We start from the raw sequence: 60948 nt of genomic DNA, 5'->3' as shown, positions 1-60948 counted from the left end.
GGGCTTTTTCAGTCCGGCGTGTGAAACACCCAGATTTAAGTAATTAGCACATGAGTCATTCAGTCCATGAGGTTTGCATTCAACTCAGTGGAGTGTCAGCTGTTTTTAGTTTTTATGTTTTAATGTTTAATCACTAATGACACCTAATCTACAGAACATACGTGTTTACATGGATATGGTAGATAATACACATTTGTAATTTTCATTATTATATGTCCGGATGAGACTCTTAAATCACATGTTTTTTGTACATGGTCACATTGTTACATTGTGCGATTTTTGTATAAATTGCTATTAATCACAACCCTTGTTTTTTTAACTGTGTTCTCTGTATTTATACTCGTGTGATACTATCACTGCTTGCTTGAAAATGCTTCCATTGAGGAAGTGAAACGTTGCATTTGTTGGGTGAATAAACTTCACTTTTTTTCGTGAGTGCTGCTTCCATGCTCTTGTCTTTTTGTTATATATATATATATATATATATATATATATATATATATATATATATATATATATTTATATATATATATATATATATATATATATATATATATATATATATATATATATATATATATATATATATAATGTTTACACATTAACTCTTTACATCCATTTGCCTATACATACATTCCGCACATCTGATTAATTACAAAGGCGCACACCATGGACAAGTAGTATTATTTTATTCTTATTATCAACATATTTCTGCTAACAAAACGAATTGATTATTACCCTACTCACATATTGTGTGTTCCCCACCGAGAGGTCTCTGTTTCTTCCAAGCAGTATCCTCTATGACCGATCCGCTTTGCTTTCCTTGTCTTTTTGTACCTCTATGGCCACCGTAGCCCCCCCGGTTTCCTTAGCAACGCTGATGCCGGCAGGCCGCTCTCGTTTCCACATCTCTATGTGCCGCTGTACCTTTCTTCTCCACATCCTTGCCGTGTTACAGACTTCAATAGACACGTAAATACTTTAATTTATTTCTATCTTCACAAGGTTTCTGTAACACTTTTGCCGGCCGATCTTCTATTTTTTGCATATGTGTTGATTTTGTTTTGTTTTTATTTCTGCCAAACCTGTTACGTTTTACCTATGATTTGTATTGCATCTACCTGTGGAACACCTATTATTATATCAATTAACAAGCCTTTGTTATTGATATTGCCGCACATCGTTAGTTCTGATTGCTGTTCAATTCCTGATGATGTCATCCACATCTGTTTGCTTTTTGAAATTGATTGCCTTTTTTGGCGGATTTTGCTCTGAACTCCTCCCCCAAATCCACATGTGCATATAAGTTGTTTGTTTTGTTATTATCTTTTGGCCTGCTAAAGACGCAGGTTCTGCTTTGAAACGCGTTGCCGTTCTTGCAAATAAATAAACTCACTATTATCACCCTGCTTATCCTTGCCTTTTGAGTAGTGCTTTCCATATATATACTTTTTTTTAAAAAAATTCTAAAAACAATCATTAAATCTTTATCTCATTCTCAAAGTCCAAATGATACATGGTAAACAACATGGTAACATACTAGAAAGGCTGACAAAAAAATCTTCAAAGTGTAATATTTCTTTAAATAGGGCAGCTATTTTCATTTCAAAAACTTTGAGGGGGTGGCCATATTGGAGACTTTGGTGCAATGGGGTGTGTGTGCTTTATGGCAGCTCAAATTAATAGGAATCCTTTGACAGAGAAATGTCACAGATTATTAGTCTTAGGTTGGATTCAAACATTTAGTTTTGATCTGTTTTTTTTTGTGCCAATTCTACTGTGGTGCCTTAATCTTTTTCTCAGCAACTTCGCAAAATACTTTCCCGGTTAGAGAGAAAACTTAATTTTTTCGTAAATTACAAATACATTATTTCAGTATTCTAATTTATTTTTATTTATTTTTATTTGATTATTCGCCAGCTGATGTTGGAAACAGAATGTCTATTTTTATGCACATTTTATTTCCTGACTCCTTTGCTTGGTAATTTGAAGCACTTACATTACTGCTGACCAGCAGCACACACTACATAGACTGAAACGTCTGCTCTTTCCTGGCATCTTAAGGTTTTTAAGTCGAGTCACATCTAGTTATGTCCACAGTATTACATTACAGGCACCGAACGGAAAGAAGATGGATGGAGGCAGACACAATGCATCATCACTGTGATGTGTCATTATAATAACTTTGCAGAAAATGTGAAGTTGGACCTCTCATACATCTATTCTAGAATAATATAGTGTTTGACATACATTAGATTCATGGTAATAAGATGCTCTCAATTCCTCCACCCTCAACTGTGCTTCCAATTTAAAATGATTGTGCACAAAATTAAAGCCATAGGTTATCTCATTCAAAGTTCCAATATTTTAGGTTTTGCAGTGTAGTCAGATTAAATTTCATTTTTTTCTGGTCTGCATTTATCGGTGTGCAATTATACTGGATGTGAAATTCCTGTCTAGTATAAATGAATAAAGACTGTGTTATTGTTGAGGAGTTGTTCTAGTCTTGATTATTATAACTCATTACTAATCGGCTTTTCCCTCACTAAAATTTCCCCTCTCCAATCTATTCTGAATTTAGCATCCAGGATCATCTTTCTGACCAACTGCCACACCAATGCCTCTCCTCGTGCCAGTTACAGCACTGGTTGCCCATTCACTATAGTCAAAATGTAAACTATTACTCTCACCCATGAAGCTTTCCACAGGCCTGCACCTCCTTACATTTCCTCCCTGATCTTTGTCTACCACCCTACCCGTATTCTTCAATCTGCCAAAGATCTAAGATTAACATTCTCCATAATCTGAACTCCTGTCTCTAATACTTTTATCACGCTGCACCAATTCTCTGGAATGCAATACCCCAGATAATGAGATTAATTCCATACATTCACATTTGTAAGCTTACCCTGAAAACACTTCTTACCAGTATTAGTCCTCAGAAACTCATCCCGTCTTTCAACAGTATCCCGACAATCCTTGTATCCTAATGCTCTTTAAATTTGTGCATTCTCAGATAAAGGTGCATACATGTGTGCATAAAATTAGGATGAACGATTGTACAAAACTAGCACTTTTACCTTTTGTGTCATCCCTATTGCCTCATACATTGTTAATATAGTAATATTAATTTGTTAGATTTTTTTTTCATGTGCTCTTTTGAACTGTAAATTGCTGCAGAATATGTTAAACTATATAAATAAAGAATATTATTATAATATAAAAATTATTCTTGTGCCAATAAAATTAAGCTTACTACACTTGGCACCTGAACTTTCATACTATATTTATTCTTGTAGCAGCACTATTACACGTAGCATTGGTGATGTAAGTATTAGTGTATGTTCACACGGCAGTGTCCGTAATGGCTGAAATTACAGGGATGTTTTCAGGAGAAAACGCCCGAATTACGTCCGTAATTAGTGTGTGTGAACATACCCTTATACTAGACACAGGGTCAGCCTCTGACTAGGCACCAAGCAAAATCCACAGCTGGACTCGGCTGAGACATTACACTGTTAAACCGTTTTTCAAATAAAGCATGGTACTATTATAAATGTCACTTTTATACAAGGAAAAGTTAACCAGTGGCACATGTCAACTTTACCACTGCTTGTTGTTTCCTGCTAAGTTTTTCTTAGTATGTGGATTTACAACACTCTCTAAGATTTAAAAGTGGTGAGTGGTGAGTAACTGTGGTACCTCTATATAAAGGCCTGGTCAATAATATACTTAGGCCTGAAACTTATTTTCCTTGATGATAAAGTATTGATTCCTGTCTCCTGGAGCTTCAAGTGTCTTCACATATTCTGCCTCGCTTTTTTGGATTCTGGAGGTGCAAGGAACTTTATTGAGAATTTGTTTGCCAAGAAACTCCAGATTTCTCTGCAGCCCCTGCAAGAACCTCTTCACATCATCTACATCAAAGAATCACCCATCTTGCAGGGACATGTCAGTCACCGGACTGTTCCCATCAGTCCCCAGGTGGTAGTTCTTCATAGAGGAGAGATTTCCTTCTTGGTCCTCCATTGTTCTAGTATTCCGATACTTCTGAGATCACCCTGGCTCAGATGACAGTCCCCATCCATTGATGACTGGTCCTCTGGTCAGATTGCTTTTTGGGGTCCCTCCTGCTTCAAACACTGCCTCCAAGATCTGACTTACCAACTTACGCTGATCATCCACCTGAATATCAGGACTTTGTTGATTTCTTTATTAAGAAATAGGCAGCAACTTGGCTTGTGCACCGTCTCTATGATTGTGGTATTCCATGTGTGGAACTGAACTTGGATTTGGACTCTGGACTCTCTTGTCTTGCTTTTCAGTTTTGACCGCTTTGCTAGCCATGTGTTTGCTGCTCTGGGTGATTGGTTATGGATTGTATCTGTTTGGTGGCCAATCACAGTGGTTTTTGCCCTATATTTACCCACAGCTTTGTACTTTATGTGCACGATTATTTTGGCTTGCCATTAGTCCAGCTTCTTCATGCATACCTCCTATTAATCTCCTGTGTACCAAACTCTGCATACGGCTGATCTCATGGTACCTTTTGTCCTATACCTAGCTTTGATCCTTGGCTATCTTCCTGACTATGCTTCCATCTCGCCCTCTGCCCTGTTTCATCCTGACTGTTCTCCCAATGATAACTTTTCACTCTATTCCTGAATAAGCCACTACTGCATCAGTGCTACTGTTTCCAATCCATTACAATTATGGAGACCACGACCTTGGGGTGAGTACCAGGGGATCCCTTAGACTCTGCACCCAAGTTTAGTCAGCACCAAATGGAGTGTGGCTTAGAGAATCCACATCATCCGTACACAACGTAAAAGTCATTTGTCAACTTCTCAAATAACGTAAAAAATACCTCACAAAAATTGCCTCCTGAATGCTTCAGTACTTTATGACAAGTAGTGATATCCCCACTGCAATCTTTGGGTACCACCAACAGCGCCTCCCTAGAAAAAGTCTTTGTTCTTTCTCTACAGAATTGCACATAAGAACCTACCCCTGCGTAATCCGGTGCTGGTTAAGATTTGGATTGCAGTGATCTGTAACACATTATTCAATCAAGAGGAGTGGGATCAAGCACAAAAATAGGGTTGTGCCTTTTGAAGCACAACTTGCAAAGGTGAGCGGATAAGCACACTCCTTTATGTGGTTATTCACTTGTATTGTCAATTTATACTACTGGTTTATATGCTTATATTCTCTGTATTAAATTACATTATGAATTATCAAGCAGGGTGCCGAATTACTAAGATATGTATTCTCCATTTTGTAATGAACTTTCCTCTATATAATTCAAAGAAATGTCTTATCCTCATGTGTCCATAATATGGTTTTCATACCCCATTGTAGCGGGTTGGCTGAACGCCCAGACATAAAGTGCAACTATTTCTCATTATCGCAACAAACTCCCCCATGAGAACAAACCACTAACAACACCCCATTATATGCTTGTCTCCAGGTGTTACCTGATGTCAGCATTTTAATGAAGAATTAGAATTATGTACTTGAAATATTCTTATCGTCTGCTATTGGCGGAATAAGAGTTATTGTCACATTGCCTCTGATTGGTTAACCTCAAGCCTACACCCCATTTTAATGATATTATTATAATTGAGTTTGGCAGTAAACCCCCAGAGGAGTATTTTGAGCATACCAGCAGCGTCTGTGTGTTATTTCTCCTTTCTCGATATGTATCAGTATGAAATCTCCTGATTAGGATGCTGGATAAAGTTCCTGGCATGAGTGTCTGTTGGAACACTCGTCTAAAATTCAGTCTAATATATTTTGAGTCATTGACTTCCACGACAGTACTTTTATAATTAAATGGGTTCTGCATGACTTTACCATTAATGGCATATACTTAAGATAGGCCATCAATGTTTGATCAGTGGGGTCCGAGCTCCTGAACCCTCACAGATATGGGCAGCTGTGCCTAGTACTGCCGCTTCCCCTTCATGATTCTGATTTGCAGAGGACCCAGAAGTTGGTCTCCCACCGATCAAACATTGATGAACTTTTATAAGTATAAGCCATCAATAAAAAAGTCTCAGAGAACTCTTTTAAAGGACAAATGTTCCTATGAAAAATATTTTAGTCTATGGTCACAAGTGGGAAATAAAAGCCAATAACCAGGTTCTGGAACTGGATGCCATGTGCAGAAGTTACTAATTAACAATGTATTATAAAATGTAATCCCCACATTTGTCAGTTGCATTTGCCTAGTTACAGAGTGCATGAAAATACATACAAAATGATAATTAAAAGATACGTTTTTGATCTCAAATTCAGAAGTGAAAAAGCGGAAACAAACGCGTTTGAGGAGCTGATTAGATGCAGTTTGCCACCTAATCTACTGGGATCAGACATTCAAAATGTTTCTCATGTCTAAACAGAATATTAAGCTTAACTAGTCAACACATCCTTAAAGACCTGCGAGATTTCCTTTATTACTTAACAAGAAAACCCAACACCTAGTTCTGAATTTGTAATGAAAGCAAACTCAATTACGGCACGCAATATGCATTTATCAGGGGATTAAGCAATTGTGTTTATTTTATCTTATATTCAGATTTTGTTATTTATAAAATGTGTTACAGTGTTCAAATATATTTTGCTCAAAGGAAGTCATCTTGTGCACATTCACTTTAAGACTATGTTCCCACAGGGCGGATACGCTGCGTAAAAGTATGCAGCCTATCTATCCTGGACCTGCAGCGACATTCGCCCAAACAAGCGCACCAAATTGCGGTGCAGATTTTCAGTTAATTTGTCATAGATATGCGTCTGTTTTCCGTGTAGCCCAGCTTCCTGGGATGATGCTGCAGTCCATGTGACCGATGCAGCCTGTGATTGGCTACAGCAGTAACATGAGATAAAACGTCATCCCAGGAGACCGGCCGGGACAGAGAACAAAGAAACACTATGACAACGCCCGAGTGGTAAGTATTAACTTTTTTTATTAATTTTAAATAAAAAAGTTATAACCTTTTTTCCTATTTGTTTTCTTTTTGCGGTGGAATCGCAGCGATTCCGCAGTATAAATTGACATGCTGCGGAATAAAAAAAAACACACTGCAGATCGATTTATGAATGGTTTATTTTGTTTAATAATGTGTCGCCAAATAAAAATTGTTTTTTAAGTAAGTTACTTGTTTTTATTATATTTTTTAAGCTTTTTTGCTGTATTTTTTTTCCCCCACAAGGTGGAAAGTATTAAAAATTAATAATTTGACATGTTTTCCTATGTTGAATACCAGATGGAGCACTTCCCAGAATTACAGCAAGGTGAATCAGGCAAATCAGCCTGACCTACAGCTGCTGTAAATGAGGGAGGGAGACCCACTCCCCTCCCTATTTTTGGTTACAAGCCAGGAAAAGGGGTCTTCAAATTGCTAAGAAGTGTCCAGCTCCCATTTTGGAAGTGTTTTTGGCAGAAGCTACAGGACACAGCAAAAGGCTAAGAATGATGAAAGTCAAGAGGGAAGCCCCTGTGGTGCGTGATGCGCGAAAAACGGCCAAGTATAGGACATGTCGTGAGTTTTACGCAGCGGACATATGCTGTGTGACAATCATGGACTGTCTGAACGGCCCCATTCAGTTACATAGGTCCGTGCGACGCGCGTGAAAATCATGGACGTTAAATACGCTCGTGTAAATAAGGCTTCAAACTGTAGCTAAACGTTGGACAAACTTCTGACATGTCATAGTGACATGTCAGAAGTTTGGATTGGTGGGGGTCCGAGCACTGAGGCCCCCACCAATCGCTAGAACGAAGCAGCTGACGTGCTCGTTTGAGCGCTCAGCTGCTACTTGTCTGTTCGGCTTTTTCTGGAAATAAATATATCGGTTAACGGACTCAATAGAAAGTCTATGAGCCCGTACTCCTTTACATCGGCTTTCCGGAAAGTGCCGAACAGACACAAAGCAGCTGAACGCTCACAGGAGTGCTTCATCTGCTTCGTTTTAGCGATTGGTGGGGTTCTCCGTGCTCGGACCCCCACCAATCCAAACTTCTGACATGTCACTATGACATGTCAGGTTTGTCCAATGTTTAGCTACACTTTAAGAGACACATACACAGATGAAATAAAAGATGGCAGACCCCCGTGAATTAAAAAAGTGTTAATAAAAAAAACATTTTATGTGAAAAAATAAATAAAGTACATATAAAATTTTATTCAATAAAAACAAAGAAATTAATTTAAAAAAAATGTACCACACCTTTCCTTTAAATCTTATCTACTCTGCTGCTATTGCAATACGCTACAGATTTTGCACTGTGTGTGAACTCACCCAAAGCAGTGGCGTAGCTATAGGAGTCGCAACGGTCGCAGTTGCGTCCGGGCTCCTAAGCCTGGGGGGCCCGCAGGGCCCCCCATTGCAGTCGTGCTTCTAACTGTTTTTGCGTCCTCAGGACGCAAATACAGTTCAGTTCATTGCTGGACATTCACTGTGCCGCGACCGACTCAGCGTAGGCAGGCGCGATGTAGTAACATCATCGCGCCTGTCTGCGCCGAGTCACTCACAGCACAGTACAGTGGAGGAAAAGGATCTCCTCCACCCGTCGTGGGAACGGGGATAGGTAAGTAATTATGTTATTATTTTTTTATTAGGTACGTACATATGGGGGCATCATACTGGGTATGGGAGGGGGTCTCATATGGTAGCTGCTGAGGGAGCATTATACTATATGGGGCATTATACTGTATAGGACAGCTAAGGAGTGCATTATACTGTATGGGGGCATTGTACTGTATGGGACAGCTTTAGGGGGCATTATACTGTATAGGGGGCATCATACGGTATGGAGCAGCTATGGGGCATAATACTGTATGGGGGGCATTATACTGTATGGGGCAGCTATGGGGGGCATTATACTGTGTGGGGCATTATACTGTATGTGGCAACTATCAAGGGAATTATACTGTATGGGGCATTATACTGTATGGGGCAGCTATGGGGGCATTATACTGTATGGGGGGGCATTATACTGTATGCGGCAGCTATGGGGGTATTGTACTCTATGGGGGCATTATACTCTATGTGGCAGCTATGGAGAGCATTATACTGTATGGGGCATTATACTGTATGGGGCAGCTATAGGGGGCATTATACTGTATGGGACAGCTATGGGGGCATTATACTGTATGGGGGGCATTACACTGTATGGGACAGTTATTGGGGGCTTTATACTGTATGGGGGCATTATAATGTATGTGGCAGCTATGGGGGAATTATACTGTATGTGGCAACTATGGAGGGCATTGTACTGTATGGGGCATTATACTGTATGGGACAGCTATGGGTGGGCATTATACTGTATGGGAGCATTATACTCTATGGGACAGCTATTGGGGGGCTTTATACTGCATTGGGGGCATTATATTGTATGTGGCAGCTATGGAGGACATTATACTGTATGGGGGTCATTATACTGTATGGGGCAGCTGTGGGTGCATTATATTGTATGGGGCATTATATTGTATGGGGTACGTTATACTCTATGGGACGCTTTATGCTGTATGGGGCAGTTATGGGTGCCAATATACTGTGGAGGCATCTATGGGGGGCATTATGCTGTGGGGGCAACTATGGGGGCATTATACTGTGTGGGGCAGCTAAGAGGGCTTTATACTGTGTGGGGGCAGCTATGGGGCATTATACTGTGGCGGTATTCATAGGGTCTGTCGGGCAAGGCAGCTGGGCATAGGCGTGCGCAGGGTGCTGGTGTGGGGTAGGGGGGCCCAAGCTGAATTCTTGCACCAGGGCCCATGAGCCTTTAGCTACGCCCCTGACCCTAAGTGTTAGGTTGCTGATATAGACTGGAAAACCATTAGCTTATAATTGTAACTTAAAGGGGTTCTGGGAGTATATAGCTATATTTTAAATAACACTTCACTAGAATTGCTTTAGTGTCAGATCCGAGGTGAATCAGACACATTTTCTTTCTGCTGGCGGCAGGATACATCCATATGAATTCATGAATGTATCCCTTTTCCTATATTAACATTTTATAGCTAAGAAAGTCCACTACTTGTGGCCCAAGACTACTATATTGTCATATAGCAATACAGCTTAAAGGGCTCTTATTTAGATTTTCTGCACCGTCACTTGAGAAGCTCGCCAAGAAAAAATTCAAACAAGATGAAAAGCATCACTCACGATGGATGCAAATGTTTTAGGGAGGCAGAAAATATAGGTAATGCATTTTCTCTGTAGGTTAAAGTTGGAATTTTCATCTTGCGTTGTTGTTAATATTGAATATAAAGAAATACAAAGGGAAAACAATAGCAAACTGCCTCATTTGTACTGAATGATGAGCTCTACATTCCACATCATTTTAACAAGGTGATGTTACATTCTTGTATATTAATCCCTTAATTAGAAATAATAAAAAGTGGAAAGCAAAACAATATATCGTTTTTGTTTAAGCCAAACTAAAGGACTTACCCAATTCTAAAAAAACTTTGTTCATTAGACACAGTGCAGGGCCGGGAAAATCTCATTGAGGCGTTTATTTATATTGTGTGATGTTTCAGACTTCTAGGTATTTATGTTTTAGGAAGATAATCCCAAGGGGAAACACGTGAATTTGCATTTTTAAACAACTTCTCATCTTAATTTTTGGCAGGATGTCAAAAATAAATTTGTCATAATTTATACAGCTTGTTAATGAATACCATCAAAAATTAATGCTCATTAGAATGCTCATTAATATGCATGCTGGTCTTGGTTTTGACTTAATTAAATGGAGAACCACTTCACAATTACATTATGAGACTGTAGTAAAGGGAATGTTCTGAAAACACCTAGTGATCTGAGGTTTCATTGTTGTTTCCCCAGGATACTGATAACCTATATTTTACTGCAGACACCTGCTGCTTCTTGTGCTGTTGTTTTATTGGAGCTTGTACAATCATTTTATTTTTCTACATTTTATATTTTGCTTTTTTTGTGTGAATTACAAAAACAAATTTTCCCTAAGCTGAGTTGTAATTGTCCTTTTTCACAAACTATTGAAGGATAAATAAATAAATCAAAGAGGAAGCGGATATTAAAATTGAATCATAAATACACTATGAAAACAACTAGTCATTAGAAAATGGACCAAACTTTTGAATTTCTATTTATTAGAAAAGGGAAGTAATCTGGAAAATCATATATTTTTGAATATTATGCCATTGATCTTGAAAACTAGAGCTAAGGTGCTCATGTAGGGTAAACTCCCCCTTTCGAGGAGCGATAGAATATCTCTTGTGGAAATGTTTTTTCTGCCCCAATTTTTTTATGTCTTATCATCTTGACCGATATGGATCAATACAGGGTCTTTAGGCTGGATCAAGCAGAAGTACTTATGGATTAAAGTAAGTGAGGGAGGTTTAGGCTATGTTCACACGGAGTATTTTGGGGGAGGAATATCTGCCTCAAAATTCCGTTTGGAACTTTGAGGCAGATATTCCTCTCCCTTCACGCCGATTTTCGCGGCAATTATCGCGCCGTTTTTCGCCCGCGGCCATTGAGCACCGCGGGCATAAAACAGCGAGAAATACGCTTTCTCCTGCCTCCCATTGAAGTCAATGGGAGGTCGGAGGCGGAAGCGCCCGAAGATAGGGCATGTCGCTTCTTTTTCCGCGAGGCAGTTTTACTGCTCGCGGGAAAAAGACGCCTACGCCTCCCATTCAAATCAATGGGAGGCGTTCTCGGGCCGTTTCTGACGAGTTTTGCGACGCGGTTTCCGCGTCAAAAAACTCGGCAAAATACCCCGTGTGAACATAGCCTTTGCCCTCCCATGGATGCAGGTTTATTTTGTGGCCGCGCAACTCCAATTTGTGGTGGGCTGTCAGATTTCTGCTGCCCTTAAGATTTTACTTGATAATGCAGTTGGAAACATGCATAATATTTTTGAACTTTTGGAATGTGGTCAAATGAACCAAGGGTGGTTTACGTCCCTTCACATTTGTAGTTTACTCTGTAAAAGTTGGGCAGATTTTAAGAGGCTGTGTGGGATTAGGGGTGCAGTTTCTTTCACCCCGATTTAGAATAACTATAAACAATATATGACACTTCCTGAGTTTAGTTTTTGGGAAAGAATTGATATTACACTGATAGGTCACATTTTTAAAGAGGGACAATTAATTTCTATTGAGGATTTACAATCCATGTATGGGGTAAATAAGAAATATGGATATACGTATGATCAATTATGGAACACTAGCACTAAAACTCTGGACAAAAATTTGTTCAGGGTCCAAAAGCATTTTGCTTTAGAATGTATCCTTGAGAGGAATGCATCTAGGACTTCTTTCTCAAGTATTTATAAAATAATTATAAGTTTACACTCACTAAACACTGTTTTCCCAAGTCAAAGTGTTTGGAATAGGGAATTAGACCCAATAAGTCAGGAGAAATGGGTGAATAAGTTTAAGAATGGGAAGGAGGCTTTAGTTTGTGCAAATCATCTTATGGTTCAATTCAATATTATGCATCGTTTGTATTATACGCCCTCCTCAATTTATAAAAATGGGTTTCACTGTGGAGGCAAAATGCCATAGATACCAATATACAGTGGCAGAATTTTGGCATATGGTATAGGAATGCCCTGCTATTGATTCATATTGGTCTTTGATATTTAAAGAAGCGGCATCCAAGTTAGATCAAGAAATCTTGAAATCTGCTCAGTAGGCACTTTTGAACTGTACCTGTAGCGCCAACGGACGTGGGCCTCACCCACTCCAGCAGCCGTCAGCTTGTTGCATCCTCGTCACTGGCGTCTTCTCCCCCGGCCTGTGCCCGTAGGGTGCGCTCGCGCTCGTCCCAGTTCTTAAAGGTCCAGCACGCGCTAAAGAAATATTGCCCCCAGCCTATCCCCGCATACCCTGGACTATTTAAGGAAATCTGCCCACTTCCCCAAAGCATGACAATGTTGTTACTAGCCCAGTGTTAGTCTGCGAAGGTTCCGTATCCTGTATCCTGAGTCCAGTGTCTGTGACCAGTCTTGTATCCATGTCCAGTCCTCTATCCTGAGTCCAATGTCAGTGACCAGTCCTACCTCTTGAGTCCAGTGTCCGTGACTAGTCCTGCTTCCAGTATCTAGCACAAGCCTGCATCCAGCTATCTGGCACCAGCCTACTTCCAGTAATCTGGCCCCAACCTGCATCCAGTAATGCGGCACCAGCTTGCTTCCATTACCTGCAATCTGACTGTGCCCAACTGCTGTCAAGGTACCAACTCCATTTCCGAGAATTCTCAGCATATCATTAATCCTTCTTGTATTATTTCAGTTAAACCTCAGATCAAAGACATTCTTCCTGGGAAAATTTTTGTTCGTCCTACAGACAGAGGAAGAATTCTTGCCATGGGGCACAACTCAAAGTTGATAGCTCACTTGGGCATTCGTAAAACTCTGGACTTTATCTCTTGTCATTATTGGTGGCCAACGCTTCCCAAAGATGTCATGGACTACGTCTCTTCATGTACCAAGTGGGCCCAAAATAAAGTTACTCATTCCAAACCTGTAGGCTTACTCCAACCTTTGCCAGTTCTGAACAGCCCCTGGCAGTACATTGTCATGGATTTTATTACTGATCTTCCTTCCTCTGATGGTTGCACCACTATTTGGGTTATTGTTGACCATTTCTCCAAAACTGCAAATTTTGTTCCTCTGTCCGGCCTCCCATCAGCTCCTCGCCTGGCAAGTCTATTTGTTCAGCATGTCTTTCGGCTGCATGGATTGCCTCTGCATATTGTGTCTGATCGGGGCGTCCAACTCATATCCAAATTCTGGAGGTCCGTGTGTAAACTTCTAGACATGAAATTTGACCATCCGCAATCCAACAGCCAAGTTGAACGAATTAACCAAGTGCTTGAAATTTATCTTCGTCATTTTAAATTTGTGCAACATGACAACTGGGTACATCTCCTTCCATGTGCTGGATTCTCATATAATAATTAAACTAGTGAATCTACTGCTACTTCTCCATTTTTTATTGTCTACTGCCAACACCCCAGTGGTGGATTAAGAAGACCATGGGCCCTGGGCTGTTACCCAAACTTGGGCCCCCCTTCTCCACCGCCACCCTGCCGCGCCGTAACTATTGCTAACACTACCTTTTTGCACAAGCATTAACAAATGGGTGTTACGATTCCCCGTTCACAGGGCTGTGTCCCTACAAACTGACAGTATCACACTGTGCAGGGACACATCCTCTTGACAAGGGGATTGGTAACACCAATTTTTCTATCAGTCCTGGACTGCAGAAAGACGTTATGTGGAATACAAGGATTTCCTATAATAAACATATCAAGAGAGAGGACAGATTCTCTACAAATCCAGTGACTCACAGGTGACGACGTCTCAGATGCTAGTAGTTTCTTTTCCTCTTTTCTTCTCCATCCAGTCCAGAGCTCATGACCAGTGGCATAACTACCGCTATAGCAGCCATATCGGCTGCTACGGGGCCCGCAGCATGAGGGGGCCCATGCCACCCGCCGGCACGGCCCCCCCTCCCATGGCCGGAGGCTCCGCTAGCAGCTGCTATGGCTGCTACAGCGCGACGCCACTGAAGGGGTTGTTCCTACAAAAGACATACATCCCCTATCCACATGATAGGGGATACATGTGTGATCGCTGGGACGCCCAGCGATAAGGAGAACGGGGGACCGAAAGTCCCCCCGAAGTTCTCCATGACAAACTTCGGACTTCCGGGGTCTGTCTGCAGCTAATAGAAATTACTTGCACACTGGTCACGCTTGTGCGCATGCGTGACCAGCACTCCTTTCATTTTTATTGAACTGCACAGACGCTGGAAGTCCGAGGTTTGTCATGGAGAACATTGGGGGACTTTCGGTCCCCCGTTCTCCTTATCGCTGCCAGCGATCACACATGTATCCCCTATCATGTGGATAGGGGATACATCTCTTTTGTAGGACAAACTATAGGCCGTTTTCTTTTTTTGGGAGGGGGGGCTATATGGCGCTATCTACAGGGGAGTTCTGTATGGCGTTATCTACAGGGGGATTTCTGTATGGTGTTATCTGCAGGGGGGGTCTGTATGGTGTTATCTACATGGGGGTCTGTATGGCGTTATCTACAGGGGGGACTCTGTATGGCGTTATCTACAGGGGGTCTGTATGGCGTTATCTACAGGGGTGTCTGTATGGCGTTATCTACAGGGGGTCTGTATGGCGTTATCTACAGGGGGGGTCTGTATTGCGTTATCTACAGGGGGGTCTGTATGGCGTTATCTACAGGGGGGTCTGTATGGCGTTATCTACAGGGGGGGCTGTATGGCGTTATCTACAGGGGGGGCTGTATGGCGTTATTTACAGGGGGAATTTGTGGCTGTGAGACGTTATCTACAGGGGGGCTGTATGGGGTTATCTACAGGGGGGCTGTATGGCGTTATCTACAGGGGGGTCTGTATGGCGTTATCTACAGGGGGGTCTGTATGGCGTTATCTACAGGGGGTCTGTATGGTGTTATCTACAGGGGGGGCTGTATGGCGTTATCTGCAGGGGGTATTTGGGGCTGTAAGACGTTATCTACAGGGGGGCTGTAGGGCGTTATCTACAGGGGTCTGTGTATGGAGCTATCTACAGGGGGCTGTGTATGGTGCTATCTACAGGGGGCTGTGTATGGCGCTATCTACAGGGGGCTGTGTATGGTGCTATCTGCAGGGGGCTGTGTATGGCATTAACTATAGGGGGCGCTGTGTGGTGGAATCTATAGGGAGGCACTATCTACAAGGGGGGGTTGTGTGATACCCAGCAGAGGGGGAGCCCCAGTCAAGAGTTTGTTGTAGCTGAGAACACACGGAGACATGTCCTTTTTTCACTTATTTTGCTAGGTTCTAGTAATAACCTGTAATTTTACCATTTGACTGAATGTTGTACAGTGTTATTGATGTAGGTTTCTAAGATACACTTGAAGGCTTTTTAGAGTTTTCAAACGGCATTGCTGCATTACCTTTTGGCTGAACTAAAATGAACCAACGTAGACCAGAAACATTTCATTAATGAGACCAGCTAAGAAGTGATGGAGAAATGAATGCCTTGGAAAGACATTTGTCACTCTTATTCTCTGAGTTTATTTAAAGAAAAGTTGCTCAGCTTCCATTAAGCTATGCTATTGAGTTACCAAATGATCACACAGTTTAGTCTTTTCCTATGTAGTAGAATTCTCTTTTTTTTTTTTACAGGACTAGATAAAAATGCGTGAGCATGAAATCCCAAACTGTGTGTACAAATTCATGTACATTTCTGAACATTTCTATAAATCTACATCAACATTACTGTGTAAGAAACAATAACGTCATTAAGACAATGTTTTTGTATTACAGATTAACCTAGGTTCCCACTAACATCACTCATCACTATGACACTATTTTGGAAGTAAATGCAAAAAAGATTAAACAAGTTATGCAAACATGCATCATCCTTTAAAGGGACACCCCGGCTAAAACAAAACTTTCCCATGTGTACCATTATGGTATTCCATGTGTCAGTCTGTTACCTGTTATTATTCTTGCTGCTCCTATCTCTATATATCAGACTGGGAATGTTGCTTAGCAGCAGTGTGAATCAGGCTCAGTGACACACTTTCTCTACTTGAGTCTATGGAGATCTATGAGTCACCCATCACAGGCTTCAGCAGTTCTTGTACCACGCTAGTTTTGCACAGGGGGGGGGGGGGAACAGAAACGTCTATCATCAGTTACCACTGGAACTTAGACAGCTTCATGTCACACAGGTATAATGTAGAATAATATAGTTAAGCCTCCCAGTCTGTATACTTATGGTTTCTCAGATAATCACAGTGTCCCCCAGCATGCAGAGATGGTATGTTCTTTAGTTGGTCATGTGATGCTGTGCTGAAGCATCATGGAATTCATAGTAAAGCAGAGACGATCTAAGAATCAGATCAAAGAGTATGTACAGTATACAAAAAAGAAGTGTAGCATGTGGTATACAGTCAGGTGGGGAATGCAAACATGGAAAGTTGTGTGTCCACTGGAGGTCTTCTTTAAATCCGTATTTTCAACGTAATGTAAAAAAAAAATTTAACCCTCCTTTTCCGACCAAAGAATGTTTTATTTTGCTTTTGATTTTTTTGTATTAAAGTCAATGAGAATTAATGAGAATATAATGTATTTCATTTTAGCTTCATTAATTATAATTATATCAGTTTTTTATTTTTTAAATGTTGTAGTCATTTATTTATTTTTGTTTTAAAAAAACAAGAACTTTCCTATGGGCGGCTATAATACAGATACACACTTCATTCCTTTATTGTCTGCATAGACAGTACAGCAGTGTATTTATACTTTATGGCAGCTGAAATGAATGGGAGTCAGTTGATAGAAAAATCTAATAGGTTATTACAGTCTTCAGGGAATTAAGTGAAAATACAGATGTGTCCTTCCTTACCTTTCTTCATATCTCAACATATCCTGAGATGTGTAACATGAGATGACCAGCTTTAAAAAAAACAACAACATGATTTACTAATAGTATGTTATTAGATGTCTATGGTATATGTGTCTGTGTGTCCACCAAGTGGTTGTTATGTGACAGGCAGCCTGTTAAGGGTTTTTTCTGGCTTTTCACAATATTGTATTGAATTTGTTTTATAAGTAATTGGGGTCCTTAACCCAATTCAGGCCAGGGTAAGTGTGAACACATCTTTACATACAGAGACTTATCTGGGTGTATAGTGTTGCTGACCTGCATTACCTAGGCCTTTAGCAACACAATGCAGCTGTCATTAACTTGCCAAACCTCTAATGATAATGAGATGACTCTGCTCATTCTTTCCCCATCTATACAGCAAAGCTGACAAGTAAGCTACAGGAATCAGGATGTGCCAGTCTATTGTGACTGCTCTAGTGACCAGTGTAAAAACTGGATTTGTTTTCTTATATATAGTAAAAAAATAAAAAAAAATACTGACAAAATGTATTTTTATAAACAGGTTTATAATAAAAATCTGATTTAAATAATATATAATTTTCTGATAATACATTCCCTTTAAGAAAAGCTTGAAAGACTGGTACGTTTTAACCAGTTACTCAGTCTGTGAATTTTCTATTCCAATAAATAAAAAAATAACACAGTGATGGAATGGATGGATACAGGTGCTAAACCAAGTATTTTGGTATTAGCTGAAATGAAAGGGATCCATTGATAGGTCCATTTTTTTTATAGGTACACTTTGTGGACAAAAGTAAAGCATAATGGTGGATCATATAACTTCCTATTTGTTTCAGATTTACTGTATCACTCACTCTGAAGGACATTAAGATATTTGCCTTATCTTCCGAAATCAGGAAACCCCTATGTTCCACCAGTCAGTTCTCATGAAGCTGGCTAATAAAGTGTGAGCAATGGAAAAGATCCCATTTATCAGAGAAATGGGAGAGATTTTAATCTATTGTGTGTTGCTTCTAAATTTTCAAAGCACCTTATATATTTCTTATAAATAGCCTGAATCTTACTTGGCTGTAGTGTATGTGTTTTTGAAGTAAAAAAAAAAGAAAACTATAAAAAGCAGCCTAAATGTAATACATAACTAAACAAAATATCTTTAAGAACAGTTTAAAATGATCATCTCTTTTTTAGGAGATACAGGTTCTTCCTTATATAAAGTTATTAATCTTATTAACGGTTTTCTGAAGCTCTCTGGACTTTGGATAAATTGGGATAAATCTGTATTATTCCATGAACTATTCTATGTCCTTCACAACGCACTGGTATGGCTCTCTTTTAACTTGTTTTATCGAATCAATGCCCATTTTCAGGACCTGATTTTACAATGGGCATAAGATGATGGGCATTTAAACTTTCAAAACCCATGGCTATACTACTTAGCTGCACAAGGCCAACATTTCATAAGGTGGGGAGAATGTCAATTGACAGACTTGTCCTCAGTTATGTTGTGATATTATCTAAATTGCACTGATCTGATGTCAGGCATGGAAGCAGGCTTATTCAATCAGGGAAAACATAGGCTGCCTATACCGGAGCTTATGCATAAAGTTTGGAATAAGATTAAACAACTAAGAAAAATTAAAGGATATACGATTCTTACGCCCATATGGCATAACCATACTTTGTCAGAATTTTTACGACTTGAGTGTTTTGATTACTGGAAGTCATTAGGGATATGTCAGATAAGCCAATTATTGGTAAACAATGCTTTAAAACATTTCAACAGTTGCAAGAAGAGTATAATTTACCCCAAAGTTGCATTTATTAATATTTGAAGGTGAGGCATACCTATGATACTCAGAGCCAGAGGCGTAGCTAGGTTCTCCTTCACTCGGGGCAAAGATTCATATTGGTACCCCCCCAACTTCTTGTATATAACGCCACACAGCCCCCTGTAGATAGCTCTACACTCAGCCCCCCCTTGTAGTTAACACCACACAGCCCCTGTAGATAGCGCCACACACAGCTGCCTGTAGCTAGTGCCACACACATCCCCCCTCTTGTATATAATGCCACACAGCCCCCTGTAGATAGCTCTACACACAGACCCCCTTGTAGTTAACGCCACACAGCCCCCTGTTGTAGATAGTGCCACACAGCCCCCCTGTTGTAGATAGCGCCACACAGCCCCCCTGTTGTATATAGCACCAACCAGCCCCCCTTGTAAATAGCACCACAAACAGCCCCCTTGTAGATAGTGCCACACAACCCCCCCTTGTAGATAATGACACGTGGCCCCGCTTATATATAGCACCACACAGCCCCTCCTTGTATAGCGCCACACTGACCCCCTTGTAAATAGCACCACACCGACGCCCATGTAAATAGCGCCACACTGACCCTCATACAACTACGTCGTACAAAAAATAAAAGAGTTATGAGTGTCGGAATGCAAAGAGGGAAATATTGTTCTGTCCTCAAGGCCAAAATTTGCTGTGTCCTTAAGAGGTTAAAGTTTATACTGTGCTTTTGTATGAAAAAGCAATGTACGTCAAAAGAGGGCATTGCACTACATTCTATCAAATTTGGACACCCTGGCTGAGCAGTCCACGATTACCTTAAGTACAGTGTTAAGGGACATTTTCGACTTATCACTTTGGGATCACGGTCTTGAGTTGCTCTTACAATATTTGGAAGTGGGATTGCATCCATATATTAGTGTAACTTTTCCAGCAATATGGGTAATATTCAAGTTTTGATACAGTATATGTTTTTAATTGTGACAGTAAACTATGTTTTGGACTATTTTTTTAATTAATTGTTTAATTACAATGCTTATACTTGTAAACCAAAGTGGGGAGGGTGAGGCACATAGGAGGGATTTAAAAAGTTTTCATTTATTTTCAATGACGTTATTCTAAAAATATTTTAATAAAAATTGCCTGATTTAAAAAAAAGTTATCATCTCTGTAAATATCAAAGACAATATATAAGAAATAACTATGTACTTCTCTATTTTCAGTATACAAGTTGATTAAAAATTCCATGGAGTTGTTTCCGAGGTCCCCAAACATCAGCCCACCCAATTTTTACTTGTCGGGGCATTTGCAGGCCATGGTGTACTGGAAAAAGATGAATCTCCTGAAAGAATGCGCTTGAAATACAGTTACATGCATAACACCAGATGTGTTAATGTGGGTTCTCCATTAGTGAGAGTGATGCATCCATATCCAAGAAGAGAATGTTCTTTGTTTGTCAAAAGTGTGACAATTTTCCCAATATTTATAAAACATGTTCTATATGTTTCTATAGCAGCAAAGCATTTATAATTCAGTTAATAATGTCAGAATAAGAATGGTTTAGAATAAGCTACATACTAATTTCCGACTGTAAGTGCTATATGTTTACAAGATAAAGAAGTCAGGCCATCATTTTGTTTACATAGTAAGGTCTTAACCCCTTAACGACTGCCAGTACGCTTCTTCACGGTGGCGGTTAAGTTTACTTATGCCAGAATGCCGCATTTTCATGGCGCTCTGAAATAAGCATGGTAACAGTGATCATAATATAGTTACATTTTACCTATACTGTAAAAAACAAACGCAGGCTGGGAGGGCAAAAACATTTAATTTTAAGAAAGCCAATTTCCCCAGGATGAGGGCTGCAATTCAGGATATAGACTGGGAAGAACTAATGTCAAATAATGGAACAAATGATAAATGGGAGATTTTCAAATCTACTTTGAGTTATTATAGTGCAAAATTTATTCCTACAGGTAATAAGTATAAACGACTCAAATTAAACCCCACATGGCTTACACCTTCTGTGAAAGGGGCAATACATGACAAAAAAAGGGCATTTAAAAAATACAAATCTGAGGGTACAGCTGTAGCCTTTGTAAAATATAAAGAGCTTAATAAAATCTGTAAAAATGTAATAAAATTAGCAAAAATACAAAATGAAAGGCAGGTGGCCAAGGATAGTAAAACAAATCCTAAAAAATTCTTCAAGCATATAAATGCAAAAAAGCCAAGGTCTGAACATGTAGGACCCCTAGATAATGGTAATGGGGAGTTGATCACAGGGGATCAAGAGAAGGCAGAGTTACTAAATGGGTTCTTTAGCTCTGTATATACAACAGAAGAAAGAGCAGCTGATGTAGCCGGTGCCAGTGCTGTTAATATATCAGTTGATATACTGAATTGGATGAATGTAGAGATGGTCCAAGCTAAATTAAATAAAATAAATGTGCACAAGGCTCCGGGACCAGATGGGTTACACCCTAGAATTCTTAAAGAGCTTAGTTCAGTTATTTCTGTCCCCCTTTTCATAATATTCAGAGAATCTCTAGTGACTGGTATAGTGCCAATGGACTGGCGCAGCGCAAATGTGGTGCCTATTTCCAAAAAGGGCTCTAGGTCTTCCCCGGGTAATTATAGACCAGTAAGCTTAACATCCATCGTGGGGAAAATGTTTGAGGGGCTATTGAGGGACTATATACAGGATTATGTGACAATAAATAGCATTATAAGTGACAGCCAGCACGGTTTTACTAAGGACAGAAGTTGTCAAACTAACCTAATCTGTTTTTATGAAGAGGTGAGCAGAAGTCTAGACAGAGGGGCCGCTGTGGATTTAGTGTTTTTGGACTTTGCAAAGGCATTTGACACTGTCCCCCATAGACGCCTAATGGGTAAATTAAGGACTATAGGTTTAGAAAATATAGTTTGTAATTGGATTGAGAATTGGCTCAAGGACCGTATCCAGAGGGTTGTGGTCAATGATTCCTTCTCTGAATGGTCCCCGGTTATAAGTGGTGTACCCCAGGGTTCAGTGCTGGGACCACTATTATTCAACTTATTTATTAATGATATAGAGGAAGGGATTAATAGCACTATTTCTATTTTTGCAGATGACACCAAGCTATGTAATATAGTTCAGACTATGGAAGATGTTCATGAATTACAGGCAGATTTAAACAAACTAAGTGTTTGGGCGTCCACTTGGCAAATGAAGTTTAATGTAGATAAATGTAAAGTTATGCATCTTGGTACCAACAACCTGCATGCATCATATGTCCTAGGGGGCGCTACACTGGCGGATTCACTTGTTGAGAAGGATCTGGGTGTACTTGTAAATCATAAACTCAATAACAGCATGCAGTGTCAATCAGCTGCTTCAAAGGCCAGCAGGATATTGTCGTGTATTAAAAGAGGCATGGACTCGCGGGACAGGGATGTAATAATGCCACTTTACAAAGCATTAGTGAGGCCTCATCTAGAATATGCAGTTCAGTTCTGGGCTCCAGTTCATAGAAAGGATGCCCTGGAGTTGGAAAAAATACAAAGAAGAGCAACGAAGCTAATAAGGGGCATGGAGAATTTAAGTTATGAGGAAAGATTGAAAGAATTAAACCTATTTAGCCTTGAAAAAAGACGACTAAGGGGGGACATGATTAACTTATATAAATATATTAATGGCACATACAAAAAATATGGTGAAATCCTGTTCCTTGTAAAACCCCCTCAAAAAACAAGGGGGCACTCCCTCCGTCTGGAGAAAAAAAGGTTCAAGCTGCAGAGGCGACAAGGCTTCTTTACAGTGAGAACTGTGAATCTATGGAATAGCCTACCGCAGGAGCTGGTCACAGCAGGGACAGTAGATGGCTTTAAAAAAGGGTTAGATAATTTCCTAGAACAAAAAAATATTAGCTCCTATGTGTAGAAATTTTTCCTTCCCTTTTCCCTTCCCTTGGTTGAACTTGATGGACATGTGTCTTTTTTCAGCCGTACTAACTATGTAACTATGTAACTATGTAACTATGTAACTAAGGCCCCCAGGTCTGCCTGTAGTGGATGCCTGCTAAGCCATGCCTGAGGCATGACCTAACAGGTGCCTGTCAATTTTATACGGTCAGGCAATAATACGCTGCAATACAGAAGTATTGCAGTGTATTATAAAAGCGATCAGAATGGACTTCCGGTTCCGGCACTGGTGATGCAGGACGCGAGTGACTGAGCTCCCGCTCCCGTCCAGCCTGCTTGCTCGCAATAGTCGAAATATTAGGAAAGGGGAAAAGAGGAAAAGGAGCGTGGAGGGTTAAATGTCGCCTTCAATTGTATTGATACCGACTGCAATAGGGACAGAAAGATTATATTATGTAATGTCCCCTTTTAATATTGCCACATTGTAAAATTATCAGTGTTACAATGTATAATTGCGACTTATGTCAGTTTTATCAAAGTAGAAATTCTATTGGTTACTTTCACCACTTTGATAAAAATAGAAGAGGTAGTGCTGCAAGGTTGAATAGTATATGTGAAATTCCTTGTAAATGCACTCCGCAAGAGGTTGTATTCAAATTCTGTGAGCAACTGCGTATTGCCTAATTGCGTTTTTTGTTATTTTTTTATATTATTATATTGTTTTTCAATTGTTTAATTCTTTCCAATTCGTTATTAGGTCATATTATAGTGCAATATAGACTGCAGAATATGCCATTGGGCAATACGTTCGTTGGTGCGTTTTATGTACAACGCTGTTAATTTATCACTGTTAAATATGTACTTAAGTCAGCAGTGTGAACATTATCCTAATGAACTGCCGGCTCTTAATCCACCACGTGTTGTATTTGGGCCGCAGTGCACACAGATAAACAGGCTCTGTTTGAATTGTAAGTGTAACTTAATAAATTCAATCGTATAATCTGCTGGTTAATTTGGCCAGCAAATATTCAAGATGCACGCTGTCAAAGCCACGGCAACTCCGTAGCCTGTGACGGTATTACCACCACGTTCGTCCGTTCCCCTTCGTTTATAAGTGCGGAACGAACTGACAGCTCAACACCTTGTAGTGCTGTTGCCACTACCTCCGTTCGTTCTGAATTGGCAGTGAACGAACTAAATTGCGGTAAGATTAGATTTTAAATTTCTAGATTATCTCTCACTAATCTTGCCCTCTATAGTCGATAATCTTTCCCTATTGCCAGGGTCGGTATAGTCCCGACGCGCGTTTCACTGACCGAGGTCAGCTTCTTCCGGGGAAAGATTATCGACTATAGAGGGCAAGATTAGTGAGAGATAATCTAGAAATTTAAAATCTAATCTTACCGCAATTTAGTTCGTTCACGGAGTTGCCGTGGCTTTGACAGCGTGCATCTTGAATATTTGCTGGCCAAATTAACCAGCAGATTATACGATTGAATTTATTAAGTTACACTTACAATTCAAACAGAGCCTGTTTATCTGTGTGCACTGCGGCCCAAATACAACACGTGGTGGATTAAGAGCCGGCAGTTCATTAGGATAATGTTCACACTGCTGACTTAAGTACATATTTAACAGTGATAAATTAACAGCGTTGTACATAAAACGCACCAACGAACGTATTGCCCAATGGCATATTCTGCAGTCTATATTGCACTATAATATGACCTAATAACGAATTGGAAAGAATTAAACAATTGAAAAACAATATAATAATATAAAAAAATAACAAAAAACGCAATTAGGCAATACGCAGTTGCTCACAGAATTTGAATACAACCTCTTGCGGAGTGCATTTACAAGGAATTTCACATATACTATTCAACCTTGCAGCACTACCTCTTCTATTTTTATCAAAGTGGTGAAAGTAACCAATAGAATTTCTACTTTGATAAAACTGACATAAGTCGCAATTATACATTGTAACACTGATAATTTTACAATGTGGCAATATTAAAAGGGGACATTACATAATATAATCTTTCTGTCCCTATTGCAGTCGGTATCAATACAATTGAAGGCGACATTTAACCCTCCACGCTCCTTTTCCTCTTTTCCCCTTTCCTAATATTTCTACAATCCAATAGGTGGTGTACACCTGAGCGTGGAGAGATTACTTATTTCATTTAATTTAAGAATACAAGTGGAGTTCTCCTCTACGAATCTCTGCTCGCAATAGTCGCTCCGGCGACGACAATCAGCGGTGATGCCACCAGCCCTGCACACAGAAACATACCCGGTGGTGCCTGTATGGACAGGTACCTCCTCAGAAGTGCGCATAAGCCAGCCATGGAAGATTCAGCCGCGGCCGTGGAAAAGGGAGGTAAGATGGCGGCGCTTCCCGCCACTGCTCCCCTGCTATACACACAGGAAGATGAGCTGCAGCAGCCTCAGTCCCAGCTTTCAAGCACTGCAGACCCCATAGCCTCTTCTCATCCTGCACCTATTGATTATATAGCCCTGGCCCGTGAAGTGGCCAAGCAGATAGCGCCAGACCAGCAAAAGGCACTGGAAAAAACGGTGCAAGATTCCCTGAACCGCGTGCATGCGGACCTGGCACAAGTCACTTCCAGGACTGATGAATTAGAACAGCGTATGACGTTGCTGGAGGATGAAAATGAGCACCTGCAATCCAAACTTAAAGTGGTGCTGTCCGCTACTATGCAGTTGGGGGACAAGGTGGAGGATCTGGAAAACCGCTCCAGGAGGAGCAACCTACGACTGGTGGGTCTAAAAGAAGCGGTGATCCCTTCTGATTTACAACGATTATGTGAGAGGACATTGCCAGCAGCTTTAGGTCTTCCACGTCCCTGCCGGGTGGAGAGGGCACACAGGGTGGGGCCGTACCCCAGAAATCTCCCAGCAGCAGATAACAACAGTACGCCTCGTCCCAGACAAGTAATCTTTAAACTGTTGGATTACAATGATAAGGTGGCACTTATGAAGGCATTCCGCAGCAGATCGCGTCCTTTGGAAATAATGGGCATGAAAGTGCTACTTTTCGAGGACTATTCTACGGAGGTCGCAAAACGCAGACGTTCTTTCAGCAAGATCTGTACCGCGCTGTTCCAAGCGAAAGTACGTTTTAACCTGCAGTACCCAGACATCTTACGGGTGTTTCAAGAAAACGGGCGGACCAAGATTTTCGCCACACCGAAGGAAGCGGAGGACGCACTTACAGAGCTCTGCAGACACAGACCCCAGCACGAGGAGCGTCGCAGTCCAACACACAGTCCAAATCGCAAGTCAAGAGAAGTCAAACGGAATCGACTAGATATGGAGCGAACCTGGGCAGAAGCTTTAATGCCCACACCAGGAAAAGCCAGAGGAGGTCGATCCGGAAATGGAGGGGACTCTCCGAAGCCGCAGAGGCGACCGCGGGACCGCACCCGATCTACGTCTCCTGATTGACGGGCGAAGTTTTCCCAGCACCATTTTATCTGATGTGATGATGGTCATGTGGACGCTGTAGATCAATCGCAAGTTCCGATCGGCTGCAGATAAGTTTGCAGATAATTTTAAAGTTATGAGGGCGGAATTTGGCGGTCTTATAAGGCACCTTGTACCGGTCAGCAGCTGACCTAATGTTCTAACGTTGTAATGTTAAAATGTATGCATTTTGTTATTTTCCCGCATTTTCACTACAGGGGATTAGAGAGTGAGTTAGGGCATGATCGGAGACCCCTCCTTGTGAGCGTGCTCGACCGGGAATGATACAGTGCCTCCCCTACGCAAGGGATTAGTTATATCTGCCACAGATCGCATACCTGGGGAAGGTTCGGTAGGGGATCTTGGAAAAGGAGGCAGGGAAACCTAGCGGTGAAGCAGGATTCATTTTGACATGTTTTGTTATAGTCCAAACGGACTCTATGATGTTAAACCGATGGTATAAGAATGTATAAATTTGTGTACCGGCGGCAAAGGGTTAATGAGGTGGTAAGGGCAGGTGCAGCTTACTCATTGAAGGTGATATATATGCAGGGCTGGGGGGGAGGGGGAGGGAGGGACGTGTTTTGGCACAACAGAAAAAAGTGAAGTCTCTTATGCCAATGGGTATTAAGGGGCAGGTGACCCTTGCCGCAGGTGATTTTTCGTTTTTTTTAGGTAATGGCCTGATGGCCTTGATATGGAGTTTAGTTTTGGTTTTTAAGCCGGGTTTTGGCTTTGTTCGTAATGTTCACGCATGGCTGTTGGGAAAAGATGGATCTGACTCCCCGAACCTATCACGACTTTTAGACATTTTATCTCATCTTATGCACTGCCCAATAACATGAAAATAATCTCATGGAACGTTAAAGGGCTTAGGTCCCCACAGAAACGGACCAAACTTTTGCGACACATGAAACGATTACACCCAGATGTAGCCCTATTACAGGAAACTCACCTTACCGAGGCAGAATTTAAGTATTTGCAAAAATTCTGGGTGGGCCAGGTTTTTGGCTCGCCGGCAAGGGAGGGTAAGGCGGGAGTTATAATTTTGGTACATAAAAATTGTATGTTTATGCTGGTGTCCCAGGAGCGTGATGATGAGGGCCGTTGGATCCATCTAGTGGTGGAGCATGCAGGGGAAAGTATCAGTATTCATAATGTGTATGGCCCAAATGCGGTTAACACAGGTTTTTTTGGTCATTTGGAAGCCCAACTCCAGCAGGATCGTACTAGGCTTTTAATTCTAGGGGGAGACCTTAACACTGTAAGGTCCTCCAGGGAAGATAGGAGCGCAGGGACTAGTTCGCAGAGAAATAGGGATAAGATCTTGCCAGACTTTTTAAGACACACTGCCCTAACAGATGCTTGGAGGAGTCTACACCCTGATGCGCGGGAATACACACACACATTTTTCTCATGTCCATCAGTCATGGTCGCGTATTGATTACTTGCTAGTTAATGACGCCTTATCTCGACGGTTACGTGAAGCGGCGATTGAGGATCTCGTTATTTCAGACCATGCCCCGGTTACCATTACTTTGGCCGACACAGTAGCTAGGGGAACGGATTTTATTTGGAGGTTCCCCTCCTTTCTGGCAAAGGATGAGGGCTTTCTACAGAAGCTAAAGGGGTGGTGGACGGAATTTGATGGGGATAATGCATCACATCGTTCGGATCCGTCACTGTATTGGCGTACAGCCAAAGTGGTAATACAAGGAAAAATTATGCAATTTATGTCTAATCTTAAACGCAAGACTACCGAAGGGTACAAGGCAGCGAGTGACCGATTACGGTGTGCATACACAGCATTTCTACACTCTCCATCAACGTCTTTGGGGGAGAAATGGAGGGAAGCTAAGCGGCAATTTGATCAGTGGTTAGACAAAAGAGAAAGTATTTATCGGTCCCAATTTGATGCAGAGCTAATGCGTTTCGGCAATAAAGCGGGCAAATTATTAGCGCAACTAGCGAAGGGGAGGTTTGCACCGTCACACATTTCAACACTTAACGATTCCAATGGAAATCCTACTTCAGACCCAAAAAAAATTAACACTATATTAAGTAAATACTATCAAGCCCTTTACTCAGACATGCCCATAGACCCCCAAAAAGGTAGGGAATTTTTGGAGAAGGTAAAGCTGCCAGGGCTCACTCAGGAGCAGAACGACCACTTGAGCGCAGAGATTACCTTAGAGGAAATTCAGAGCACCATTAAGACCTTATCCAAGGGAAAGGCCCCGGGTCCAGATGGATTTACAGGAGAGTTTTTTAAATCTCTGAGAGAAGAAATTAGCCCTACCTTGGTGGCATACTATAATATTCTACTAAGGACCGGTGCTCTCCCAGCAGAGGCCAAAATAGCGCATATAAAGGTATTACCCAAGAAGGGGAAGGATCCTCTTGACCCGGGGTCGTACCGTCCTATATCACTGATAGGCCAAGACCAGAAATTACTCACAAAAGTTTTGGCCAATCGACTGGCTACGTATCTACCCACATTGGTGGGAAAATCCCAAGTAGGATTTGTAAAGGGCAGGGCAGCAGTGACTAATTTACGCAAAGTGTTGACGGTGCTAGAAACAGTCAGGCACGATCCCCAGCCAGGTACCCGGCCGGCACTCTTAGCGCTAGACGCAGAGAAAGCCTTTGATAACATACAGTGGGAATGGCTGGGGATGGTGCTGGACAAAATGAATGTCCAGGGAGCCTTCCGGGTCTTCTTGAAGGGTGTTTACAATAATCCACAGGCCCGCGTTCACTCCTCAGGATTTCTGTCGGATCCCTTTCAATTGCATAAAGGAACCTGGCAGGGATGCCCCCTGTCGCCATTGTTATTCAATCTAGCACTGGAACCTATGGCTAGATTCCTGGAGGAATCCGATATGTTCAGAGGTATTCAGGTAGGGTCTCTGGCAGTTAAGTTAGCCTTGTTTGCTGATGACGTTATACTCTTTATGTCAAATCCTCAAGAGCATTTAATGCCGGTTTTTCACTTTTTACAGGAATTTGGGCAATGCTCGGGATATAAAGTCAACCTAGCTAAAAGCGAACTGCTGGAGTTGGGCAAACCATTGCCTAAGAACTTTTGGCAATCCTTGGGATGTGGGATATCCCCGGTTGAACACTGCATTACTTATCTGGGCATCAAGATAGGGAAGGTGCCAGACACCCTGTATGGCCTAAATTATCCCCCGTTATTTAAAAAAATACAAGCGGAACTCACCCGATGGTGCCAATTGCCGTTATCCCTCCTGGGGAGGTGCCACCTGATTAAGATGGTTAGTTTCCCCAGATTGCTATACCCCTTTCAAACGCTTCCTCTCCTATTGAGACATGTGGATGTCTCTAAACTGACTTCCACATTCACAAAATTTATATGGGCGGGAAAAAGGCCTCGCATTGCACTCACCAAGCTCATGATGGGCAAACAAGAAGGGGGTTTGAACTTCCCGAACATCAGGGGCTACAACGTGGCATGTCTTTTTCGTCATGTAGTAGATTGGCTTCACGAAACTAGCCATTATTCCAACATAGATCTGGAGGGGGAGTATGCCTCACCCTGGAACCTGAAGGCTTTGCTACATTGTAGAGTTGCTTCTCTTCCGTGCCGTCTCAAAACCTCCATTTTATTGAGAGACACAGTTCTAGCTTGGAAAGCGGTACGTAAGCATTTTGATCTACCTCACCTGGTATCGAAATATATGCCGTTGAGCGGACATCCGGAATTTCTACCAGGAGTAGGCAAGGTAGATAGATTTGCCTCTTGGGGGACGGTAGGCATCAATAACGCAGGGGATCTTATGCATATAGAGGAAAGGAGATGGTTAACTGGGGCGGAAATCACCACTAAACTCAGACCCCTAGAAGGTAGGGTTAATTTTTTACAAATTCTTCAGGCACGAGCATTTTGCACCTCTAGGCTCAGGGACTTGAATAAGGAAGCCACCTCGCACACTCTAGATGAGGTCATAGGTCCAACGACTGGGCGTGCGACTATTTCAGGGTTGTATAGAGCACTGGGAGATGGTTTTGTTCATCCACAATCAAGGGTTAGTTTCAAAGTCTGGGAACGGTGGACTCATGATCCAGGTATAGGTGAGATCATATTGGGGGGTTGGGAGACGGTACGGAAGAGTGTTATAAACGAGAGCTGGAGGGAAACCTATTTTAAATTGATGCATTCGGCTATATATGGCTTTAATATTTTGCCTTCACAATCTTTCCCCGACCGCATTACGTGTTGTCCCAAATCCAACACCCCCCTGACGAATTTATGGCATGGAGTATGGGGGTGTGTTCATACAAAGCGATTTTGGGGGATGGTACACAAATATATTGCGGATCATTGGAAAACGAATCTCCCAATGACGCCTCAAGCGCTACTGTTCCATCAGGCGCGGCCACCGGAGGAAGAGGGTGCTCGAGGGGTGAGATCACCTCCCCTGCTGGTGCACACGATTTTATTGGTGGCCTTGAGATGCCTCCTGAGTAAATGGCTGGAAACAGACACGCCGGGGTTAGACCTGATCGTGTCTCGTCTGAAACAGTTATTTGTTCTAGAGAGGGTGGAGGTGGAAAGACGGAAGGAAACGGGAACCAAGAAGCTATTCGCTAAATGGAAAATATTCATAGAATTGCAGTGCACAGCAGCCGAGGTAGTGGAAATTGTTACGCCTTTCAGGCACACAGAGTGGTATTACACGCAGCTCTTGGCAGGCACTTTAGGGGGTTTGCAACTTTGATTTAGTCAGGGGATAAATGAATCGTAGCTACTCATTGATGACCTAAGTCGTTTCGGGGATGGGGGAAGTCATGTTTTCGGTCTATATGAAGATCGACACTTATGCCATGTTTGTATGTTATGTTATGTTGTATTTAATTCAAGGTTAATTTAATGACAGTTGAGTGCTGCGCACTCATGATGCAACCTCTGCGTGAAATGTTTGTAAGAAAATGTGAAAACTGTTAATAAAAAATGATGTTTTAAAAAAAAAAAAGCGATCAGAATATCGGATAGTGAAGTAAAAAAAATTACTAATTAAAATACTTTTTTATATATATATATATATATATATATATATATATACAAATATTTAAAACATTACACATATTTGGTATCGCCGCGTCCATAACGACCCCACCTATAAAGCGATTGTGTTTTTTAACCCGCACGGTGAACGTCGTAATATATAAAATAATAAACATTGCCAGAATTGCTGTTTTCTGTTCATCCTGCCTTCAAAATAATGTGATAAAAAGTGATCAAAAAGACACATGGACTCCAAAATGGTACCAATAAAAAGTAGAAGTCATCCCGCAAAAAACAAGCCCTCAAATAGCTGCATCAGTGTAAAAATAAAACAATTATGGCTCTTAAAACATGGCGACGCAAAAACAAGTAATTTTGAAAAAAAAAGTATTTTTACTGTGTAAAATTTGTTAAACATACAAAATCTATATCAATTTGGTATTGCCACAATCGTAATGACCCACTAAATAAAGGTATTAAAGTGTAGCTAAACGTTCAACAAACTTCTGACATGTCATAGTGAAATGTCAGAAGTTTGGATTGGTGGGGTTCCAAGCACGGAGACCCCCACCAATCGCTAGAACGAAGCAGCTGAAGCGTTCGTGTGAGTGCTCAGCTGCTTCGTGTCTGTTCGGCTTTTTCTGGAAATAAATGTATCAGTGTATATGGACTCAATAGAAAGTCTATGAGCCCGTACTCCGATACATTGGCTTTCCGGAAAAAGCCGAACAGAAGCGAAGCAGCTGAGCGCTCACACGAATGCTTCAGCTGCTTCATTCTAGCGATTGGTGGGGGTTTCCGTGCTCGGACCCCCACCAATACAAACTTCTGACATATCACTATGACCAGTGGCGGATTATCATATAGGCGTTTCGGGCGGCCGCCCGGGGCCCGAGGCTCCCAGGGGGCCCATGGCAGCCCGAACCGCACATCATCTCCTAAATCTATTCAGCGCGCTAGCGCTGCTAACTGCCGAAGATGAGGAGGAGCAGGGAATTGGCCGGGAAAGGGGTAGGACACGCCTCCCTGACAAGTGCGGGCCGCCGCCATTGAGTAACAGAACAGCGACGGACGGCTGTTCTGTTACTCCAAAGCAGCAAGAGAAGAGCCGGGCAGGCGGTCACCGGCGCTGAGGTCAGTACAGGCTTATCCTCCTGCCCTACTGGTTTCCGACCGCTGGCTGTATTTTTACCGCCAGCGGTCAGGGACGGGTCCTTAAAACCCGAGCCATAGACTTTCTACGGCTCGGGTTTTAACTTGCTGCCCGTGCGATCGGGCAGCTGAATGTCGGGTCTCCGGCTGTCGGTGACTGCCGGGGACCATGAGGAGAAGATAGGAGCAGCTTTCGCTGCTTCTGTCTTCTCTGATCTCTTTTACACAGCGCTCAATGAACGCTGTGTAAAGGAATAGAGACAGCAGCAGCGGCGCTGTCTCTATTCCTCCCGGTGATCATGTGACTGGTCACATGATCGCCGGGTGCCGTTAGTGGCAGACTGTTGCTGGGTCTTACTAGACCCAGCACAGCCCTATTAGTGACAATCGTCACTGTGAGAGGGCTGATTTCCCCTGTAACTGGGGCTGCTGTGCAGCTCCAGTTACAGTGGAAAAACATGGTGTAAAACAAAGAAAAAAAATATATAAAGTTCCCCAAAGGTCTTTTTTGACCTTTGAGGAACAGACCATAGTAATAAAAAATAGTAAAGTGCAAAAAAAAATTAAATAATAAATACACATAAAATACACCCACCCCCAAAAAAACGTTCCCCCCGCCAATGATTGTTGTAACGCTAGCGCTGACCCAATTACCCTAATATAGACATGTAATATATTAAAATTTACGGTAGACAATGACGATTACAAATAAAAGGTCTATTTTAGGGTAAAACTAAGTTATTACCAAAAAAAAATAGCTGAAACGTAAAAAAGCTTATTTTTTTACTATTATTTTCAAACTTTATGAATAAAAATTCTAAAATAGCAAAAAAGGTGTGTATAAAAACGCTAAAAAAACGAAACCTGCATTGTCTACGGAAAAAACGTCGCAAAAATCACGTCGGTTTTATTTTTTTTTAATAAAAATGTGTGTTTGGGGCAACTTTGTAATTACGTTTTATTAAAAAATATTTTCACTTTTTGAGATATAGCTGCTTTGTATCCTGTATCCGTCAGGTCAGCAGGACTGACGGGATCAGTGAAATGGGCCCTGCGCTAAATTATAATCTTAAATGTTATAGATTTGAGGTGGATCCTGCGTGTCACTGATCCTGTCAGTCCTGCTGACCTGACGGATACAGGATACAAAGCAGCTGTATCTCAAAAAGTAAAAATATTTTTTAATAAAATAAATCAATCACACTGATACACACACATACTATATATATATATATATATATATATATATATATATATATATATATATAATTATAATATAAAGTTTTTAAATGTGTACATAACCTTGTGGCACTATATACAAGGGGGAGCGCTGTGATGTACTATATACAAGGGGGAGCGCTGTGAGGCACTATATACAAGGGGGAGCGCTGTGTGGCACTATATACAAGGGGGGCTGTGTAGTGCTATCCACAGTGGTATGTGTGTGGCGCTCTTTATAGGGGGGGCTTTTTGGTGCTATTTACAAGAGGGGGAGGGCTGTGTGGCGCTCTCTACAGGGGGGCTGTATGGCACTATCTATATGGGGCTGTGTGTAACGCTCTCTACGAGGGGGATGTGTGATATATAGAGGGGGCTGTGTATGGCGATATCTATGGGGGTGTGTAATATCTACAGGGGCTGTGTGTGGCACTATGTACAGGGGGCTGTGTGTATGTGGTGTTTTACAGTGTGTGGTATTATATTCAGGCGCGCAGTGTTTGGTGCTATTATATTTAGGGGTACGGTATGTGGCACCATGATAACTTTATTTTATAGGTGTGGAAATGTTGGAAAAGTGAGGAGACGTCTGAGTGGCAAATTCTGCAGAAATGAGTCATGGCCGGGAGAAGTCGTCATGAGCGCTGGACCGGATGGAGAAGAAAAGAGGAAAAAAACTACTAGAATCTGAGACGTCATCACCTGTGAGTCACTAGATTTATAGAGAATCTGTCACCTTTCCTGACATGTTTATTATAGGAAATCCTTGTATTTCACAAAAAGTCTTTCTGCAGTCCAGGACTGATAGACAATTCCCCTTGTCAGGAGGTTGTGTCCCTGCACAGTGTGATACTGTCAGTATGTAGGGACACCGCGCTGTGACAAGGGAAATCGTAACACTGTTAATGCTTGCCCAAAAAGGTAGTGTTAAAAATAGTTACGGCGCGGCAGGGCGGCGGTGAGGAAGGGGGGCCCAAGTTTGGGTAACAGCCCAGGGCCCATGGTCTACTTAATCCGCCACTGACTAGACATGTCAGAAGTTTGTCAAATGTTTAGCTACACTTTAAGTTATTTATACCACACAGTAAAAAGCGTAAATCTAAGATGCAAAAAAGTGTGGCTATATTCGGCAGCCCCATACACAGAGAATGGAGCAGCAGTGCTTGGATCGAATGGAGCGGCAGTTTTTCTTTAGTCTACAACCCTCTGTTGTATTAACTAAACTACAGTGATGTTGTGTCCATAGTGGGGTAACATTATGTGACCACATCATCCAATGGCTGCAGTGAAATATTACGTTACTATGGAAGAAATTTTACTCTGGCTTAGTCAGCACACAGGATGGGGGGAAACGAATTCCAAGGGTAACTATATTACAAATGTCATGGTCATTTCCTGGGACATGAGCGACCAACTGTATCAATATAAACCTATTGGTACATGCAGGAGAGAAACAGGTCTAGTCAATATAAATATATGAGTATATGCTATATTGTTACCTATGTCTAAGGCTAGACCTCAATAGAGCCAAGTGAACCTTGGTGTATTGCCCTAAACAACTGATATAGAACCTATAGGATGTAGGGCACAATTAACACAATGTATTTTGAAGAAAATATATAAATTTTATTGAATATCACAACATTAAAAGGTGAGTCATACAGAGCATAAATAAAAAACGTCTGTTATTACAGAGGACATACAAAAAACAATAAATAACAGTGCCAAGGGTAATATATCAATGTACTTCTAGGTTGGGTTTCCTGATCGAAAAAATGATGATTATAGCCTCTGTGTAATATGCAAAGTGCAAACTATATACAGAGGAACAAGAAACTGCATTGAAAAAAACTGCAGTCAGTTCAAATGTGACATCAAGCAGCAGCCTGATGCTAAAAACCAATGTGTGGTAGTTAAGTAGTGAGTACAATGCAGTCAATAAAGATACAAGCAGTTTAAATGAAGTAACACCTAGAGGATAAGCTATATGACATACCCATAGTAGCCCTCTGCCAGGAGAGAACGTCAGTCCCGACGCGCGTTTCGGCGAAATGCCTTCGTCCGGGGGTCTAGATTTGGCTAGGTCTTAACCAGGAGGCAGTTTTTTCTTTTTTGCAATCTTTATCTTAAAACGCCCCTTATAGGAGTATGGACTTTGTGCAGGAAATCCCCAGGTCATGTCCCTGGAGTAGTCTCCAATAGCAATTACTGACAGTTTGCAGATAGAATTTCCGACACAGAATCGATAAACGGAATCATAGTTGTACAAACCCAAGGTCAGGATGGCAGAGTTTAGGCAAAACAAGTCAGTGCAGGTAGCAATCCAAAAGCAGAAAACATTGAACATTGTTGCTCAGGCAAGGTGGGGCAATTTTAATCAGGTTTATATAATTAAAGGTGATCAGATACAGGCTGAGCAACAACCATCCAACAGCTATAGCAAAGTTTGTTGCGAGACACTAGGGAGTAGCTGGCGTCAGTGAGCTAAGAATAGGAGCGTCGGCACACAGGTATAAGTTATAATATAACTTAGGATCTCTAGGGGTCCTACTTGACCTAGCCCACCTTAAAAACCTTTTAAGTATGTTATTCTGTTCTTGTGGTGAGGCCAAAGAAATGTGCTTTTTTAATTTAATGAGAACAGTGAGCCGAAGCAAAAATTGGATGGCACAGATTTAGGGTTTATTAGAAATATATAAATAATGGCCCACATTTACTAATGTTTTCTAATAGTTAGACAATGTAAACTTAGACCATGCAGTCACAAATTTTATCACAGTGGTGCACGCTGTTTGATAATCATGGCGCATATTGCTTGACCTTCTAGACAATTTTCTCTTCCTTATACCACCTTTGATTTGGCTTATTTTGCGCCAGAATTTTGTGCAATTTTTTGGTACACTTTTTGACACAATCTAGACCCAGACATAGTAGTAATTCTATACCTAGTTTTCAGCAAAAGATCTGGAAAAGAGATGATGAAAGCTAGCACTTTTTCAGTTCTAATTAGGTTCAAGAGATAAATCAGACTTTCTATAATTGTTCAGTTCAGATTATTTAATTTATAAAAACAGGTTCAGATATTAAAACAATATTTATTCTTATATAATTTATTTAGAACTTTATGAAATGGAATGATAGGTAAAGATCTTTGGTATGTAAAGTATGTTTATAGATTTTTCAAATGATCTGTCTCATGCCACATTATTAACATTTATATGCATCAGCATCAGTGTCTTGTAATGTTTCCTATTCCCTTTTGGAGTATCATCGGTACCACTAGCTGAAGTTGTTCAGGGCAAACACATTCGTAAATTATTACTTTTGACAGGAAACTGATGAATAATTGAAGTCCACTAGAGAAATAGGACAGCCACAGTGCATGTAATATAAATGTAATATGTCTGTGAACTCCGGAACTTATAGCATCTCTTCCTGGCTTGCATAAAAAGAAGATCCATGTGTTTCGCAACATCTGAAATCATATGTATGTAAATTGCCCTCATAGAGGTTAATCTGTCTCAAAACTTCTTGCAAAGTTGGCAAAGATATCATTGATTCCTCTTACAGGGATTACAATGTACCCTGGAGTATAGTTTTATTCCAGGCAGTGGTATTCAATATTTAAACAGTTTATGTTATGAGATCAGAAATGTCTTAAAATGGCTAATATTTTGAGAACTGGAGAAATGGAGAGTTTCTGATAAAGTCCATATAGACACTTCCTCTAGGCAAAGTCCTGTTCAAACTCTAGAATACATTCAGACACTTCATTTGCACTAGTTGGAAGTAGAAAACGACAAACTTACTACTGTAGTTATTGTGGTTATCAAGCATTATCTGTTGTTACATACTTGTTATGGTTTTTGTTGATATAACACTTTGAACAGTTTATGTTCTTACATTTTCTTTCTCTTTGACCTCATAGTGGAGTGTTGCAGCATAATATTTAAGTTATTTTATTGCCTAAATGTCACCATCAACAACTACAGTATGGTCGATGGGGTGTCTTTCAAAAATCGAAATCTGAATAGTTTATAATTAAAGTGTAACTAAACGTTCGATCAACTTTTTATTTTCTAGCAGCATATGTAATATAAATATATTTTGTAATATACTTTATTAATGAATTTGGGCTCTTTTTTGTGTTATATGTGTTTTAAATGTCCACTCTGACACTTTTCTACCACATTTTATTTCTTGTATTTCTCCTGTTGCTAGCAGAAATCCGTACACCGTTTGAATATATCAGTGTACGGATTCTGCTGCCTATGAGTACGGGTGGGGGGTGGCCCCATCCTGACGTCAGTAGCGCACGCCCCCATCGTGACATCAGGAAGGTCTCTCTGCCTCTATATACTACACAGTTCTCTAGCAGCAGAGCACATGGAAGAGACTGTGCGCACTGGTCTCTGTGCCTGGATGATTTTCCCCCTTCCCTCCCGGCAAAGGGTCTCATGAAACTGTAATCTGAGCTGCTAATTAGCATCAGATAAGACTAGGACTGCTCCGTCCCCCGCCCCCCTCAATCACCCTGCCGTCCTGTCTTATGTTCCCTGCACTTGCCAAGGAAAGTGAAAAGAAAAACTCTGATTGCTTTCTTCTGGAGTGTGCAGAGATATTTCCATCTCTGTATATAATGTGTTGTGCTGTGCATAGCTCAGTGCACGCTCACAGTATTGTAGTTATCACCTCAGAGTTCACTGCCCGTGAAAGATACAAACAAATCGTAACATCACACACAGTAAGACATGCCCCTAGCAACTGCCAGAATCAGGAAGTGTGAGAAAATAGATGTGGACGGTTTCACAAGAAAAAGAGCTGCAGAAAAGTTACTTTGAATTGAAAAAAATTGCTAGGAGTAATGAAGTCACATAGAGGGACATAATAGCAGTTGAAATATTTTTTTTAGCTAAGTTTTAAGTGATTTTCTAACATGATAAAATCTTTAACACATTTAGGTCATTAGAAACACTTAATAACTCCTCATACATTGTGGCTGCCAAAGTACCACCATTCAGTGCATAAATATTACTCCAAAACAGTCCTCAAGTAATTCAATCTTTCAGCATTCATTTAATCCTGCCATTGAGCGCCCCATTAATATTCCATTACTGTGCTCAAGTAATAATTCCATACAGTGGTCAATATCCCCATTCAGTGATAAATTATTCTGGCTATTCACTGTCCAATAACAATATAGAGTGCGCAATTAATACCCTTCCAAACCTAATTGAAGGAGTTCTCCAGGCATTTTATAATGATGGCCTATCTATTGAAGATTGGTGGGGTTTCAACTCCCGACATCCCTGTAGATAAGCTCACTGAAGGAGCCGCGACATTCGTTGCAGCGGCCTCTTCAATGTTTAATAGGCACAGCGCCGACAAATCCGTAGCAGCTGTGCCTGGGATGCAGCTCAACAACATTCGCTTAAATGGGACAGAAACTGCAACCCTAGGCACAACCTTTATGTATGTATAGGGCTTTGTGCCTGTAAACTGGAAAAAGGCTACTGCGACAAATGCCACAGCCACATCAATTAGCTGATTGTTGGGGGTCCTGGGAGTCGGACCCCCACCGATTTGATATTGATGGTGTAACCTAAGGATAGGCCATCAATATATAATTCCCAAAGAACCCTTTTAAACCAATCATACTCAATTAATACCATCATTCATTACTCAATTACAACAGATACATAGACATCTAAACATATACACTGACCTAAATAATAATGATCACAAAAGGTAAACATATATATATATACTTATATATACTTATACTGAAGATGCATCTTGTAGTTTTCTGATCTGGCTCTTACTGTGGCCCTCCTGCTCCGGGGGCAGGGAGCTGTTCTCTACAATTTCTGCCAGCTCCTTGCTCTTCCTGTTCTGCATTGATCATGCTAGAAGAAAGGGATGTAGAGTTTTGCTATTGCTAAAAAGCCTGGGGTGCATTCAACATGATGATTATAGGCTTCAGATGAAGTTTCTTTGACATACTGCTCACATGGAGGGAATACAACTTGGGATCTCGGTTTGAGAAACAATGGTATTGATAACATAATCACTTTTGAAAAACTTCTCAAATATTTAGTCCCTGCTGGACTGTGAATTTACACAAAGTAAAAGACTACAGATGTATAAATTTTTAACTTGACACTTAATGCATTAAATACAATGTGGCAAGAAACTTGAACTTTAGTTTTTCAATGGCTTTTTTTGTGTTAAGTAATAAGTTATCACGCTGTGCTAAGTTATCAGGGTTAAGTTAAAGTTTGCTACAGATGTACATCTAGGATAGAAATAAAGTTTCTCAATGAAAAATATAGAAATAATCCAAGGACAGAACTGTATTTTGACCTTGTATTAAAATATAATTTAATGTCATTACTCATTTGAGAATGTTACTACAATCCTTTTTCAATGTATCATTAATTTGGCAATGTCTTGTTTATAATGAAACTGAAGGTCAAATACTCCCAAAGAAATTAAATACAGTTCTTTTTAGTTAGCTTGTAAAATACATTTACAGAACTAAGTATTCATTATAGACAAAATTAAGTGACTGTGACCCATCGGACCTTCTCATTACAGAATGCATAGTTTCTTATTGAGATATTAAAATCAGTGTTACCGCTACGTAATTGGTTTACTAATTTGCTGTGTGTTTTTGTGATCATTGTTAGAGGGACAAGCTGTTCTCATGGGGACTACATGATATGTGAAGACATTTCTCTATGCAAAAAAGATTGCAAAGAGCTCTGGTGCGCACCCCTTATCAATGATACACTAGATATACATTTCATTTTCTCACACCCAAGTGTTTACTGAGCCAATAGATAAACCTTGCTTTGTATTTATTAAAAATCTTATTTGTTTACACCCGTCATTTCTCTGGGGAATTACTTAATATCCAGAATCTTTCTGCCAGCAATACCAAACTACAAACTGTGCAGGAGACAAGCAGGAGAGATAGCCTTTTATGAAAGCTGCAGGCTTGTCATATGTCTAATTCCTTGTGTTAGGTCCACAGGAGACACCACTGTTTATTTCATGAGCGAAAACAAAAATTAGTCATGCAGAAGTGCGATATACAGGATCCAGCAGAGCGCTGACACTTATCTAATGCAATGGCAGATTTGAGATTGTTTTGGCTGGTAAAAGAAAAATGTTTAGTTATAACAGAATAGAAAATTACCTAAAAGTTAAAAGTGTAATGATATAATATGAAACATTGCTAATCTTAAAGGGGTTGCGTTGGATAAGAAAAACATGGCTGCTTTATTTAACCCTTTAGTGACCAGCCTATTTTAGGCCCTAATGATCAAGCTATTTTTTGTTTTTCTATAGTCGCATTCAATGAGCTATAACGTTTTTATTTTTTCTTCGACATACCTGTATGAAAACTTGTTTTTTTGCGGGATTAGTTGTACTTTTTAATGGCACCATTTTGGGGTATATATTGTTTTTTTATTAACTTTTATTCATTTTTTTTGGGGTGGAAATAGAAAAAAACCCTGAAATTCCACCATTGTTCTATGCGTTTTAAATTGACGCTGTTCACTGTGCGGCATAAATAAGGCATTACCTTTATTCTATGGGTCGGTTTGGTTATGGTGATACCACATATGTAGAGGTTTTTTATGTTTTACGACTTTTGCACAATAAAAACACTTTAGAACTAAAATTATTTGTTTTTGCATCGTCGCTTTCTAAGAGGCGTCATTTTTTTATTTTTCCATCAATGTAGTGATTTTTTGGACTTGTTTTTTGCGGGACGAGACGTAGGTTTGATTGGTACTGTTTTGGGGTACATGAGACTTATTGATTAACTTTTATTATGACTTTTTGGGGGGCAATGGAAAAAAAATAGCAATTTCGCCGTTGATTTTTGCGTTTTTAAATTACATATTAACTTTATTGTTTAAGTTATTATGGTCACGGCGATACCATATATGTGTACTTTTATTTATTTTTTACACTTTTACTAAATAAAAATACTTTTTATGGGACTTTACTATGCGATCTTTAGATTGCTGCTATAATGCTTTGGTATACTTAGTATACCAAAGCATTATTTCCTGTCAGTGTAAATCTGACAGGCAATCTGCACGTCCTAATAGGCATATGCCCAGGGCAGACCTGGGCGCCGCCGATGGGTGAGAGAGGGAGCTCCCTCCCTCTGTAAACTATTTAAATGCCGCGTTCGCTATTGACCGCAGCATTTAACGGGTTAAATGGCCGTGATTTAAGTAAACTTCGATCGCAGTCGTTTGAGCAGGAGCCCGGCTGTCATTAGGGTGTCCCATGCAGGGCTCAGACTGGGCCGCCGTGAAACGGCGGCGGCCTAGTCTAAGGCCTCTTAGTGACCGTCGTAAAAAGGCTACTAAGGGGTTAAAAAACTAAAAACAATGCCACACATCTACAAGTTGTGTGGTATTGTAGTATTGCATCTCAGCCCAGTACACTTCAATATGCTGCAATAATGGACACAATCCATGGACAGGTGTGGCGCTGTTTCTGATAAAGATTAGGCATATTTTTCTGATCCTGCAAAACCCTTTTTAATATGAAAGTCTGCACTATAGTGCACCTATATGGATATGCTCCATGTATCTCTTTGTGGCATGGCATGCATATGTTTCAGCATACACTATAATCTCTCATGGGTTCAAGAGTGGGTGAATAGGAAGACGCTGGTTTATTTGCTTTCTGCTTATTTTATTTTCTAAGACACATTTCTTAATATACGGTGAGTTCATTGTACAATAAACATTACCTCTTGACACATTAATTGTGAAATAGCTGCTAGAAAATGGAGTGACTGATAAAATGTCACCATGACATCTTCAATGATGGGAAATTCGTTTGTAGTTAATGGAAGATGCAACTGGGTGTTCTAGCATGCTGGGTTACATGTAATCTCATCCTATTACAATTCATGTATACAAATACATGTGTTAAGACCACATGCCTGCTGTGAAAGGAAATCTATTTGCGCCTATTGCTATGTTCTATTTCCTGAGTACAATCGCATTAGAGTGCATTCATTGGAATGATGGCATAATAATTATTAAGGCAGCCAAATATCTTCCAAACTCAAGAAAACTGTATCCATGCTCTAACATGCCTAAACAAAGTATCTAAGAAAGTATGGCTGAAGTGACCTGGGTAGCCAATGAAGTCGCTTAAATGCAAGTGAAAAAAATAAGGTAAAAAAACTGTGGTATAACATAGCACATGGGTACAGAAGTGTAACATAACTGAGGACAACTACTATTCAGTTATTACAGTAAAACAGTCAAACCCCTTTGACTACACAGCCGACTGTATATTTATGTCCTGGGTCTGTTGAAAGATTGCACTTAATGTCACACTGCCATCACCCAGAATGATCCGTCATAGTGACTGACAACTTACTCCTACTGATGTGGCACCAAACTGAAATAATTATGTCCTTGTCACTATAGAGATAAAAATAGAGCACCATTTAAGAAGTGAGGAAAATTAAGTAGTGGTCACTTTCCTCTATCCTAAAAGAAAAATCAAAGTTGATAAGTAATAACCAATAAGAAATAATTTTTGCCCTGAATTTTCTGCTTTTAACCTTTTCTTTGGACCCATATTCGAATTCAGAATATTAGATGAGGAAGATTACCTCTAATACTAAAATGTCTTGCGTTTTATACATATTTGGGAGGGTTAGCAGATGTTTCAAGGTGAACATCCCCTTTAAAATAATCACCATGTGATTTAATCTTCAGGCTTGGAAGTCATGGCGCTGCGCTGGATCCATCATATGACAGATTAAAAAGGCGACCGATGCATACTGGGGTCCTTTCGTGCTCCATTGAGGTTTCTGTCATATTGATGGAAAGAATGATACTGCATGCTGTGCTATTCTTGCCCTCAAAAAGTAATGGAACCACCGACAATGGCTCTCAACGGCTGTATGAACAGAGCCTTAAGTGGTAAATTTAATTGTTTACCATTTACAAACAAATATTTTTTTTCAATTAATTTTACCTTTTATAACAGACAAAATGAAAAGGAATTAAATTCCATTTTGGTCAATGTGTTGAGTAACGTACGTACGTTCGAATAGTTTTTTTTTTTTAACAAAAGGCTCCCACCATCCATCGAGACACAGGTACAATGGCGAAGAGTGGATACTGTATTAAAATGTTTAATAATATTCTTCACCAAAGCTAGAAAATATTTCTAAAAATCTGAATATTTTTATAATGTGATCATAAAATAGTAGTTAATATTGTTACAGAAATACATTTGTCAGTGAATTTTGTACTCCAGAAATAATCATGTACTTTTTGCTCCCAAAATGAGAAAAAAACCAATGCACATTAAGAGCAGATATAATCATGCCCATAATGTGATTTTTATATTTGAGAATTTTTCTTTTATATATATTTGTACTTTAAAATGCCATCATCTCAGTGACACTCTTTCATGCTACTAATTAAATATAAATTGTCAAAGTAAAGTACAGTCAAAATTGCTGGAAGAAACTAGAGGTGTTTTATCCTCATTACTGAAATGTGGCAAAGTACAAGCTCATATCTATTAAAATGAATATAATTCTTTGCTGGAATAATCTTCACTTCCATGAATATAGAGCATCTCTGTTTGAGAGTTTAGACTGAAGAGAAGCTTAGCTGCATTTTAAAAGATAGAATAAAATTGTGTATGCTTGCAGAAATAATGGCTGAATCCTAAAAAAAGATATTGTAGTTTACTGCAAAAGTCCACAGAGCTTTTTAGAAAGTAATATATATGGTCAATATGCAATATCATCTTAAAGTAACATAGGGGAAAAAAGACGAAATGGGTATTGCCAGTTTATGGCTTCAAATATCACCATAAAAAAGAGATGTACGGTATACGCGATGTTTCTGCCTTTACTGACTATTATCAGTTACTTTATTGATGATTTGATAAAAAAAAGAGAGGCTAATCCTGCTACTTTAGTCCTTACAAGTGCCAGCACAAAAGGTTCTTCTTGCCTATGGCATACCATTAGATAGAACACATAGGATGAAGCACTGGAGCCTTGCTCATAAACAATGCAGAAGTCTAATAAAATATTTACTTACCAGTTTTAGGTCGAGGCTAGAGCTATCAGAGAACTAAAAGTTTTACTATTTTAGTGGTATGGGAAGGTATCTCCCCGGGACCCCAGTACACAGTTTCTAGCATGATCACAGGATCACTAAGAAGAGCACATGTCAATATTCCAGATAAATGAATCAGCTGTCTACTGACAGAGGTCCAAAGCATTTGTAGCTTGCGAGACTCATTTAAATCCGCAATAGTAGCCAAACTGAATCGTAAAACGTTTTTTTTTTTGCTTTTTGAATACTTTTTTTTATTTTCCAACATAACATACATACATTATTGGTTACACAAAAATGCATATCAATAAAACATCTTATATTTAATACCCCTTACCCATCCCTTCCCTCCCATGAATGAGGATGCCGTAGGCGGTGGAAGAGGAGCAGAGAGGGGGAGAGCGAGGAAAAAAACAAAAAACTGCTGATTCCACAATATCTCTTACTTTTACCTAGAGGGTTAATTTACATGAGTTTTTTTATTCATGCGCTTCAAGCCAAGTTCCCAATACTTTATTAAATGCCACCCATTTTTTATTTCCCATGGCCCAATTTAGTTCCTGCTATATATATATATATATACCTTTATTAATTTTTTCCAGGTACCAACACTTGGTCCTACTTCTGAAATTCATTGTTTTAAATACATTTCCTGGCCATAAATTATATGAGGTGTATTGCTCTTTCCCTATTGGATCCTATTCTCACATTTCCAACATCTCCCAGAATACAAGTCCATGGATTTATTTCCAACTTTATCTTATAGACCTTATTTATATTTATTACTACATCCCTCTAAAACATGTGCAATTTGGGACACTTCCAAAACATGTGAACCCAATTAGCCCTATCATCTCCACATTTTGTGCATTTATCATCCAGTTTATAACCAATTTTAAATAAGAACAAAGGTCTTCTATGTAATCTGTGTACAATAAACTATTGTGTAATTCCATGTGATAAGTTTTTAGACACCTTAGGAATCACTTCTATAATTTTTCCACTTTCAGTTTCACTCCTTGCTTCTTCTAAGTCTTCATGCCAATGTGCAATACATTTCAATTGTGTATTTTTTAACCTGTGCATCCATTAACTTATTATACAACGACAGTAAACCTTTCCTATCCCCCGCACACTCTATCCATGTAGTTACACTTTCATCCTCTAAATTCTTTTCATATATCTTCCCTACATCTTTAAGCATCCACTTTAATCTAATATATAAGAAATAGTTATTACTATGCAGACCGAATTCTCTTTGAAGAGTCTCAAATGATTTAACTCTATTTCCTTCCATTATCTGATACAAAAACCGTAATCCCAATCTTATCCATTCCTTATACCACTCAATCTTTTTACTTATGAAGAATAGGTTATCCTAAATAGGTGTATTTTTTAACCAATGTTTTATGCCTAGTATTTATTTTATTTTATACCAGCATACAGGGGAGGTATATAAAATCAGCAATTGTGAGAGGATCCGGTGTGAGCCTGCCTCCAAAACTTCCACCTTTTCTAGTTCTTCATCCACAAATTGATAAACCCATTTCTGTATTTCTGTTACTCCTTTTGGAGTTTCTCTCAGTGCTGCCGACCCTTGTGCTGCCAAATAGTAAGCTTTCCAATTTGGGACCGCCAATCCCCCTTTACCAACTGGTAGTTGTATATATTGCTTCCCTTTTCTAGCATTACCATTTTTCCATATTAGTTCCCTCACCAAGGTGTCCATAATTGAAAAAATTTTTTCAGGTATCTCCACAGAAAAAGTGAACATTTGCCTGAAAGATATAGCTATTGGTGTTAACTGCCAGTGATAGGGTTATGATCCCGATGCCAAGTTCTGCTATTGCTATGACATCCCAAGTGCCACTACTGTATAACAGTATATGCAGCTGCCAACAGCTGGAGAGCGACAATCAGGGGAACCAAGAGCCAGATGTAGCTCACGAACCACTAGATGAGGAACACTGGTGAATGGCCTTTCTTGTATAGGTAATAAATATAGTTCACAACATGGCTACCGATTCCCAAGAATGGGTAAAAATGGTGAGTTGTATTGACATGATAATAATGATTGGTTGTACCTGCCTGAATTGTAACAAGTTTGTCAGCATATGCAGATCTTCATTGTTGTTCAAAGTATGTTTCCAGTTTGTTTTTTTCGCTTTTTGCAGATGACACCAAGCTATGTAGTTTTGTTCAGTCTATGGAAGATGTTTATAAATACAAGCTGATTGGACACAGTTTTTGGGTATCCACTTGGCAAATGAGGTTCCATGTGGATAAATGTAAAGTTATGCATCTGGGTACCAACAATCTGCTTGCATCATATGTCCTAGAGGGAGCTATACTGGGAGAGTCACTTGTTGAGAAGGATCTGGGTGTACTCGTAGATCACAGACTAAATAACAGCATGCAATGTCAATCAGCTGCTTCTAAGGCCAGCAAGATATTGTCGTGTATTAAAAGAGGCATGGACTCACGGGACGGGGACATAATATTACCACTTTACAAAGCATTAGTGAGGCCTCATCTACAAGATGCAGTTCAGTTCTGTGCTCCAGTTCATAGAAAGGATGCCCTGGAGTTGGAAAAACACAAAGAAGAGTCCCAGCCGAGCCTGCCCCGCTGCTGTCTGAGCTGCCATAGGTAGCTAAAGAACTATAGACATTCACCTGCTTCCTTTTGGCCAGCTGACTTACCTCCAAGGCGGTACGGAACAGTGGGTCCACAGACCCTTTGTGACAACAGTACTATGCTAAGACAACCTGGGTTCTAAGCGGCAAAGACCATCCTAACTTGCGGTCGGCTCTTGCAAACACCTTAGAGTAGCCTTAGACTCCAGCAGCCTTTGGAAAATCGCTCAGCCCAGGTTTGCCAGAATGAGAGCAGCTGATACTCAGTGGCTTTTCTCTCTGTCTTAAAGATCGGGGTTCGGAGCATCAGAATCCCCTCTATGACATCTATATGCCCTAATATTGAATATGGACAGGGATTGTCCTAATTGGACAATCCCTTTAAATGGTAATTCCACCTCAAACATAATATATCCTTCGTATAAATATGCAATATTTTCATGGCCTCTAAACTCAGGAGGACTTCTAACCTGAATGTATGTTCTGCTCAGTCTAGGGGTGACCAATGCCCCCACACTGACATGCTAAAGTTTCAGATCATATCAAGTCTAATTATTATTTTTTTATACATTTTTGGAAGCGTCTCTCTTTTTACTTATTTTTTTGTGCTTGCATGTGATTTTGGTGCATTTTACTGGGAACTATTGAAATAGTTTAATATTAGATGGCAACTTTATGACATATTCATACGATGAATGAGCTCTTTCTAAAACCTTCTTTATCTTTTGAATGCATATGGCATTTTCCCTAGATACTTCTCGGAATAGCTTCCCTCTAAATACTAGAACTGTAATACAATGTGTTCTCCATAGGGAAATATATTGCAATACTTTGAATTGAAATGAATGTGTTTGTTTTATGCCAAAAGGTTGTTGCTATAATAGGAAATGTCCAAGTGAGTCAGTTATATGCATGTGAGATATGGAAACATATATTCTGTGATGTCAATGATGTTAGCAATAACAGAGGAGATTGGAAGACAGGGATATACAGTAGTATACATTGTAGGATAAAAGTATGCAGTCTGCATTTGTATTTTAATCAATCACAAAGAAGCATTTCTAGCTTAAGGGTCCCGTTCCAATGTTTATCTTTCCTTATTTATTACTATTTTTTATACTAACTCTTAAATTCTCCATAGTACAGGCTTAACCCCTTTTCTTTGTGACAGGAAAAACATTCAGCACAATACATGTATCATTTAGAATCAAGCCTGAATACAGCCCTAGAAGACCTCAGAGTGTCATACATGACTTTTCAGGGCTATCGGGGCACGTTTGATTTGCAACAAATTTATTTGGACCAAAATTAATCTTATGGCCGGTTTGATTGAATCGGACCCAAAATGAATTGCTTGAAATTCTCTCATTTGTAATGCCTAGTACTTACTCTACTCGGTAAAGCAGCCATACTGCTTCCCTCAAGGAGGTGGCTCACTTCTAGCCCTGCTAAACTTCGCATAGACCTGCGTTACCTCTTTCAGCCTCTAGTCCATCACTTCTCCCGCAGTGGATTAGCCTAGACATGTGCATGCACACGGCTGTCTTTATTATGTTCTATGGGAGTTACCGAAACAGCTCAGCAAGTGTTTTTCCATAACTCACATAGTATATAATAGAGAGGCACGTGTATGCGTGGCCACCTCTTTACACAGTCACAGTCCTCTTTACACAGCATCAGGTGGCCGACTCACCAGGTAGAGCGGGGGTCGAGTCACCCCATTCACCATATAGGTCCCAGAGCTGTGGTTATGCCGTAAATGTCTGAGATGGTAATAACCCTTTAACATTAATATTTCAATCATACATTCAAATACAAGGTCCCATTTTATAAGAAGCTAATTAATCTATCAGTATGTTTTTGGAGTGTGGGAGGAAACCGCAGAACTCGGAAGAAACCCAGGCAAACACAGGGAGCACATAAAAACGATGCTGATGTTGCCTTTGTGCAGATTACAATCAAGGACTTCAATACTGCAAAGCAACAGTGCCAACCTCTGAACATATTACAAACTTATTTTAGGTATCGTTATTAAAAATATTGAACTTACTTAAAGGGCCACCAAACGTTAAATACAAAGTCTTTAAAAGTATATCTTATAAAAAGGAAGTAATATCAATCACAGGCATGTAAATGTTTCTAGAGGTTCTCAGTCCTAGATATAGTCAAGATGAAGTAGTGATCCAGGGGACAGACAATTTTCTGAACTTCCCTTCATTATAGACCATTTTAAATGGCTGATAACATTGGTCTTTGATTTCTCAATTTTTGAATATTTGCCTTGTTTGCAGTATGATAGACTTCCCTGGGTAAACTAGACAGATATACCTTGAGGTGGTAGGCAAAAACAAAAATAAAAATCTACTTAATAAAATGTTTTGATCTCTGTGATGCTTTATACAGTACAGCCGGACTGGCATTCTGTCCCCTAACTGTAGAATACTCTAGTATGTCCTATCACAATGCTTAGATGTTCATGCACTGTTGATGTGATTTCTCTATGGTTTCGAGCTTAGGTCTTGGCAAACTCTTCAGATCTCTTTGTTTGACGCAATTAATGTCTGAGCAACTGCCAGGACCCAAGTATGCACCAGTGCCCAAAGCTCAATGCTAATTTTGCTTTTATTATATGTTCTATGTACTAACAGTTATTAATATAAGGTTTGTCATTGAAATCAAACTGCTTCACAAAATTTTCTTGGGAAATGCAAGTGGAAATTACTTCAAGGCACTAAAAATAAAGTGGATCACTCTATAAAATATATATGAGCACAAAACAAAGCTGCAAAACAAAAGGGAAATATAATTTTATTTAATTTTGTATTAATCATGCATTATGTGGGTAGGCCAGACGCACACTGATGTGACATTTATGGCATGTTAATTAACATGAAAATATAAGTCAATAAGGGGAAAACCACTTTAAAGTGTACTGTCAAGTTGATAACTTCACCCACAATATTGACACATTTTATGCTTTTATGAGGAGACTGAAGGTTCTGTGCGGGTCTGTATTAAGTGAACATTGTTACCCATTACTGTCATATGGGAAAAGCTAGCATTAACTACTCTAAGGTCCTATTCACATGACAGGGAAACTCGGCTGCATTAAAAACTGTTCACCCCAATGGGGCTATTAACACGGCCGATTTCTTGACAGCCGTCAAAAAATGGAACATGCCCTATTTTGGGCCGTTCTCACAGCCACACGCCTCCCATAGAACTCTATGGGGCTGTGTAAAACATGGCCGTCACTTGGATGTGATCCGAGTGACGGCCGTGTTTTCTGCCGGTCTCTCTCTCCTCCTCACAGCGCGAAGTGCATGTGAGGAGGAGGAGATTTTTTGCCAGTATAGTTGGACATTTAAGAATTTCAAAGTGGGTAAGGGGGGCTATGTGGCACTATATACATGGGGCCAGAGCTGGCACCAGCACCCACCGAACCCAGGCAAATGCCTGTCCCCACTACACTTGGGGGGGCCCACTCTGCTACCGGGTGCTTACGCTGCAGTCATGGCTCCTCCAGGAGCGGAATCCCCAGGCCAGAGCGTTGCCAACACTCTTGCCGGAGATTCCGCTCCTAGAGGGAGCCCCTCTTTAGGAGCAGAATCCCCCCAGAGCATTGCCGACCCTCTGGCCGGGGATTCCGCTCCAGGAGAAGTCCCTGACGCCACTAGTGATATTGATATCAAGATGAAATTAAAGATTTGGAAATCAATTTGTGAAAACTTAAAGGGTGTTCCCATCTAAGACATTTATGGCATATCCTGTGAACATAAATGGTCCCACCTCTGCCATCCACACCTATATGGAGAACGGGGTATCCTAACTCCTGCCCTACCTGGTAAAACAGCCGCCAAATTCAGGCAGAGAATGAATGGAGAGGTGGCCGCACGGCTCTCTCCATTCATTTCAATTGGCCTTTACGGAAACAGTCTACCCCTTTACCTGGCTGTAATACATTAGCTTGAAACTAATTAGTAACTGTATCATGTAGATTATCAGCTTCATCTGTCATTTTTAGTGTGGACATGTCCTCAGCTAGTTTTCACTTTCTGAACAGGGCAAACTTTTACCAGTTCATTAACATCATGAGATTCATTACATTAATAGATACCATGGACAGACAATGCGTTTAAGTTCACATTTTATTTTAAACAGAGGATGACTGCATTCATTGATGATACAAGAACACATACAGCAGAGGGAGAAACATTCTGTCTGATATCTCACCAAACCTCAACTGATCTCTAGTGTCTAACTGCCCAATTAACTACTGGCCTTGGGCTGAGGACACCAGTCCTTCCCTAGGAATTATACAGCGCTGACAGCGTGAAAAGTTTTTATTCCTACAGCAAACTGAACACTTACTAAAAGCAATCAAGAAAAAAAATATTTCACAGTTTCATACTAATGTTAATTTTTTTGTTGTTGCAGGAATGAAGTCAGGGGTTGTCATTATCCAGAATAATGTGCTGAGGAAAGTGTTATAATAGTTTAAACATGAGTATAACATAGAATGTGATAGATATAGTTCAATGCTCATTAAAAGAACTAAAAGAACTCACTATGGACTGTCTAGTCACAACATGAGAAGATCAGGAACCTTCTAAGCAGGTGCTGTTTGTTTCAGGAAGCAAGTCAAACTGTACAAGGGCTCTTATACCCGTCAGTATGAGTCATTACAAGTACCGCTAACCAGTTGCCTATGCCAATGTGTTTCTAGGAGATTGCTTTACTTTTTCTGAAATACTTTGGACACTAACCACCTCCCTTAAAGGATTTCTCATGAAGACAACTCCTTTTTAAAAAGAAGCCGGAGTGGCGAAAAGATGATCGCCGCGGGACTGGTTTCTCTAAGCTGCATCTTAATATCGCAGTCCTAATTGGATCTTCATATTTTTATAGGTGGCCATTTTTGCTAGAACCAAGCTGAATAAAGTCCAGAATACTTCCATATTTCTTACATTCGCCACAGACAACCATTTTTGCCTAATCTATATTCAATAGCAACTTAGTACTATGAACTAACACGGCTGTATAGTTATGCATTTAATTATGTTTGTCTTGTATTGAAGGTAGATCACTTTGTAGAGATTTTTTTATTTGTACATTAAAGAATCTGTCTCTGTTGAATATTGTTAGCAAATTATAATCAAATTCACTGTGATTCAATGTTGATTCATAAAAAAATGTAAGGAGGGTAAAAAGTTTTTATAGGCAATGTGATTTTTTAGACAATTAGTCCATTTAGCTGCAAGTGGGAGAGTGAAAGAGCATAAATTGGTTTGCTATGGAGGATTGCAGTATCTTTCTCTGTTTCTATATTGGGCAATACATCTCTGGGTTTAACCCTTTAAAGACCCAGACATTTTTCATTTTTACAATTTTGTTTTTTTACTCCCTGCGTTCCAAGAGCCATAACTTTTTTATATTTTTATCAATAGATTGGTGTGAGGGCTTATTTTTTTCTTCTTGGTGTGGGGAGTGGGGGGGGGGGGGCGGGGTTGTAGTTTCTTTTGGCACCATTTAAAGTACCATATAGTGTACTGGGAAACATAACAAAAAATATGTATGCGGGGTGGAATTGAAAAAAACTGCAATTCCTCCATTGTTTTTTGGGTTTCGTTTTTACGGCTTTCATCATGCGGTAAATATGAAATGTTAAATACTTTTGTGTCAAAAAAGACAAAAGTATAATAGGTATGATACCTTTATTGGCTAACCATAAAAGTTCTATATGCAAGCTTTCAGAGCACAGAGGCCCCTTCTTCAGGCAGTTTACAAATGAATGACTTAGAAAAAAGCACAACATTTAGATGTTGCACAAAGACAATTAGTACATGAGGTGATACATCATTAAGATAAGCCGGGGCAATAAAACTGAGGTTATAGGGGTGATGACTTAGGAGTTAAGGCATCTGGAGTCAGTCTGATGGGGGACGTGACGTGTGTCCATGTAGTGGCTCATAAATCCTGGTGTTAGATTGAGGCCTTGTGTCAATGACTGGAATTTTATCATCATCTTGAATTCCCACATTTTTCTCTCTCTGTTGTTTTTAAAATGACCCTTCAGAATGAGTACCTTTAAATCTGCCAAACTGTGGTCTGGTCCAGAGAAGTGTTTTCCCACGGGTGTATCCACCTCCTGTTTTATTGTATGTCTGTGAAGATTCATCCTGGTTTGTAGTTTTTGTATTGTTTCTCCAATGTAGATTCCTTTATTGATGCACCTTGTACACAGGATCATGTACACTACATTGGAGGATATACAGGAGAACGTGCCAGTGATTTTATAGTCCTGCTGCGTGTTTGGTATCTGGATGGTGTTTGATGACCAGATGTTGGTACAGGTCTTGCATTTTCTACTGTTGCAAGGAAAAGTGCCAGTCTCTGATGGTGGTGAGAGGGCACTTCTGACCAGGAGATTCCTTAGGTTTGGTGGCTGTTTGTATGCAAGGAGTGGTAAATCTGGGAATATTTCCTTCAGTTTATTGTCTTTGTTAAATATAGGTTGGAGATCAGCAGCAATTTTCCTCAAGATGTTCATTTGGGCGTTGTATATGACCACTAGGGGAACCCTGCTGTTGTCTTCCTTCTTTTTGTACTCCAGAAGATTGCTCCTTGGAATTCTTGTTGCTCTGTAGATCTGATCATCTATAATCCTTGGATGGTATCCCTGTTGTAAGAATGTATTCCTCAGTGATAGCAGGTGTTGTTTTGTGTCTTCACAGTCTGAACAGATCCGTATGTATCGCAGAGCCTGGCTGTAGATGATGGATTTCTTTATGTGTCTCGGATGGAAGCTGTTCCATCTCAGATATGCTGGACGGCCTGTAGGTTTATGGTAGATTGTTGTTTGTATGGTATTGTCTCTCATGTATATGGTCATGTCCAGAAAATGTATTTGAGATGTAGAGTAGTTGAGAGTGAGTTTGATGGTAGGATGGAACTTGTTGAAGTTTTTATGGAAAGAAAGCAGTTCATGTTCAGAGCCTGTCCAGATTATCAGCAGGTCATCAATGTACCGGAAATATGCTAGAGGTTTAGTTGCGCAGGTTGATAAAAACTCTTCCTCTAGTTTGGCCATGAACAGGTTAGCATATTGTGGTGACATTTTGCTACCCATAGCGCTTCCCATACATTGCAGATATATGTCTTTGTCAAATAAAAAATAATTGTGATGGAGTACGAACCTGATGAGTTGTAGGGCTGGCTCTGTCGCTAGATTGTTCTTTTGAAGAAAGTGTTGGCATGCGGCTATGCCATCCTCATGGGGGATGTTAGAATATAAAGATTCCACATCCATAGTTGCCAATATTGTTCCCTCTGGTAGTGGACCTAGAGCTGAGAGTTTGCAGAGGACATCTGTGGTGTCCAGGACATAACTGGGTGTGCACCTCACCAAGGGCTTTAGAAGATTTTCCACCCAGCCAGAAATATTCTCAGTTAAAGTCCCAACACCTGAAATGATTGGTCTCCCTGGATTGCCTTCTTTATGTATTTTAGGTAACATGTAGAATGTTCCCATTCTGGGATTGTCCGGTATAAGGTCCATTAAACTGTCTGATACAGCGTTGAAATTATTGATGATACGGACAAGTTCTACTGTGTATTGTTTGGTGGGGTCTTCATTAAGCAGGGTGTAGTATTTTCTGTCTGAGAGTTGTCTGTGTGCCTCCTGGATATAATCGGATGTATTCAGAATCACTACAGCGCCTCCTTTATCAGCTGGTTTGATGATGATGTCTCTGTTGGATTTTAGTGATTTTGTTGCATTCCTTTCCTCCATGCTGAGATTGTGTGTTACTTTGTGTTGTTGGTCCAAGATCTCAGATTTAACTTTTTTTCTGAAGCAGTCTATGTAGTAATCCAGAGTTTGATTGTATCCAGGTTGTGGGGTCCAGTTTGTCGTCTTCTTCTTTCTTGATGTTTCTTTTCCCATCCCGGCTTGTGATGTCATATCTGTTTTGTCAGAAAAGAATTCTTTCAGCCGCAATCTGCGGAAGTATTCCTCCACGTCACTGCAAAACTGGGCTCTGTCAAGTGGTTTAGTGGGACAAAATGTAAGTCCTTTAGATAGAACATTCATTTCCATTTTGCTTGGTTCATACTGAGAGAGGTTTACAACAGAGGATGGTATATCCAAATGGTTATGTGGATTTTGCTTTCCTTCTTGTATTTTGAGACCCGATTTCTTCCTTAGTCTGTGGAGTTTCTTTTGTTTGCAGATGATAAGTTGATTTTGTAATTTATTGTAGAATTCCTTTAATACTTGCTTGGTTAGACTTGATCCAGGTCCTTGTATTGTATCACTTAGGGAATTAATCTCATTTTGGATGGTTCTTTTCTTGTTGTAAAAAAATCCAATAAAGTGATTCCGCAGTCTTTCAGATGATCTGTAGCAAAGTTTCTGTGAAAAGTGAGTGTTGTAGGTATATTCCGCTGGGTTCTTGATCATGAGGCCTTTGGGGATAAGATTCTCCTTTTTGCATCTGGTTAGGAAGAATATGTCGCTATTCAGTTGTGCCAGTTTCTTCAGTAGGTTTTTAAGATCCATCTGTGTTCGGTACATTGGGGTATCCTCCATTTTCACGAAGTACAGTAAAAAATTGTGTAGTACCGTGTTAGCCAGAGACAATATGAAATGTTAAATACTTTTGTGTCAAAAAAGACAAAAGTATAATAGGTATGATACCTTTATTGGCTAACCATAAAAGTTCTATTTTATGTATTGCACTGCACTATTGTGTATTAAATCTGAAATATTTATAAGTCTCTTCCTTGTAGTCTTACAGAACTTAATCTTCCGAAGGTGAGGAACGTTACCTGTATTTTATGTTCAATTTAGATAACCTGTGTTATAGGAACTGGTGTTAAGGGAACATAGAGACTTAGGCCCCTATTGCCTAGATAAGTATAGGTGGTGGTAGCATACTGTGGTATAAATTATTGGGGTGTTGAAAACTACAGGAGTAATTTAGCATAATCCTGTCATCTAGAGTAGGTGGGCGTGGATTTATGAGGTAAATTAATAAACTCAGTAGTGTAGTTCACCCCTGTGACGTGACCTGAGATCGGCGATCGTCACAGATTGACCTGGATCAAGTCTAACCAAGCAAGTATTAAAGGAATTCTATAATAAATTACAAAATCAACTTATCATCTGCAAACAAAAGAAACTCCACAGACTAAGGAAGAAATCGGGTCTCAAAATACAACAAGGAAAGCAAAATCCACATAACCATTTGGATATACCATCCTCTGTTGTAAACCTCTCTCAGTATGAACCAAGCAAAATGGAAATGAATGTTCTATCTAAAGGACTTACATTTTGTCCCACTAAACCACTTGACAGAGCCCAGTTTTGCAGTGACGTGGAGGAATACTTCCGCAGATTGCGGCTGAAAGAATTCTTTTCTGACAAAACAGATATGACATCACAAGCCGGGATGGGAAAAGAAACATCAAGAAAGAAGAAGACGACAAACTGGACCCCACAACCTGGATACAATCAAACTCTGGATTACTACATAGACTGCTTCAGAAAAAAAGTTAAATCTGAGATCTTGGACCAACAACACAAAGTAACACACAATCTCAGCATGGAGGAAAGGAATGCAACAAAATCACTAAAATCCAACAGAGACATCATCATCAAACCAGCTGATAAAGGAGGCGCTGTAGTGATTCTGAATACATCCGATTATATCCAGGAGGCACACAGACAACTCTCAGACAGAAAATACTACACCCTGCTTAATGAAGACCCCACCAAACAATACACAGTAGAACTTGTCCGTATCATCAATAATTTCAACGCTGTATCAGACAGTTTAATGGACCTTATACCGGACAATCCCAGAATGGGAACATTCTACATGTTACCTAAAATACATAAAGAAGGCAATCCAGGGAGACCAATCATTTCAGGTGTTGGGACTTTAACTGAGAATATTTCTGGCTGGGTGGAAAATCTTCTAAAGCCCTTGGTGAGGTGCACACCCAGTTATGTCCAGGACACCACAGATGTCCTCTGCAAACTCTCAGCTCTAGGTCCACTACCAGAGGGAACAATATTGGCAACTATGGATGTGGAATCTTTATATTCTAACATCCCCCATGAGGATGGCATAGCCGCATGCCAACACTTTCTTCAAAAGAACAATCTAGCGACAGAGCCAGCCCTACAACTCATCAGGTTCGTACTCCATCACAATTATTTTTTATTTGACAAAGACATATATCTGCAATGTATGGGAAGCGCTATGGGTAGCAAAATGTCACCACAATATGCTAACCTGTTCATGGCCAAACTAGAGGAAGAGTTTTTATCAACCTGCGCAACTAAACCTCTAGCATATTTCCGGTACATTGATGACCTGCTGATAATCTGGACAGGCTCTGAACATGAACTGCTTTCTTTCCATAAAAACTTCAACAAGTTCCATCCTACCATCAAACTCACTCTCAACTACTCTACATCTCAAATACATTTTCTGGACATGACCATATACATGAGAGACAATACCATACAAACAACAATCTACCATAAACCTACAGGCCGTCCAGCATATCTGAGATGGAACAGCTTCCATCCGAGACACATAAAGAAATCCATCATCTACAGCCAGGCTCTGCGATACATACGGATCTGTTCAGACTGTGAAGACACAAAACAACACCTGCTATCACTGAGGAATACATTCTTACAACAGGGATACCATCCAAGAATTATAGATGATCAGATCTACAGAGCAACAAGAATTCCAAGGAGCAATCTTCTGGAGTACAAAAAGAAGGAAGACAACAGCAGGGTTCCCCTAGTGGTCATATACAACGCCCAAATGAACATCTTGAGGAAAATTGCTGCTGATCTCCAACCTATATTTAACAAAGACAATAAACTGAAGGAAATATTCCCAGATTTACCACTCCTTGCATACAAACAGCCACCAAACCTAAGGAATCTCCTGGTCAGAAGTGCCCTCTCACCACCATCAGAGACTGGCACTTTTCCTTGCAACAGTAGAAAATGCAAGACCTGTACCAACATCTGGTCATCAAACACCATCCAGATACCAAACACGCAGCAGGACTATAAAATCACTGGCACGTTCTCCTGTACATCCTCCAATGTAGTGTACATGATCCAGAAGAGGCTGGACGCAGCCGCAGGGTTAAGGGAAGCCGACATGACCGTCCTGGTAGGGAAAGGGTTAATGAGGTGAGGGAAAGTTGAAGGAGCTGAAGGAGGGACGGGGAGGAGTTAAGGGGGACGGGGGGGCCGTTACTGCGCTTCCCGCTGTTTCTCGGCATTGAGCCGGAAGCAGCGGGAGGAGTAACATACAATAAGCAAGCTCCCCGTTGCCCGTGCTTTTAATGATGGCAGAAGCCCTGATGTTAGAGCGGCTGCGTGCCGCTGCTGTGCACCACGGTCCCGGATGGCTAGAGGAGACCGTGGCTGCCATAACGAGGATCCCGGACGCCGTTTCGCCACGTCGGGCACGGCGTTCGGGGTCTGTTGAAAAGGACAGGCTCCCCTCCCCCGGCCCCCTTACGAGCATGGCTATGGCGGCGGGGGGGGGAGTCGGCAACAACCGCTCCTGCGCTGAGCAGGCAGAGAGCGGTGCCAGGGGTGACGGCGACGCAGGCTGGGTCGACCCGTCCCTCTCGGCGGTCCCGACCTCCAGAGCGCCTCAGTCCGGAGGTAGTCCCGCGGACACGGCGTCGCAGAGGGAGCCCGATCCCGGACGCTGCAGGCCAGGCAGCTGGGAGGACCGCCCCTTCCCAGGCCCTGCGTCCTGGCAGGAATCCCAGGCCGCGACGGGGTCCGGCGGTAAGCAGGGAGTCGCAGGCTGGGCTCCCTGTCACCCCTCCCCCATCAGATGGAAGATTTGGAGGACAAGGTACGGCCGCCCCGCATGGTGATGTTCCGGCCAGGGGGCAGGCTTCGTCAGGATCGTCTAGACGGACGCCTAGAGCTGCAGCGACGTCGAGGCAACAGGTCCGGTCGGAAGTCTGGGTCCCGGCGGTCGGGCGGCAGGTTGCCGGCCCATCGGTCAGCGCGTCCTCATCCCCGTTCCGAAGATGTCGTTGGGAGGGACAGTCGTCGGCGAGAGAAGAACTGGAGGAAGGTGAACTGGACGTGTATCGTCGAGGTCAGGATGGTCCGGCTGACGGGAACACAGCGCCTGTGCAGCCCGGTGAGTGTATAACTCCATCATTGTCTTATCCAGCGATTTTTATGTCGGGTGTCGGCGGGGGGGCTGCTAGCATTGCATCGGGGGCCGGTAGTGGCGCGGGCTGACGCGACGGAGCGGGTTTGGCAGATTTAGTGGGTTGCTTACGGGAGCTGGTGGGGCGCCTGGATAGGGCCGCGGCGCCGGTAGTAACGGAAGTGTCTCCTGCGATAGTTTGGGAAGGCCCCAGGGACGTGGGATAGTTACAGGCGCGTCCTGCGGCGGCGGTTAGAGAGGCGGTCGCGGTGTCGGTACAGACCGAGGCACAGAAGGACGGCGATCGAGTGCGTATGGACGATCGTGCTCGGGGGGAGGTGTATGTTTGTTTTGAGGGTCCGTTGGGGGCGCATTTAAAGCAGGAGGTGCGTGATCGGATCTGGAAAGACGAATACGTTGAAATTTTTTCTCTCTTGCCACTGGCTAAATTTAATTTGGATAAGAGCAAGCGGGATGAGAGTAAAAAGGACGAGGAGGAACGGCGGCGGTATAGGCTGATCCCGCAGACGTTCGTGAATTGGTCGCAGGCGTTCGCCATATTGGCTAGTGTGATAGGGGAAAAGGCGCCGGAAAATTGTTCGGCGCTGTTTTGTTATTTTGATGCCATTGGGGAGGCTCATAGGGCGTATGGGGGTCAGGCGTGGCTGCGATATGATGAGCAATTCCGTCAGCGGAAGGCGGTTCGGCCGGCGATTCGGTGGGACCAGAAGGATATTGCTCTCTGGTTACGGGTTACGGCTCCGGTTAGGCAGCCCTTTCCCGGGAGCGGTGGCCAGGGAGGCCAGTCTAGTCAGAGTGGACAAAGCGGCGGGGGAAAGGCGGGGTTTTGCTGGCAATTTAATGAAGGTCAGTGCAAGTTCGGGGCCACGTGCAAGTTCAAGCACGTGTGCTCCGAGTGTAATGGTGCATCAC

The 60948-nt window shown here is 40.9% G+C and overlaps 1 long non-coding RNA gene across 1 annotated transcript; it reads left to right on the top strand.

Moving 5' to 3' along the window:
• Positions 1-887: 887 nt before the first annotated feature.
• LOC142658729 (uncharacterized) lies at positions 888-20670 on the top strand. Its single transcript, XR_012850160.1, has 3 exons — positions 888-972; positions 4989-5131; positions 20459-20670. It is a non-coding gene; the product is annotated as an uncharacterized LOC142658729 (long non-coding RNA).
• Positions 20671-60948: the final 40278 nt, after the last annotated feature.

The sequence above is a fragment of the Rhinoderma darwinii genome, chromosome 8, assembly GCF_050947455.1.
Source record: "Rhinoderma darwinii isolate aRhiDar2 chromosome 8, aRhiDar2.hap1, whole genome shotgun sequence".
In the NCBI taxonomy this organism is placed as follows: Eukaryota; Metazoa; Chordata; class Amphibia; order Anura; family Rhinodermatidae; genus Rhinoderma; species Rhinoderma darwinii.
Note: the sequence above shows the minus strand (reverse complement) of the source record. Positions and strands in the feature narration are given on the sequence as shown.